The sequence below is a fragment of the Coenobita brevimanus genome, chromosome 111 (genome assembly GCF_032717465.1).
Source record: "Coenobita brevimanus isolate Jiangsu-jjx chromosome 111, ASM3271746v2, whole genome shotgun sequence".
Lineage (NCBI taxonomy): Eukaryota > Metazoa > Arthropoda > Malacostraca > Decapoda > Coenobitidae > Coenobita > Coenobita brevimanus.
Genome location: NC_137064.1, coordinates 32,334,001 through 32,394,000, shown reverse-complemented (window position 1 = coordinate 32,394,000; position 60,000 = coordinate 32,334,001). Strand labels below are relative to the sequence as shown.

At 41.8% G+C, this 60,000-nt stretch overlaps 1 protein-coding gene and 1 pseudogene across 1 annotated transcript in view; one reads left to right on the top strand and one right to left on the bottom strand.

Annotated features, from left to right (window-relative positions):
• Positions 1-8,151: 8,151 nt before the first annotated feature.
• On the top strand, positions 8,152-35,947 carry LOC145417859 (uncharacterized; annotated as a pseudogene).
• Positions 35,948-45,690: 9,743 nt separating this feature from the next.
• The window catches only part of LOC145417804 (uncharacterized), a 25,444-nt gene continuing 11,134 nt past the window's right edge, over positions 45,691-60,000 (bottom strand). The window contains exons 7-13 of the mRNA XM_080286420.1: positions 57,002-57,148; positions 53,537-53,662; positions 50,918-51,007; positions 50,357-50,524; positions 49,894-50,080; positions 47,600-47,667; positions 45,691-45,911 (exon numbers count right to left, since the gene is read on the bottom strand). Coding sequence (XP_080142546.1) covers positions 45,768-45,911; positions 47,600-47,667; positions 49,894-50,080; positions 50,357-50,524; positions 50,918-51,007; positions 53,537-53,662; positions 57,002-57,148 — 930 coding nt within the window. The 3' untranslated portion in view covers positions 45,691-45,767. The remainder of the gene's footprint in view (positions 45,912-47,599; positions 47,668-49,893; positions 50,081-50,356; positions 50,525-50,917; positions 51,008-53,536; positions 53,663-57,001; positions 57,149-60,000) is intronic.

Below are 60,000 nucleotides of genomic sequence, written 5' to 3'. Positions count from 1 at the left end.
AATATGGCATACGTAGTGCGTTTGCTCTAAGCTGACAAAAATCCCTAATCCCGTTCTGCGTGGTCAGGATTGAGGGTCGATCTGTCTAGTAACCATGGAGACTCATTCCTACATTTTCAGCACGGTTGATGGTCAAGCGTAGTCAGACTGGAAGCAGGGGAGTGTGTGTGGAGCAAGGACAGGGAGGATGGGGGTGAAGGAATATAGGAAGGGATGACGTGAGGGAGAGATGGGAGAGTGAGGGAGAGGATTGGACAAGGAAAAGGTGGATGGATGGATGGGTTAGAGGAGAAAGGGAGGGAGAGAGGATGAGAAGGCAAATAAATGAAGAGTAAGGGGGAAGGAGGAACAGAGAGGGGATGGGTGGCAAAGAGGAAGGATAACAAGGGTGGGGGAAGTACAGGAAGGATGGAGGAGCGGGGCCCGGCATGGAAAATGGATTGATGGAGAGGAGAATGAGAAGAGGGAGGAGTGAGGAGGAGGAAGGAACAAAGAGGGGATGAGAAACAAGGAGAGGGGAAGGATGGAACTGAGGGAGTAAGAGAGGAGGCACAAGGCGAGGGGTGAATGAAGACAGTGAGGTGGTGAGAAAGACGAGGAGGGTTGAGGGAGGGGAGAGTGGAGGGTGAGGGAGGGGGGTGAGGGCCAGGGACCACTTAGCAAAGAGGTGTGAACAGCCTGGTCTCAACCATCTCCACTGGCTAATTATTGACCATCGCTGAGATTCGCCCTCCCTTCCAATCCCCTCCCTCCTCACTCTCATTCACTCATTATATATTCATTCATTGCTCTCATTATGCCACACTCACCCCATCAGTTCCCGGTTCTTTGGCAGCCCTGTTATATCCGCGTGGTACAATCAAACCCTTGACAGGAGCTGCCTTGCACAGGCCAACCGGTTTAATGCAGTTATCCTCTTTTCTTAAGATCTTTATAAGGGGACGGTCACGCAACATGCTGTTTGGATCACATTAAAAATGCGTGTGTGTGTGTGTGTGTGTGTGTGTGTGTGTGTGTGTGTGTGTGTGTGTGTGTGTGTGTGTGTGTGTGTGTGTGTGTGTGTGTGTGTGTGTGTGTGTGTGTGTGTGTGTTATTATATTGACTTACTGTGAGGGACTTTGACTCGCTTCAGATACGAACACAAATGAGCATGTATCTACAGTATATACAGTACAGTATAATGGAAAAAAAAATGTTGAACCAGAAACAGCCACTCGTACCAGACAATTAATCCTACAACGACAGCACATATCAGCACCACCACCATCATCATCCTGAGACTGCGCACTGCATGAAAATAGTCTCCCTCATGATCGCTAATCTACAGGCAACTGACCCTTCTATCAAACCCACCAACTTATAAATATCATCTCCCATCCTGTTCTGTCAGTTCCTTCCTCTCATTTCTCTCCGTTACCCTGTCTGTTCATTTATTACCCGTTTTGCAAAAAATATGGACTGTTCGTGTCCACTCTTTTATAAACCTGAATGCAAATATTCTACTATGACTTGCTCCCATCCAAACCGCTCTCTTCCTATGCCTCCATGTGATACCTAATTATCTACATTTCCACCTGATTACTCCCAAGTTAACATTCCAGGGATTTTGCAAGACTCCAGGTTTCATATACAGGTGATCAGTAATTTATAACGTAATGACCACACTGATTGCATACCGGTGGCTGCTCTTTTATGGGGGGACAGAGACTTGTCACTCTTTATAATATATATCATCTCATCAGCTGTTTGAGTATCCACTGCAGGACCGGTCTATCCCGAACGAAGTGGGGACGATACAGCCAATGTATCTACCAAGTGGCTTAGGCTGTCTGGTAGAGATTGTATGTAGGGTGAGAAGTGCTTGTAAGTGTAACTGTTGTGTTGGAATGGCTTTGGATGTGTGTGTAGTCTGTGAACCAAGTGTAATTGGCCCGCGCAAGCCGACTGGGAGCAAGCATACTTTACAGTATGCGACACTGGTTCAACCACAGCACCCCTTGTCTCCGCCAATGCAGTACGTGGCCTGAAGAACGCTCTCAAAGTTTATTACTCTGGCGGGGAGCGAACCCTCGTTCTTCAGTGTACGAAAACGCACACTTTACCACTGTACCACAGAGGCTCCATATATATATATATATATATATATATATATATATATATATATATATATATATTTCGAGAGAGAGAGAGAGAGAGTGTGTGTGTGTGTGTGTGTGTGTGTGTGTGTGTGCGTGTGTGTGTGTGTGTGTGTGTGTGTGTGTGTGTGTGTGTGTGTGTGTGTGTGTGTGTGTGTGTGTATACTTCCATCTGAACAATTCACAGCAATGTTAATCGACTAAATTTATACAATGAGAATAAAGCAGACTGGGTGAGTGAGGGGATGGGAAAAGGGAAGTTGATCTGAGAGTGACCTGGACACTGAGGTTAAGATCCCTGAGTAAACACACACACGCCGTCAACGGGCTGGGGAGGGTGGGGGTTGCATCTCACACCTAAGCGTCACCTCCATCCAGCTGACATGACAAGTACCGACACCCCCATCCCCCGTACCCACACCCCCACCCCTTCCTCGCCCCTACACTAGCCTCTCATTATTATCAATCAGTTCGCGCGGACGACAAAAAATGTGAGACGATTACCATAATATGTACACTTTTTATAGTTATTTGTATTTACTCAAAGACGAAACACTCGGCAATGTACGATGTATTGCTTACCATGAAGAGAACGCATCATGATAAAAACGGAAATACAACTGAGGTCTTACAATTTAGGTTTAATCAACTTCTTTCTACTACCGGACACGTCTTTACAACACATAGTCTAGTTAAAAAAATATCATATATGTTAAGTACTAGGGTAGCCTAATAAAAGCTGCAGGAATACTATCAGTATGTTTCACACAGGGATCTGTGCCACTCCTTCCTCCGCTAAGCAATCACCAAACACAACTACCCAGTTTTCTGGATTTGCGACTCCTGTGATAGTCCCTGAAAAAATCTCGCCAATTCCCTTAATATGCACTCTCAAACGCACCGACACTCCATAAACTCACCTAAATCCCCAAACCGCATATCCCACCACCCTCCTGCCCACTCACACACCGCTAAAGTAGCCCTGATTTATTTTTTGCTTCATTTCCATCGTAGTCGCAGATCACCGACTTTATAATTATACAGATGTAGTTTCACCCAATTAAACGGTTATTTCGCACACAGGGATTCAATTTCTCCTCACAAGTCCCATCCTGATTTACAAAGTCCTGAGAATTCGACACAAGGCGCGGCAATTACCAGCGGCCACGGAATAGGGTCGTCTCGGGTGCACTGATAAAGCCGACACGGTGCTAACCAGGGGATCGGGGCAGGTGGTCAGCTGGCCTCTATCTCTTATCAGGTGTGGGGTGTGGGTGTCATATTTGTTGTAGCCTCACTTCTTGTTTCTATTTGTTTCCTCTTTTGTCTCTTGTGTCCACTTTTATTCTTTTTTCTCTCGTTTCTTCTGTTTATTATTAGGTGTGGGTATACAGCTTTCTTGCCTCCACACGCTTTAGCTCTTTTTGAGTTCTCTTTCATCTTTTGGTTCCTCCCTTTTTCCTTCTCTCGTTTTCTTTATTTCTTGTCACGTGTTGGTATCAAATCTATTGTCACTTTTCTGCCCTTTATCTAGTGTTGTCTCCTCCTTCCCCTTATCTCTTGTCTTCTGCTCCTCCATATCACCTACCTCGTGTGTATATCATATTTGCTGATGTCCTCAGGAGTCATATATATATATATATATATATATATATATATATATATATATATATATATATATATATATATATATATATATATATATATATATATCTCTCTCTCTCCAAGCAACTGAACAAACTTACTTTATACACTCGGAAATTGACGATAATGTTCAGCTGCATATCAAATTCCAATGGGATTTTTTTTTTTTTTATAGTAAAGAGGCCTAACTCCCACTGGGATGATGTTTGAAGTGAAAGACTCATTCCAACATAACTGATACTGTGCACATTACGATGAAATGTGAAGAGTGTCCAATGAAGTAGTGTCTCTTCACATTAAACACAAATTTAAAATGTGAGATGAAGACGCCTACATGGAGAATTAAGGAGAGGGTTGGCAGGACAGTTCTCGTCATAGCTGGGCACTAATGGGTGGGCTAATAGGGTCCGAGGGGGGGGGGGTAGTTAGAGAAAGGGTGAGAGTGAGAAAGAAGAGGGCGGTAATGGTGGTGAGGGAGTGAAAAGGAGGTGGTGAGGAGTGATAGGTTAGTGGTGAGGAAGTGAAGGGATGGTGGGGAGGGAGGCGGAGAATAGGAAAAGTGTTCCAAGGAATTTTTAATGCCATAATGAAACAATGAGAGAGAGAGAGAGAGAGAGAGAGAGAGAGAGAGAGAGAGAAAGAGAGAGAGAGAGCGCAGGTGCTGTGGTATGGGCATATGGTGCTACTTCAACACATCGTTATCACCATCATACCCTAGCGTTGAGATGGCCCACGTATCACCTATCATCACTGCCGCCCTCTCACACCCTACCTCACCCCCTTCGCACCCTCATTTTCTCTGTCATCCTCAGTCTCCCTCACACTTCCCTCAACCCCCTCATCGACCTCTCGCACCCTTTCCAGCACCATTACACACTCGCACCCTCATCCACTTTTATATTCACCCTAACATCCTTACGCTCCCATGCACCCTATCTCACCCTTACTACAAACACCTTCGCCTTTACGCACTCTTTCACTCCTATTCTTCTGGCAGCTTCTCACCCTAACTCCCATAAGAACATAAGAACATAAGAAGAGAGGATAACTGCAGTAGGCCGGTTGGCCCATGCTAGGCAGCTCCTAGAAGAGTAACTGAACTACAAGAATGAGATAAGGATAGCAAAGAAGAAGGCTCTCCCCCGCCCTCCGAACCTTCCAGCCGAAGCCGGCAGGAAAAAGTCACAAAGAACACAACGCCGTATAGAAAAACTGGCGTGGACATTTTACAGGAAAGTGTGAAAGGAGAATAGAGACTATCATAGTGTAACCTGAAAAGAAAATTTTTTTGAATTAGTATTGGTTATAAGATTTTCTTTATTCTATGTCCACCCTTTATTTGTCATATGCTTATCTAGCCTATGCTTGAAACTCTCAATGGAAGAGGCAGCAACTACTCTACTAGGTAGCTTATTCCATTCGTCTACTACTCTATTACCAAACCAATTTCTACCGATTTCCTTTCTGAAACGGAATTTTTCTAGTTTGAAACCATTATTTCTAGTTCTATCCTGTATGCTCACTTTAAGTACCTTGTTAATATCTCCCTTATTTATACCATTCATCCACTTAAACACCTCAATTAAGTCTCCCCTTACTCTACGCCTCTCTAGCGAATGCAGACTTAGTCTTTTCAGTCTGTCTTCATATGACAGGTTCCGGACGTCATGTATCATTTTAGTCATTCTTCTCTGTACATTTTCTAACGAATTAATATCCATTCTATAGTAAGGACACCAAAATTTTACTGCATAGTCTAAATGTGGCCTTACTAATGCTAGATAAAGTTTCAGTATTACTTTAGACGATCTATTGCTCACGCTTCTCGAAATAAATCCTAGGACCCTATTTGCTTTATTTCTCGCATTAATACACTGTTGCCTTGGTTTAAGGTCGTTACTAATCATAACTCCTAGATCTCTCTCGCATTCCGATTTGCTAATTTCTTTGTTATCTAAGCTGTATTTAGTATCTCCAATGGTCTTGCCTACGTTAAGTACTTTACATTTTTCAATATTAAATTCCATTTGCCAAGTTTTAGACCATTTGGACAATGTATCGAGGTCATTTTGTAAGTTATGGCAATCGTCAGTCGAGTTAATGATACGCCCTATTTTTGTATCGTCGGCAAATTTGCTGATGCTGCTATTGACTCCTAAGTCTAGATCATTTATATATATGATAAATAATAAGGGACCGAGTACTGAACCCTGTGGACATTTTTAATACCTTCCTCATTCTTACCCTACCTCTCACTCACAACCGTACACATTTCATCTCCTCGCACTGATAGTATATGTACGTACTAAGATCTTCTCGTTTAATAGGCTAAGAGAAAGGTAATCATCATCATCATCATCATCATCATTATCATCATCATCATCATCAATCATCATCACCACCCGCCTCTATTTCCATCCTACAGCTGGGGTGAGGTACGGTACAGAAAGCATGGAAAATATATGTGGGAGAACTAATCAACAGTTTGCCCAGTGTGTCCAGGCATCTCGAAATGTATGGATCTTGAAATTGGCTCTCTGTTGCATTTTCTTTTTCTTGGAAGGAACGATTTGCGGGCGCCTATTTATGTCGTTCCCCTAACAAAGACGCCATTTTTATAAGTACGGGCCGTGGCCTTTGGTTCCTTCTTCCTTGCATAAAAAAAATATACAATAAATAAATAAATAAATAAACGGGTAACACACAGTCACACGATTTTGTTCATTTATCCGATTTAATTTAGTTTGGTCTGTTGTTTGTTCGTGCTTTTGTCTACAGTAGTTCTTGAGTATGATACCTGAAACACTCCAACGCTCCACTCACCTATCTTTGCTTCACAGTCGCTCCGTCATAACACACCCTCACACCTAAAACACTTCCGTCCTCACACCACATCCACAGCCTCACACTCCACCCTCACCCTCACCCTCACACTCCACTCCCACCCTCACACTCATCCCTACCCTTACTCTCACCCTCACATCCACTACCCCACCCTCTTTCTCATCGTCACACCCATCCTTACACCCTCACACCCACCCTCACCCTCATACCCACGTGCCAATACACCCACACCCCGCCCATCCACACCCACCAATCCCCTCTCCACCAATACCAACACACACAGGGTACGCTTAACCAATCCCCACTCACTTCACGCTTACTGCCTCCCTGATTGGCTGCAAGTCTTTCATTGATACATCTTATATTAGGCTTTTTGCTTAGTGATTCTTGTGAAGGATTTAATACTAGAAAGAGGTGATGTAGGGGAGGATTAAATTTGGTGAAGGAGAAAGAGTATGAGGAAAAAAGGGGGAAAAAGTGAAAAAGTGTGGGTATGTGGGAGGAGCGAAGGGTGAGGGGAGGGGCGTGATGCTCGGATACCCAAGAAAATACAGGCACTTAAGACAGTCACACACCGACCTCTTCATCGTCGCTACAGCCCTTCTATCCCCTCATCCTCAGCACTTTGACGGTACTGCCCTCCTGTCTACCCTCTCTTCTCTGCGCGGTCACTTCTCGAACCGAAGTGACGGACGAGGTGTTAATCCGTAGCACTGGGGAAATTAATCTGCCCCGGTTGTGTGGACGTGTGTGTTACTTGCCATCACCCCTGCAACAGTTCTGAAGACCCGTGTGTTACTTGTGATCACCCCTGTGGCACTGGCGAGTGGCAAGGACATGTGGGTGTTCGTTGCGATCACCCCTGAGGCGACCCCGTGTTAACTGCGGTACCCCTTCCGTGTCTTTGGACGTGTTACCTGCGGCCAGCCCTGCGACAGTTTTGTGTTGCTTAAGACAACTCCTGTGATAGCTGTGTGGACGTGTGTTCTATCTGCAATCAGCCCTACAACAGATGCGTGTTATTTGCGACCACTCCTGCGGCAATCTTACAGACGTGTGGGCTCCTTGCGACCATCCCCTGCGGTAGTTGTGTACAGTAAATGTAGTGCGGGTGTGGCTGTGTGGTGGGGTGTGTGAGTAAGCACGGTGCGTGAGGAGCCAGGAATAAGGGCAGGTGTGTATGAACAGCAAGGACTGGCGTATGAAAAGAGAATACAGTGTGTGGGAAAATGAGGACAGGAATGTAAGTAGCAAGGACAGGCGAAAGAGGAATCAAACACAGGGATACGTGTATGAGGAACCACAAACAAGGACAACTGCGTGATAAGGCAAGGTATGTGAAAAGTGAAAATAGGTATGTTGAAAGAGCGACAAGTGTAAAGAAGCAAGAACAGGTGTGTGAGGATCAAGACGCAAGGACAGGTGTTTGAAGCAAGGAAAGGTGTGCAAAGGGCAAGGAAAGTTGTGCAAAAGCTGAGGACAACTGTGAGTGTGCGGCAGGTGCGACATATCCCTATCCGGCCTGATGATGTTCGTACCTGGAGGTCTGCCATGGGAACTCTCGCCGCCCCCGCTGCCTCCCCTGGGCGGCCTTCTAACCATGCTGGAGGGGAAGGAGGGGTTGCGGCCGCCCTTACTGCCCCTCACCCCGCCTGTGCCAAGGACCGCCGCCTGTGTGGTCCTGCCCCAGCCCACCACCAGCCCAGTCCTAGCCCTCAGCCCACGCCACACGCCCACATCCGCCCACAACGCACCCTACAGCAAGGCCTCGCCCCCGCCCGCCGCGCCCCCACTAAAATTCGGAGTGGATCGACTGCTGGCAGCCGAACCACGCAAAGGTTAGTCAAGTGTTACAGCAGTGAATACAAACTCTCATCATTCTAACCTGGCCTAAAATCTCCATCTCTGTCTTGTATGCTGGGTAGTAACGAAAGATTAACATATGAAGGGTCATGCATTACCTTCAAGGGTTACACCGGTTACTATATACCCTGTTCACTTTATCCTGGCCTAAAATTACCATCCATCTACCTAGAATACTGATTACAGATTAACACCACAATACGATGCTAGTCAAGAAGTATAATGGAAAGAATTTAGAACCGTAGTATCGTGTCTTGTTCTGCCAGTGAGCTACCGTACAGGAAATAAGCTACACTGCAAAAAAACATCAAAATTCTTTCAAGTCAAGATGAATGAACTATAGCTACGGTACTTAGTCACTATAAAGATTTTCCTTCTTGAGCCTTGTTGCTGAAATCTGTCTCCCATTAATTACACTGAGCTACAGAGATGCATATAACTGTTATGAATATCCTCGACAATTATCTTCATTTTATTTGTTCAATTATTTTATAATAGAACGAGCTTCACAGTAGGACAGCTTTCATCATCTTATTTCTTACTGTACAGAAGAGGCCCATCTTCATAAACTGAGAGATTAAAGCTCTTTATTTATTTATTTTTCCTTTCCAGTGCATCACAACACAAAAAAGCTATAACTATTCCCTATGTAAATGTACTAGAAAACCGCCAAAATTTTGGGCTGTTTTTTTTTTGCGAGTTTCTGAAGCTCTCCAGCACCTTTTCCTTGCCAGCATTTTCTGGATCTGGCAAATTAATATTCTCCTGATGTTGAATTCTATGCCCTACGCGTATATATATATATATATATATATATATATATATATATATATATATATATATATATATATATATATATATATATATATATTTATTTATTTATTTATAAAGGCATAGTTAAATGGCATAAAAAATGGAGCCTATCGTGTTTTGGGCTACGTTTAGAAAGGGGTTCAGACAGCCTTCTAAACTGACTTAATAAGATGGGTAGGATAAGACGGTCAGTGATGGTTAAGGTCAGCTGAGTTATAATTATACCACAATCATCCCATAATTATACCTCTTCTCTTCTATGCTTCACTGTTCATGCCTGCCTCGGTTAGGTTAGGTTTCGCTGAATTACAGTTATCTCGTCTTCGTCTTGTGTACTCTACTGCCTGTCATTTAACCACACCACTATGATGACGGATTTCTCTTTTATTTTCGCTCACTTCAAACTTTTCCTTTCAGCTTAGGGGAGACTTTCCGAAACTCAAAAAGTATCGAGCTTTCCCCCACGAGAATAAACTCGGCATGAATAAACTATAAAAAAAAAAATAATAAATAAATCACATTGAAAGATTTGTGTACTCAGTTCCACATTTTTTCTGTCGCTTCAAAGCCTTGCCCACTTCTGCATGAGTTTCAGTATATTTTTGATCTTGAAAACTGTTAACTATAGAATCACATTTATACACAACAAGGTTTATTGGAAAAAGGAGTAAAAGCGATCCAATAAGTTAACTCATTTCAGTGTGTGGCGGTAAGTATATTCTTTGTTAAAAAAAAAAAAAATCATATTATTATCATATGGTTATAGTACACTGGAGGCTATTCGTTGATACAGCCTAAGCTAAAAGACGTAAAATCTGTGTAAATTATTATTATTATCATTATCATTATTACCGAATTATCATCATCATTATTATTATTATTATTATTATTATTATTATTATTACTGCTATTATCATTATTATTATTATTATTATTATTATTATTATTATTATTATGATTATCATTATTATTATTATCGGTATTACTAATTTGTTTCGAAGGAAGGCGGTAAATGTGACAAAAACTAATGATCTATCCATTTCACCACCTCCCTCTTCACCACCATTTCCCATTATATACGCGGGGAAGCGTGAAAGAAGGGAGTGTGAAAGCCACAGGGATATATATATAGGTTAAACTTCCCAGTGTGTTAGAAGAGTGTAGGGGCAAAGGTTGTGGTCGATGGAGCGAAAGAAGATAACAGAGATGGATAAAAGCTTCTTGTTGTGGAAGGAAAAATGTATTGTGAAAGTTACAGTCGATAAGGGTGGGAAAAGACTGAGAAGAGATAGCAGGGAAGTGTGCGGGTTAGGATAGGGTTGATGGAGTGATGTGAGATAACATAGACACATAAAAGCTTCTCACTGTGTTAATAATGGTCTTATGGGCAAGGTTATGATCGGAAGAGATGATACAAGACAAACTTCTCATCGTGGTAGGAACTTATATAGGCGAGGTTATGGTCGATGGAGGGAGAGAGGATAACGGAGATGAATATAAGCTTCTCAGTGTGGATGGAGAGTGAATGGGCGAGGTTATGGTCGGAGGAGTAAGAGAAGAGAGGAGTGGATAGAGAGTGAGTGGTTGTGAAGAGAGGTGGCACTTAGTTGAAGCCCTGCAATGCTGTTTTAAGATGATCCAGGGTTGATAAGAGAACAACAGATGCTACAGAACTGGTTACGGAGGAATTTGGTTTTGTGTGTGTGTGTGTGTGTGTGTGTGTGTGTGTGAGAGAGAGAGAGAGAGAGAGAGAGAGAGTAATTTACACATTCAGTACTTGACATTATTTTTATTCTTGCTACCTCCAGACAATTCTTCTAATTTAAACATGATGAGGAGGTTAAGATGACTGTTTGAATTTATGAGCCAATTCTCTCATATTTTAACACTAGTCTGCTGTGATCTTAAAATACGTTCTCACAAAGTAGGGCTCAAGTAGTAAAGACGGAGTTGATGCATCTATTTTCCTGGTACGTGACTCAACAAACCAACTTAAACCCATAGGAAGGTAGTCACAAAATTTCACCCGAGTCCCTTAGCAGCAGTGCGATGGCGACTTATACTCTCGCTATTCTTGCTGCCTCTCGATAATTTTGCTCAGAGTAAGAGAAACCTTGATAATTATCCGTATATGGTTCGAGAAAATACCCGTGAACATTTTTTTTTTTTTCTTACACGCATCGTTCTCCCTTCCCCTAATTCCCCTCTCATCCTGTCGTTCTCCCAGACCCTATCCATCACCATTCCTCTTTCACTGTTTACCTCGGTGCATCATTCAACTCCTCCTCCTTTCCACTCTCCTTTTCCATAAAGTCACACTCCTATCCACACATCCACCTTCCCAATCAAAATCCACTTTCATCAATCATCGTCAATGTTTATGCATCATTCACTCGTCTCCTTCCATCCTTGCGACCTTCCTTCACACCTCCTGTCCACAAAACCATCCTTCCTATCAAAGTTCATCTTCTGTCCACAAATTCACCAACATTCTTTCCCCCCAAATCTAATCCCTCTAGCTCCTTCTTTATTTTCTTCACCCCTTCCCCGTGCCTGCACTTCCTTTTCACCCTCTCTCCCCACAAATCCACCCACCCTATCCAAGTCCATCCCGAATCCACAAATTCACCAATATTCTCCACGAAAATCTAACCTCTTCCACGCACCATACAGCTCCCATCTTATATATTTAGCCTCCTCCTCTCCCCTTCCACCCTCCAGTCTCTGTTCCTGCAGCTTCCTTCCCTCACATCAGCGTGCTGTCAAGTATACCACCATGTGCATCCGGCATCCTCTCATCTTCACTCTTCACATCTCATTCCCTCCAACTCACACTTCCCGCACATCTCCTTCCCTTTCATATCTCTCTCCACGTCTCTCTTCCTAAACACTTCATTTTCTCCACATCGTTCTCCTTCATTTCATTAACCGCGGTAACAAGTGCTTATAGGTAACACCTAGAGAAGACTACTGTTGTACTTTATATCCCGTTATATCCTATCCCTTTCACCTCTTCATTACTTCCACATTTCCATTCATTCCACAGTAACAATATTCGTTTCTGATTTTCATTCCTTTCACGTTCCTTTCTTCACAATCGCTTTACCATCTTCCGTTTCCCATGTCTTCCCATAAACAATTCTTCCTTTCTTTGTCTCGCCTCCATGCCAGTTGCAATAATTTCTCTATCTTCCCTTAGTAGACCTCTCCCTCTGTTCTTCCCCTCTTCCCCTCAAAAACAAGGAAGGGGTAGCTACCGGTACTTCTTCCCCTCCCCTCCTAACCTTCCCCTTTCTTTTCACCTCCCTTCTGAACACCCTCCCTTCTCTTCACCTCCCCTCCTACCTTACCCCTTCTCTATTCCACCCCTCCTCTGAAAATGGAGTGGGAGTGGAGTATAAAGTTTGTCCAAGGGCAATGCAGTAACTCAGAAGGTGGCGCCGGTGGGGGAATGAGAGGGCTCGTGCAGGTCGTTCCCGTGTCTGTGTTTACCGGCCGACCATCACCATGCCTGCCTGCCTGCCTGCCTGGCCACACTTGTGTCTTCCTGTCTGCTGCCTTCTTTGTCTGTCTGTTTGTCTCTTACGCTTGCTGCCCACACTCCTGTCTTCCTGTCTGCTATCATCCTTGTCTGTCTGTCTTCTTACGACCGCTCCTCACATTCTTGTCTTCCTGTCTGCTGTCTTCCTTGTCACATGAGAACATAAGAAGAAAAGATAGCTGCAGTAAGTCAGTTGGCCCACGCTACGCAGGTCCTACAACAGTGTGACTAACAGAATAAGGTAAGGATAGCAAAGAGGATGTCATGCAACCGTCACTTTAAACAACCAGATCTTAATTTCAGATCTAGGTACGAAAAGACCTGGGTAAAGAGTCTTTCTAGCCCAAATGTCTCGTGATCGGCCAGGGAATCTAACCCGGAACACATAATTTTCTTTTTTACACAATTCCCAGAAATTTTCCGTGTAGGAAGGACTGAGGGCTCCGAACTGTCTCTGTATTTCACCATCCAAAAAAAAATATATATTTGCATTCACAGAAACCTCCTGTATTAGGACAAAGACTCAAGGATAAAATCCGTAAAGAAGGCATTCAATAAAGTAGCTTGTTGGCTGTTTTACTTGAAAGCTACAATATGGATATGAAAGGGGGTAAAACATGTGGGCAGCCTCATTCCTATACGTCACTACTTGTCTTCCAAAGAGGACCGTTTCACTTGCTTGGTAACGTAAGACATTATTCCCAAAAGACACTTCAGCTGTGATGCCTACGCTAAGACTTATGTTGACTCGGAGGTATCCATGGCAACCATCCAGATTTGCAGATGTAGCGCGCGAGATCAAGGCCACCAGCGAGATCCCCAAAACTGTTAATTTCAGACAGAAGCGTATTACATTCTCCTATAGTCTTTGAAACGCAGAACTGAACGCATCCTAGGGTGTCACACTGAATGCCTCTCACCCCTTCAGTCTATTTTCCACACAAGGATCGCTGTGATTAAACCTGGCCTGCACCACACGCACAAAATGGCGAGGCAACAGTTTCTAATCCATCACTTATTTGTCCCTGTAATTTTTTAAAGAGTGGAGGTCATAGTTTTTTGTGGATTTTTTTGTCTATTATTCATTTTTCCTCTCTCTGTTCATCTTCTGTAAAAATAAAGACAACAATAATACTATAATGGGTATATAATAATCCCAGTATTTGACTGTCTTCGTTAAAAAGCGTATTTCTTAATAACTGCATATACTGTAGTTCTGTGTGCTTCAGGACTTACTTCCAGCTTTAAAATGTTCGCCGTCAGATTTTAATAGTTTGTTTCAAGATATTAGTTTTGAGTACCATCTGTGTTCAACACCTGTTACTCGTGCAATTTCGAAAAACAACGACTACCTGACGACGCAGAATGATACGCAGCGAGGAGGAAGCAAAAATGGTACGGTACGGTAAATACATGGGGAAGTTAGAATGGTACAGCACATACGATGAAACAGGAGACAGTGGCTGTAGACAGAAGAATGGTGTAGATTTGCTTACTAAATTGTTTCGGACAGGCGTTGCCTTATGAACGCCCACCCCATTACTAAGCGATAATAAGTGGGACATCAAACCCAGAGCATCCCCCGCAGGTAAGGATAGTGCCAAACCGAGTGAGTCACTAAGTCGCATACAGGAGGAGATTAGGTATTTTGTTCAGTGCTTAGGTAAGGTTGGAACATATGCACGAACATAACTTACGAGTATTTACAAATTGCAAGATTTATAGCTGGCTTGCCGGATCTCCTTGTTCGCCCAGTATATACCGTATACATTCATAAAATGTCACGAAATGTGCGAGCCCGGGAGAGCATGGTTCCACTCAGAGCGAAATTCTATGAACCAAAACGCACGATATATACAGAATTATCATGCATAGCTATCCAAACTGCAGTACCCAACCACCACGCTAAAAGTGCCCTGACGAGAACAATCATTAGCACAGCATCGCTTGAGGTGGCACCAGACTTATATTTCCTGACAACACATTAATAAATACGGTACACTAATATACTAATCAGATCGCCATTCGTTTTGCAGCTTTGTAAGACAGTAAATAGGCTAGTCCCAACTCTTGCTCAGCCTCCAAGACTTCCCCATTCCATCAAAGTCAGCGCCTTCCTTTCACCTATTAAGGCAGTGGACGTCTTCATCGTATTCCTGCTACCACCAAACAACTTTAGGCAAATTAGGGAGGGGATCAAGTTTTTACACGGATAATTAATGACATATTTAACCTCTCCAGTTCGAAAAAACTCTCTTTAGCTGAATAAAACTGTCTGGAGACCATAATATAGTAACTGTCATCCGGTGAAAAGGGTTACAGCAGGGTTTGTTCGTACCGGTATTTCTCCAGATTTTAATCATCATAGTTTCTACGGTAATCCTTTTCTTTCCCGTCTTCTGTACCCTTTCTAGGAGGTGCACTTTTCCTCTAATCTCTCTTTACTTTACCAAATATTATCCCGTAGGCCTACCCATTTCTGCGAGTTCATCCAGACAATACGCACGGTAAACCACTTCATATTACCGCCATCGTGCGCTCACATCCTGTTGATGTTTCTACTATTTGTACTTCTTTCCTCAGTCTCTTCCTCCAGTAAGCCATTCTTTCCTCAGTGATTAAAGTTTATATAATAATTTCCTTTACATAGATTCTACCTTTTTAAGCAATTTTCATCTCTTTCAGTTTTGTTCCTATAATGGCATGGCTCTTGTTCCCGGCGTAATCTAACTAATTTTTCCTACCTCACATGCATTACATTTCGTTAAGTACACTTTCCGTCTTCCCTCCAACCTTGCACAAATCCACTCACACTTGTCGCTCCTATTCAATGTTATTTTTCCAGCCTTTCTTCCTATCCCTCAGAATACACATCATCTTAATCTATAACAACGTTTTTCCCTGCTTCTTTAACCTCCTCGCACCCATCTTATTATTACTACATCTCAGCGTTACTTTCCTATCTTTCTCCGTATACTGTATGCACGTCATCCTGAACCTAATTATATCTCATCCACTCTATTTCCACTATATATATAAATGCGTCAGTTTTCCTGCTTCCCGTCCAGATTCTGTTATCATCTCGAATCTCTGTTGTCTAACTCAGTGGTTTCCAACCTGTGGGGCGCGCCCCCCTAGGGGGGCACGAAGGGCTGCCTAAGGGGAGGCGAAGGCTTGATAAAGAGGGTAATTATATTTGAAAACTATGAATTATAATGGAATTCAGTAATTTCTAAATATGGAGAAAATATTTCAGATATGAATATGAAATCTAGTTATCTGAATATATAAACAATTTCAAAGATTAAGAATCTATGATATTTATTGACATGTGCCAACTATGCCAGTAACATGCAGTATCTGAGGAATGGGGACGCAGGGAACGTGTCATTCAGTGAGGGGCGGCGAGAATTAGAAAAGGTTGGAAACCACTGGTCTAACTTATTGTCTTTGATTTCCCTTTCCTTTCAGTCGTTAAGTTTCTATTACATCTCACCATCTCCATTTTATCCCTCCTAAAATTCGTCTCTTCATTTTCTCTCTCTCTCTCTCTCTCTCTCTCTCTCTCTCTCTCTCTCTCTCTCTCCACCTCAGTTTATCATCATCTCTCGCTTTCCCCCACCCTCCCGGACTCCATCCCTCACCAGTTATCGTATTTACTAGTTAGCAACTCAACTGAAGCTACCCAGACCCGTGCGAACAGACCTCCATAAACACCTCTATCCCTGATCACCATAAGACCCATTTTTGCCTCTCCCTGATGATACACAGGGTAAATGGATAAAAGGGAAACTATAAGCTAATAACACCTCTATCTCCTATCCCCATAAGGCTCTATTTTGCGTCACCTTGATACTGCACGGTGTAAATAGACGAAGGGGGGAAGTGTAAGCTAATAACACCCTTCTTAATTGGTGCGGATAGGGGCGAGATTTTTGGCGGGAACGTGTGGCGCTAATTTTGAAAGGTTTTATGGCGTTTTTTTCCTCAGTTTACGCTCATTATGTACAGCAATCTAAAAATCCTCCATAAAGATTGCGATGAAAAGGGTGTTCCGAGGAGAATATGATGGGAGGTGGGTTGAGTAGCCTTCCCTTCAGTACCATGGCGTACATTTTTTTCCCATGCTGCCTGTAGACGATTTTACACAGCTTGGGACGGCCCTCTAGTGGTGAAGAGAGTAATCCTTTAAAGCTGCATGACGATGTATATTATTTTCTGTTCTTGCAACCACCAGGGGATTTTATTCAGCCTACATGAGACAAGTGAAAGAAAAAAAAATAAAAAAAAATAAAAAATAAAAATAAAAAATGAAAAAAAAATAAAAAAAGTTTACTGAAGACAGACAACACTTCCCTCCAGACCTGGACCCTATTCAATGCAGGTACGAACAGAAGCAGAACATATGAGTGTTTACGTACAGCAACATTTCCATTCGTGGGTACAATTTTATCATCTGGACAATTCACGGCATTGTAATGGGCAGATCGACACATTCTGCATCAATAAAAGACAAGAAGATATTAAGCTGAAAGGTGACCAATACACTACATCGCTGAGGAAGAGGGCTACTGATCCTCCAGGACCAACTAGAAAAAGACCAAGAGCTGTATTCTATATAGTCGGTTCAGGAAGCTCCCTAACACCTATTCCTAAGTGGTTTATTTAGCCTATTACACCTTACTGTCCTATTCTGTGATATATAACTCCTTCAAACATCGCCATATTTCACAAAGCCTAAGTAACGTACAAAAGGATATTAACCAGCCATATCCAAAAATAAATCGCTAAGGAAGAGATGCTAGGGAGCCTCCTTATCACACGAGAATACGGGTCCGACAGCCACATACTAGATGGTAAAGAAGGATTCATTGCACTTTTTCCTCAGCGATTTATTTTGCTTAATACACCTAACCATTCTCTTGCATGCCATTTACGTCTTTCTAATATTGACATAGCCTGCATCAATAACGTACAAGAGGTGAAATATGGCAAAGAAGTCGCTACAGAAGAGGTGTTGCAATAACATAATATACCTTGACGTTCTTTTCTCTTGTTTATACGTTCTTACTGAGTACATAGCTTGCCCCAGAAACATACAATAGGATACTGAGATGTATTGTGCAGAAAAAATCGCTAATGAAGATGTGTTAGGATACGAAACCTCCAAAAGTCACTCAGAACACGACCCTCTGTTTCTGTGGGGGCATCGGGGCAGGCAGGGGAGGGTGAAACAAGTGAAGGCGGGGTGACGTGTGTTTGTGTTTATAAACAGGGGGTGACAGCCACTTTGCTTGTCGACACATCACCACCACCGGGGCCTAGGGAGGGGGGTCGCAGGGAGGAGGCGGGGTCGCAGAGGGGATCAGGTCAGCCGGGGTCGCCGTGCTGACAGACCGAGAGGCGAAGCAGCCACAGGAACAAAGTACACAGGCTCTCAGGAGTTTCCCAAGGGGCGTGTAAGGGTTAGCGTCTGTTTCATTTATGCCGCTGTGCTGCTAACCCTCTCATGGTGCGGACAGCTCTGGTTTTCTATTACAGCTAACGCCAGACGATTTTCTTCAGCTGAGGGCGAATAATAAGTGCCTGATGGCGTTAATAAAAAAAAAAAAATACTCATATCATTGTCAGAACATGTCTGGTATTTTATTCCAGCTAACACAAGACGATTTTATTCAGCTGCAAGCGAGTAATAGGACCCTGATTTGTTAATAATGAAAAGAAAAATCCTCTTATCACTGTCGAAACTCTAGTATTCTATTGCAGCTGACGCCAGACGATTTTATTCACCTGACGGGGAGTATGGGAACCTGAGGGTGTTCTCGTCCGCTTAACACAAGATGTTTTTGTTCAGCCGAAAAAAAAAATCCTACCTATCACTGAATGAGACAGACGTTATCTCGAACATCATTAAAGAAAAAAAATATATATAAATAAAGTTAGTTATGCTATTCAGACTAAACCTAACTGATTTTGATATACGGAGAGAAATCTCTGCTAGCACTCATAAAAACTATAAAAAAAAAAAAAAAAATGTACCGCTATAATAAAAAATAAAAATAACAGATCAGTGAAGGTGAAAGAGTAAACATGACGAGGACGTATAATGACCAAAGAAAACCCATAAAGAAAGTAGGACCAGGAGAGATTAGGATAAAAAGGGAGGTAGAGAAAATGAGGAGTAAAAATGAGGAGTAAAGACTAGGAAGGTAGAAAGGTTAGGGTAAGAAATGAGGGCAGAGAAAAAGCGGGGTACAGACGTGAGAAAAAGTGACATCAGTAGGAAGACAGAGAGGCTGGCATGATGAAAGAGGAAGAAAATGCAGGACAGAAAGGTTGGAATCATAAAAGAAGACAAAAGATCAATCAGGGTAAAGAAAGAATGACATTAGTACGAAGGTAGAGAGGTGGGGATAATGAAAGAGGAAGAAAATGCAAGACAGAAAGGTTGGGATCAGAAAGGAAGGCAAAGATACAGCAGGGTAAAGAGAGAGTGACATTAGGTCGAGGCAGAGGTGGGAATATTGAAAGAGGAAGAAAATGCAAGACAGAACGATTGGGATCAGAAAAGGAGACAGAGATAAAGCAGGGTAATGAGAGGGCGACATTACTAGGCAGGCTGAAAGGTTAAAAAAAGAAAGTGGGGGAAAATGCAGGATAGCTAAAGGGAAGAGGGAGGCAGAGTAAGGAGGGGAGGATATAGGGAGTTGGAGGAGGGGTATAGGGAGCAGGGGGAAGGAGGCAGGGTGGGGATGAGGAGACGAGGGAGGGAGGTGGAGGTGTTAACAAATCCCAGAAGCAGGGGAACAAATGAGAATATCCGGGCTCCTCGCCATGTCACTCGTGCGTTAATATTCACCAGTATTACTTGCCCTGTTAATGTGCTCTGATCAGCTTTCCAAGGTTTTCTCATTTAGGCCTACATATAATATATTCTTTTCTCACTTGTACAGATTTTAGTGAAGACGAAAAAAAGGCTAACAGTCTTAAAAGTCATATGCAACACCCCGAAACACAAAGTTAAAAAATAAATAAATAAATAAGCGGTATGTTCGAAAAAGGAGAAGGTGTATCATGCGAAATGTAGGCGAAAAACATGAAGATGGAGAGCATAATCTGACTTTGACGGCAATAAAGATAGGAAGAAAACATCACATCGGGTTCCGCATCTATAAACGGAGAAGAGAAGGTGTTACGGCAGTATCAGTCAGCTGTCGGGAATGTAGGTGGCCAAGAACAGGGAGCAAGAGAGGCAAAGGGTGTTTTCTCTGTAGTGAAAAAATGGTTATCGTATTTTGTTTCCATATTTACAAACACTTCGTGGAGGTGCGGTGAGAGTGCAGTGTGTAAGGGAGCATTAGGGTGTGGTGGTGTGTGTGTGTGTTTATGAGAGGTGACAGGCACTGTAACGCCCCTGCTACTGTCGCACACACACACTCTCAAGGGGCAGATGTTTCCTGCTGTCTCGCCCATGTATAACTCCCCCACCACATGCTCCCTCATACACACGGAATGTAAACTACGACCCAGTAACACTAATAAATTCATCTCAACATTTTCTTCCTTGAACACCTAAAAAACACGACGTCACTCATGATCCATTTACACATAATTGTATTATCCATTGTCATATTTACTCTCAAACAATACACATTCCCTACTTAGTCTACACCTTTACAGCGGTCGAATACAAGAACAGAATTTAATGTATGAGTTACCCACGCAACAAGTTAAATAAACCAGCAAAATCAAACAATATATAAATGGCATCTGAAACTGATACGCTCCATATAAAGTTGTGTTCACCAAAATGGGCGCTCTTCTTTTTCATTAGACTATGAATTTATAGACAGATACACAGATACTGACAGACTGACAGACAGACAGATAGACAGACGGATAGATATATCAACTATTACTTGATATTCTCTGGTCGATCGGATGTCTGGAATGCACGAATCTGGTCGTGGGGGAATTCATGGAGAAATCATTCAGTGTTCTGGCCTGCAATCTCACGTCTATGAGAAACATGGTAATTAGTGGTGGTGTCATCCCAGACCGTTCTGATGCAAGCGGAGTACCGTAAATCTGAACGTGTAGATTTCCAGCTCTAATAACGTATACAGTTATTCCTGTTATCTTCACAAGTTTTATTCAACTTCACGAAATACCTTTTGTACTGAAGGGGTTAACTGCGGCTACACCTAATCCCTCCAGGTCTAAAAGCTTCTGCTAGGCTAAATACAACGCTCTGCGTCTATTAAGCAAGAGAAGGATTTTTTTTTTTCTCACGCAAGAAGTGAATACCGAAAGAAACATAGGGAAAAATGTCTAATAACGGGCCAATATAGCAATGAAACGTGAACATATACGGAAAATAGATGACCGGAAACTTCATAATCCAGACAAAATTAACAAACCAATCAATCACAAAGGACTAGCTAGGAAAAGTTACCATACAGTATGTTCCGGGGGAAGCGAGTAATTAAAGGAAATATTTTGAACTGGCAAGGTTAGATGCTGCCAAACTTAACCCCTTCACCACTACAGATTATTTCAGGGATGCATAAAGCCGTCTGGTGGTAGCTAGGATAAAGTACAAAAAACCCTCATCGTAGTGAAGGGACAGGTTGACAAAAGACGCACGTTGTTTTGCTAATATACCGTAATTAAACATTTTAAATGGCATGAGAGGTTTCGTAGCATTCTTCTTTAGCGATTTATTTTGTATACTACACCTTAGCATTCTCTTCTGTGCTATGTGTACCGCTTCAATATCGCCATAACCTTCACCAGTATTATAAATGAGGATACTGAGTTGTAATGTACAGAATAATTCGGTAAAGTGATTGTGTAACGAAACCCCCAAAATAACTTAGAATACCGCCCATAATTTAGCCATAAATGAGATGGTTAACGAAGATAAATTACTTTGGATAGAACAGTGGTAATTTTGATGATGATGGTGGTGGTGGTGGTGATGATGATAATGATGATGATGATAGTGAGGATGGTAGTGATGATGATGGTGATGAAGACAGGTGATGACAGTGATAGAATGATGGTGATGGTGGTAGCCTAGCATAAATGCAAGGCTGGCAGGCCCCCTATCAACAGAACTGACTGTGGTGATGGTGGTAAAGATGGTGATGGTGGTAAACAATGTGCTGGTGATGGTGTTGCTGCGTGTCTAACTACTCCCACATCAACATCAGTGACCGCCGCCTCATGACGCTGGGATGATACGATGATGATGATGATGATAATGGGAATGATGATGATGATGATGATGGCAGTGGTGATGATATGGCATTGGTGACGGTGATAGTGGTGGTGGTAGTGGTGATGATATGGCATTGGTGACGGTGATAGTGGTAGTGGTAGTGGTGATGATGATAGTGGTGGTGGTGATACTGATGGTGGTGGTGTAGATGCGGGTCTGGCAGGTCCCCCATCAACACCAGTGACCGCCCCTGTACACACTCATGAGGAACGGGTGATGACGGAAGAGGGGGTGTAGGAGGGGGAAGGGGATGGAGGGAAGGATAGGGGAGAAAGGAAGCAAGGGGAGGAAGGAGAGGTCTGGAGGGGCGGGAAGGGAAGGGAAGAAACATGGAGAAGGAAAAGAAGATAAGGGGCGTGAAGATAGGTGACGTGAAGAGAGAAAAGATATGAGGAGTGGAGACAAAAAAGAAGAGAAGTGAAGTGGAGAGAGAAAAGGTAGAGAAGGGAGGGAGAGAAGACTGAGGTGTGGAGGGAAGGACAGAAAATACAGGTGTGGAGGGAAGGACGGAGGATACAGATGTGGAGGGAGGGAGAGAAGACAGAGGTGCAAAGTGAGGGAGGGAAGATAGAAGTGTGAAGGGAAAGAAGTAGACAGAGGTGTGGAGGAAAGAAGACATAAGTGTGGATGGAGGGAAGATACAGGTGTGGAAGGAGGAAAGGAGAGAGGAATGGAGGAAGGAAGGAGGGAGGTGTGAAGGAAAGGAAAGGGGGGGGGGGAATAGGAGGAGTAAGGAGATGGGAGAGACGTGGAAAGAAAAAGAAGACAGATGTGTTGATGGAAGAAGGAGAAAGATGTAGGAAGAAAAAAGAGGACAGAAATGTAGAGACAAGGAAGAAGACGGGTGAAGAGGGAAGAAGAGGGCTGCGGAGGAAAGAAAATTGATGAAAGGCGAGGTGTAGTGGGGCAGGAGGGGAAGGAGACAGAACAGACGTAGAGGAAGAGAAAGAGGTGTGAAGGGAAGTGGACACGAAGGATGAGGGAGGGTAGTGAAGGTGATGAGTAAAAGAATGGGGAGTGGGAGTGTTAAAAAGTGAAAGGATGAAAGATACTAAGGCTAGAAAGGCTCGGAGAGGGGTAAGGAGGGGTTTAGAGAGGTAAGAAAGGGCTTGGAGAAGGGTGAGTAGGGGCTTGAAGAGGAGTGAGGAGGGGCTAGTTAGGGATAGGGAGGGACAGAGGGATAAGGAGGGACTTGGAGGGGAGTGAGGAGGAAACTGGATGTGTAAGAGTGAGTTTGGAGGGGTGACAAAAAGACTGGAGGGGTGGAAGGTGCATGGAGAGGAGAAAAAGTGAAGATTTTGGAGGGGGTGAAGTCTGGTGGGAACTGAAGGCTTGGAGGGAGAACGTTAAAAAAAAAAAAAATGCTAAATACCTGTTCATGTGAAAGGCAAAAGACTATCCTCATGGAATCAAACAGAAACATACGAGTAACTGCATAAACAAATAACCACATGCAAAAACTGACTTAGCCTTACGGGGCAAATGAGAAATATAGACTATAATTACGCGACAAACTGGCCAAATTATGAATGCACGAAAAAATAAAAAAATAACAAGACATGCAGGGAAACAGAGCAGATCAAAGACAGCTCGCGTTAAAAGGGTGAGGTATAAAAAGGAAGTAAAATGTTCATAAATCAGAGAAAGAGAGGGCGGGGATATAAAAGCGAAGGGTTGGTGTGAGAACCTAAAGGACCCAGGAGAAATTAAGGAGAGATTGAGATTGGAACTTTGTATTGTGTTGCCCCTTTGACGATGTTTATTCACTTTACGGGTGGTCCGTCGTTAGCTTACGGTATATGACAGGTTTTGACTCATTTTAGCTCGAGTTATATAGGGAGAGCCAAAAGTGAGGACACACGAAGTATATGGCCACATTTTATTTATCCTGACTTCTTGACTGATGTGATGATGGTAAAACTGTGGATATCATCTTCACCAAATAGACTAACCTAAGTATGACAAATAATGTAGTCTTTATCATCATCATCCCAACCCTAAATCTCACTCAAAAGACAGAGTGAGGTAAGATCCAAAAACAAAAACAGAGAAAACAAAACAAAGACAAAGCATAAAATTATGAGCAATATTAAACTGCCTTTGGAATCCTGGCTCATCATAAACAAAACCTTCTGCACTTTTTTTTTTTTTTTTTTTTAGATGCGCTTCACATAACCCATCAGACTTCTTTCGTCGTCTATCATGTTATATTAAAATGGAAGCTGTCATCCTTTGTCATGTGCGACCCCTCTAAGCAGTCTTCAACCCTTTCATCATAAACTTCCCCATTCTTCTTCTTCATCATCATCACACTCTTAATTACCTGCCTAATCATTATCTTCTTTCCACAGATTACTCCCCCGGGGTGTCCGTCTCAGCCCTGCTCACCCCGTCCCCCATCATCTCTTCCTCCTCCTCCTCCTCGTGCCTCACCTCACCCGCCCCCTCCGCCGTCTACACCTGCCCCAGCGTGAGCCCCGGCGGGTGTGGGTGCGGGTGCGGCGCGGCGAGGGGCAGGGGGGAATGTGGGGGGTATTACTACACACACCCGCTATACACACCACGACACCCACACCTCGTCGCTTACTCCTCACGTGAGTACCGTATACTATCCTAGCACCGTACAGTAATATAATAATAATAATAATAATAATAATAATATTATTATTATTATTATTATTATTATTAAAGTAAATTGAGTATTTTCACAACCTCCTGATATGAACTATCAGAATTTTACTCAGTATTGTTATAAATCACGAACTCGCGTAACGGCAGACATCAGAAGCTAAGCCCGTAAGAATACCAGAACATACAGTGCGGCATTCTGAATAATTAGTTAAGAATATCTTAAACCATCCACAGTAAACTACAGCACCACACTACCGTTACATGGGGCATTTTATACTTCAGAATGTTTATATCCAGTGTTAGTGCTGTAGGCTACACATAATTAACGTACTACTTAAAACTTCTTCCAACTCGCCCCGCGGTGTGCTGAAACGCGGCTTATTCAAAATCTTTCGGCTTAAACCTTACCACTAGCGAAAAATCAGTCACTAAAAACCTTTATGACACACTATTTCATCAAAAACCTCATTTCACCAAAACTCATATTCATGAAAGACTAATCATGAAGTAACGTTTATGTTGGCAATTAAGATAAATCATGGTTGTTAAGTAAGGAATAACTATCGATTGAAGTTTATCTTGGCTGCAAACTTACTTCAACCAAAACCTATCTTAATCTAAGCCTGAGGAATAATAATGTACTTTACAGGAGAGTAATATTGCCCACCTTAATCTAACGTGGCAAACTCGGCCATAAATAAGCGAAGAGCAATGAGCTACACGAGATGTTGATCAGTATACAGTACTGATTTAGTGTGAGACACTTTGAATGAAAATGTGTGTGTGTGTGTGTGTGTGTGTGTGTGAGAGAGAGAGAGAGAGAGAGAGAGAGAGAGAGAGAGAAAGTCTTTACAGTTCTGCATTATTTATCTGAGAGTGACAGCAATACTCACCTCGCAGTTTCTCTCCGCTCAAGTCAGCACACAGACCACACCAGCCAGCAGTCAGCAGTTAACCATGTGGCCCGCCCTGTCCTCACATGGCACCTCTCGCTACTCCGATAACGCCACACTATACAGCACTTCACCTCCTGTTACTTCATTGTTCGGAAAGCGACACACAACATACGACAACTTTACATACACATGAACTTGGCACGACACAATTCACAGTGCAACCTGCGTCTAGTTCCTCCCTTGTACTTATTTCCGCCTTCCCCATTGCCCACGTGTGGCCCCAATGGTAAACAAACAGACGACACAACCTTCGACGTGAACACAGTAAGGTAGCATTTGTGTATATAAACTGAATTTAATGCCCTGTTTAGCTACACATGATGTGAAGTGATTGCAATGGTCTGGGAGCTTTGGGGGACGAAGCCCCCTCAGTTAGGTTAGGAAGTCAATGCGCAGTGGGAAGACCAAAAGCTGGGGAGAAAGCAAACGCTCGCTACTGAGGCACACACACTACATGATACCATGCGACACATGATACTACACGCGACACAGTACTCGGTATGATGCAACACATGACACTACACGCGACACAGTACCCGGTATGATGCGACACACAATACGATAAGACACAACGCTGAACACTGCTCAATTCGAGTCTGACACCTGCACGTCCGCAGCCTCCCTTGCCGTCGGACACATCGTGTTTACTTTTCCTTCCGTCCCCCACGCATCAGTCTGACTTCAATCTTTCGTTCGGGACTGTTTCGCGTTTTCACAATTTAGCAAAATTATCCCTTGCCGAAGAACATCCCATATCTATCCTTAGCTTTCAATATATATATATATGGTTAGAAACTGCTTTACTTTAAAGAAAAAAAAAGTAAAATTTTCAGACGAGGTCAGTTCCACCGCCGATTCATTCTAATACTGCTCCGAACACCCCCCCAGGTGAACGAGGTGTACGATATGAAAACAATAATCACGGCTGCCATATTAACGCTTTTGGTGTCAGATCTTTAAAAATTAAGTTGTGGTTATAGTTTTCGATGAGATGTGGTTATACAATATTTGAGATATTTTTGTCAATACTTCATTGGCATTACAAATATTTTAGAATATTCTTATACCAATATCTGGAATTTTGTTTACCAGGTAATATTTACTCTTTTGAAGCTGGCTTTATGATCTGGAACCAAGGAGTGCGATGCGCGGGAATTCAAGGCGGTATTTCGCCTATTAAGCCACACGGTGAACGAAGGGTGTGCTTGCTAACAGTTATGTCATGTTACGTTTTTCTAAATAACAGACTACACTGTGACTGAAGAGATGTGCACAGTGGCAGTTATCAGATTGCACGATGTTCTCTACACCATGAGATTTACATGATATTGTTATTACAGGAACACAGGGACTTTTTAATAATCGTAATCATTCTCATGGGGTACTTAAGAATTATATACTGTATTAAGCCTAGGCTTATTAGTCTTCAGTTAAACAATTTCTTTCGTTTTCATTTTGTTTCTTTTCTTTCTTTCTTTCTTTTTTCCAATATCAGAGTTTCTGCTACTTTTGTCTAGATCAAAACGTCCCTCCAAGCAGCCTACATTAGTATATTCATTAGTACTCGCTTCATGATCTACAGAGCATGTTGACTAAACCTGACGGCAAATTTGCTGCTAAATATAAAGTGAAATTCAGAAGCTGTAGGGACTGGGAATGGCTAGGTTGTGGAGTAATAACGTTAGCAAGAGTGACACTGATATACCTTCTCTCTCTCTCTCTCTCTCTCTCTCTCTCTCTCTCTCTCTCTCTCTCTCTCTCTCTCTCTCTCTCTCTCCAGATAATCTTTTTTTTTTTTTCTCGATTTTGAGAACAACAGGTCGAAGGTCATGGTCACAGAAAGGGCAAATCAAACTGCTGATATGATTAGGACAAAAGTTGGCGGAAATGTTGAGGGTCAGGCAAGGAGTAAGTGATTCGATACCAAGAACAGTCAAAGGCCAAGGTAGTAGGGCAACGTAAAATGTATGACGCTGGTGTTGTACTTTGTTAACGCTCCTTCATTTTCACTTCTTTTTTCTTCCTTCGTCCAGGCCTTGTTTTTTTTTTCCTCTTTCTCATCTTTTCCGCATCTTTCCTGTCGATTTATACACTTTAAATTTCTTTTAGTCATTTCAAATTCTCCAGGCTTCTTAGCTACACCAGTTCTTGCGTTTCCCTTTCCTTTCGTCCATCTTCTCTCTGTCTAATCCTTCCCTCAGTTTATCTTCCTACCCCTCATATGTTTTTCCTTCCCATTTTGCCCTCTCCCATCCTTCTCTCAACCCTCAATGTTTTATTTTCTTTCATTCTTTCTTCCTCTTCCTCGTTTCTCTCTAGTTTACTCAGCTTCACACTTCCCTTTCAGTTCATTTATTTTCCTTCCTCCTCCTGCCTCCCTTAACCTCCCCTCCTCTCCCCTCTTTTCATTAGTTCACTTCTCTCCCCTCACCCTCCTCTACTTTTTCTTTTTTCTTCGGTTCTTCATCTTCTCTCGCCATATTCTCTTTTATGGAGTCTTTACCTCGTTCTCCTCCCTTCCCTCCTGCCCATCACTTCCTTCGGTCTTTGCTGTTCCTTCTTTTCCCCCTTCCTTCCCTCTTCCTCTTCCTCTTTACCCATATAATCTCATCCTACTGTTATTCAATCATTTCTCTCTTCTTTCTCCTCTTCCTCTCCCGTGCCTCCTTCCACCATTCCTCCTCATCCTGGTCCCCCTCCTATCCTTCTTCCATCTTCTCTCCTTCCCCTCTTTTTCTTCCCCTCCTTCCTCTCTTTTTCCTCTCTTCTTCCCCACCTTCCTTCACATCCCCCTCCTTTCTCCCCATTCCTCTTCTTTCACCTCCTTCCTCTCTCTTTTCACCTTCCTCCCCATTCCTCTTCCTCCTCCTTCCTCGTTTTCCTCCTGTTCCTCTTCTTCTTCCCTTTCCTCCCATTAATCTTCCTCATCCTTCCTCTCTTTTTCCTCTTTCCTCCCCATTCCTCTTCCTCTCTCCTCTCCTTGTCCTCTCTTCTTCCTCTTCGTCCTCTGTGCCTCACCTCTTACGTCCATCTGTCTCGTTACTACCAACCATTTCACATGTTTACATTCTCTCTCCTTCCCTTCAGCTCTTTTTCATCGTCCTCTCTCTCTCTCTCTCTCTCTCTCCTTTTCTTACTCCTTTCATCTTCCATATCCTCCGCTGAACATTCTTTCTCTCCCCACTTTTCCCTTCCTCTTTCTCCTCTCTTTTCCTTTTCTCTACTAGTTTCCTTCTCCTTCCTCCTCTGCTTCTTCTCTTTTTCTTTCTTTCCCTTCAATTCTTCCGCCTCACCATCATCATCATCATCATCATCATCATCCAGCCATCTCTTCTCTTCCTTTGCTTTTCGCGCTTCTTCTCTTTCTTCCGGTTCTTTCTTTTTTCTTCTTTCTCTATACTCCATTCCCCATCCTCCGCTCCCCCTTCTTCCTCCTCCCCTTCCTCCTCCTTCCCCTTCCTCCTCCTCCCCCTTCCTCCTCCCCCTTCCTCCTACTCCCCCTTCCTCCCTTAATCCCCCTTCTTCCCCTCCTCCCTGCCACCATCACTCATATTTCCATTTCATGTGTTTATCTCTTTTTCTCCCTTTTTCCTTCACATTTGTTATTCTTCCTCCTTTCATCCTTCATCTCTTTATTCTCTTCATTCTCTTCTTCCTCTTCTTTCCTTGTCTTGACCCGTAGATTAGTTTTAAAGAGCCTCGGAGGGACCAGTAGGTTTGTTGCTGCTTGCATCCCTTTGCACTCCTTTGTACTCCATTCCTTTTCACCTCCTCCTCCTCCAATCCCTTCTTCTTCCTCCTCTTCCTTTTCCTATCTCCTCCTCCTACCTCTTCTTCTTCCTCCTCCTCTTCCTCCTCCTCCTCCTCCTCCTTCTCCTTCTCCTCCTCCTCCTCCTCCTCCTTTTCTGCTTCCTGCCCCCTCACCAGCTGCACCCGGCCACCGCCTCGGCTATAAAGTGCGGGGGGTCCATCTTAACGCACCCCTTCACCTATTTACACCAGAGGAGGAGGGGGAGAGAAGGGGGAGGGGAGGGGAGGAAATTGGGGAGAGGAAGGGGGAGGAGTATAAGGAGGGGGGAAGACGATAATTTGAGGACAGGAAGAGAGGGTAAGGAGTTAGGGAGAGAAGAGGGGTGGGGGAAAGGAGAGGGAAGGGACAGTGGAGGAGAGGGGGGAGAAGTGCAGAGAGGAGGAGGGGAAGAGAAAGGAAGAGGAGGGAAGCGGAGGAAAGGGGGAGGGGGTGGGAGGAATGGGTGGAGGGAACGACGGGTGTTAAGGGGAGGTAAGGAATGTGGATGTGAAATGGAGGAAGTGGAGAGTGAGTGTGAGGGGAGTGGGTGGAGGAAGGAACGAGAAAGAGAGTAGGTATGAGAGGGGTGGACGGAGGATAGAGAGGGAATGGGGGATATTGAGGAAAGGTAAAAAATGTGGATTTAAGATGATGAAAGTGGAGGGTGTGGGAATAAGAGGGACCAGGAGAAAAGGAGAGGGAGGGAGTTTTATGTAAAGAAAAGAAAAAAACGAAAAGAAAAAGAAAGATAAGAAACAAAGAAATATAGACCAAAGGGCTGTGAATCTGCGAAACCTGTCCATTACATAGAAAGATGAATAAAAGAAAGTCAACATCAAACTTCATTCATCTCAGACAATGCGGACACACTGCGGTTAAAATACGGTACTACAGGCCACAGGCAGGGCAAGGCAGACCAAGGAAGACAGTTGCAGAGTTGACCAGCTGTATACAAGAAGTGAAAGTACTGGTTAACTCTTGCGTTACCACCAAGTACTCGTCGTGTAAGCAAGATTTATTTCCCCTGTGATACAAGAGACGTGACCGGGGCTGGGACGTCCTCTTCCCGCCACTCACGCCTCGAGAAGGTCAAGGAGTGGTGGACTAAATCTGATCACCTCACGTAAAAATGATGCGCAGGGTCAGAATGATGATGTCGACGACTATGATGATGATGATGATGATGATGATGACGACGGACGGTGATGATGATGACGGATGATGATGATGACGATGAGGAAGGATGATGATGATGATGATGATGATGATGATGATGACGACGGACGGTGATGATGATGACGGATGATGATGATGACGATGAGGAAGGATGATGATGATGATGACGACGGACGGTGATGATGATGACGGATGATGATGATGATGACGATGAGGAAGGATGATGATGATGATGATGACGATGAGGAAGGATGATGGTGGTGATGATGATGATGATGATGATGATGGCTGATATGTGAATCAAAGGAAAAAGGCATTCCATTCCTACCTGTCCTAGGAAAGTCAGAGAGTGGAGGTTGGCAGAGATGTGAAAATAGGAAGATGTAAACAGGAACCGGAAAGTGTTCTGGGGAAGGATAGAGAATGAATGAACTGGGCTGGTGGTGAAGGGAGAGAGAGAGAGAGAGAGAGAGAGAGAGAGAGAGGCAACCAATGTACTTACTTGTGAGGGGAAAAATAAGTGAATGTATAGGGTTGCACGAGGCTGGAAAAAGAGTGAGAGGAGGAGAGAGTGTGGGATGGCCAGCAGGTATGGGCGGGGTGTCGAGGTGGGTGGGTGTGGGTGGGGTGTTGGAGTGGGTGGGTGTGGGTGGGGTGTTAAGATGAGTGGGTGTGGAATACTATGTTTATAAGGAGATGTGGACAGGGTGACACGTGTAAAGGACAGAACTAGCAAGAAGGGTGACTATACAAACAGGCGTGATAGAAGGGATAGCTGAAACAGGGGGATCAGGGCTGTAGGTGGTATCAGGGAGGGAAACCGAAATTGGGCGGGGAGGGGGTAGGGTGTGCTGGTGAGAGTGGGTGGGATAGATACTATGAATGGTTTAGAGGGGGATGAAAATGGGCGGGATAAAAGACGCACGTGGTGTGGGAGGAGAGGCAAGGATGAATGGGTGGAATAAGTGTGGATGGTAGGCGATAGTGGGCGGGAGGAAACAGCAAAGAGTGGGTGGAACTAAAGGTACGGAGATTCAAAGAGGGCGTGAGATGGCTGAGTGTGGGTGGGACTGACGCTGTGGGTGGTGTGAGGGTGGGGAAGGGGAAGTGTGGCAGGTGAGAATGTGTGTGTGTGTGTGTGTGTGTGTGTGTGTGTGTGTGTGTGTGTGTGTGTGTTGTGAGGCGTGAAACAGGGACGGGGCAGGCGGGCAGGTCCACACTGAACAAATAAGCTGACACCATCATTACCACCAGACTGTAGCCACCACCCTCACCCTAGCCCTCACCCCGACCCTCACCCTCATCCTCACATTCACCCTACCCCTCACTCTAACCCTTCTGTTTCCCTCACCATCTCCTGTTCTTACAACTTCCTCACCCTCACCTTCTCCATTCCCTCTGTTTACCTTTGTCATCTTTCTTCTCTTCCTGATTACCCCTCTTACTCCTCCCTTACTCTCACCACTCCCTTGCCCTGATAGTCTCCATCCTCACTCCCTCACTCTCACCACTCCTACTGTAGCCAGTTCCTCACCCTCATCCTCTCACTTTCTCTACTTACCCCTGTATCTCTTTCATCCTTCACTCACCCTCTCCAGTTACCTTCATATCTTCGCCATGACTTCCCCACTTCCCCACCCTCACTCTCACCATTCCCTCTACTTGCATTTCCTTCGCTTTCCCTACACTCTCACCACCCTTCACTCTTTCCATCCCTCATTCTTTCCACCCCTCATCTTTCCACCTCTCACTTTTCTCCTCTCACTCCGCCATTCACTCTTTCCATCATTTATTCTTTCCAGTCCTCACTCTAAACATTCATTGTAATCAGTCTCATATCTGTATCACCACTCCCTCATTTTCACCACCCTCACTCTCACCACCCCTTCTAGTTTCCCCTGACATCTCCCTCACCAGCCCCTCTCTCACCACTCCCTCATCCTCACCATCTGTCTACCCCCCTGCCCCCCCTCACCTCTCCCTGACCCTCCTCAACTATCCTCATCTCCATCACTGCATCCATCTCTCATCACTACCATCATTATCGTCTTAACCTTCCTCTCTCTCTCTCTCTCTCTCTCTCTCTTATCGCATCTCATTTAACTTATTATTATCTGATGTGGCAATTAATAATCTTGTTATGGTATATTTTGAAATAAATTCAACATTTGTCCAGACATGAATGATACTCCTGCTTATTAAAATGTGTGTGTGTGTGTGTGTGTGTGTGTGTGTGTGTGTGTGTGTGTGTGTGTGTGTGTGCTTACTCAGATACGGGTGTAAACAGTTTTATCCTTTCGTCAGCATTTAGGCTACCTTTACGCTTACAACTGCTAAGAATCTTATTTAGCTTTGAGTAGGGTTCTCGAGGGTGAGATGTTGAACAAAAGTGCATTTCCGAAAATGTTAAAAGCCTGAGTCACATCAGAAAAGTTCTCCAGAATTGCCAACAGTTCTCCAGCATCAACACTGCTGACTAATCAGATTAACGCCTTGAATCCTGTGGTGTATTTTAAAATATATTCCTGCCATAAGGCCTTCCTTAACCCCTTCACTGCGAGACATTACAATTTAGTTGTCTATAAATGCGATAGTACTCATTAAACGAAAAATACGTTATGTCGTCGAACTTAAATGGTATATAAAATAATGGTTTATGAGTGAGCTAAATATTATATGAAGGTCAGGTATTCACACAAACTTGGGTAAAAATACATCAGTCAGCCCTCCTTCCATCACTACGACCACACCAACACCGGAACACTCCTCAGGGCCGAAAATGTGTCTGGCGAGACGATAAAACCCTCGATATTTCACCCCAAACTGCCAAACATTGCGAGAAGTGAAGGGATGTTGAGGTAATTTTGTAGGGGTGGGGCCGCACGCGCTTCACCTCCCAACCCCCTGTGTGTTTCCCTTCAGACGAGTCCCTGACCACATCAGTACACACGCAGTTACCATTAGCACGGCACCAATGGCCAGCAGACGTCATATCTGATTCTTAGTATGGCGCGACGCAAGGACGAGGTTAGGACGAGACGCAGGCCTGGCTTACGTCCCCGGGCATGTTTATCGGGAATGGCTGGGTTAGTCTGCACACAGGGAGCTGTGATTGGTTGAGAACAAACAGTTTACAAGACTCTGTCAGCATTTTGAGTCATTCGCGTTTGTTTACAGCTCGCACCCAGAATACTTAGTTAATATGAAATTCTCGTTAGGATTCGTTCAGCCCTGCTCTCCCCTCCTAGCCTCAGTGAGACGAAAAGAAGAGAAATGGTGTGGAGCAAATGGATTCTCGAGGTTGAAACAATGTTTGGCGGGGCTCTCGGAGGAGGCCCGCATTTATTCCGTTTTATTAGGCTATAGCGTTTCATCAGTCAGCACGATTATAGCCACATGATGCGAGGCAGCAAACAGGCGGCGCCAACACCACACCCGCTAGAATTATCACTTAAACTGTTGACGGAGCCGCGCCCTCCGCCCGCCATCTGGCACTTTGATCCCGGGGCTGGTACCGGCTGGGTTGGGCTGTGCTGGGGCGCAGGAGTGGCAGGGCAGAGCACGGGCGTGTGGTGAGATGCAGGGGTACGATGAGGGAGAAGCAGGTGGGGGAGGAAGGTATCACAAATGTGGAAAGTAAAGAGACGACGGAGGTGAAGGAGGCACCAATGGTGGAAGATGGCAGGACCAATGTGGGAAGGGAAGAGGGACGACAAGGTGGGTTTGAGATTTGTTATCAACGACATTCGCATCAAGCTACATTGATAGAGAAATGCTTTACTGTAATATGAAGTCGATTTCTCGTTACTGCTAAAGGCTGTCATGCTTTCCTTGCAGCTTTATATCAGTAACATACAAGAGAATATTAACTTGCTTGTGGGGGGAAAAAAAAATCGCTGAGTGCCACGTAATCTGCGACAAAAGTTTATTGAAAGTACACGGCAGTTTTTACCTCAAGAAGCTCCAAGTCGGGCCAAAACTGTTGTATCTTCCCAATAAAATAGATTTCCATTAATGGGTATAATTCTTCCATTTTAAGACCACGTAGGAGGGCATCTTCAGCCTGCAGTCCACCAGGTTTAAGTTCAAGATGAGCTTGGGGTTGCAACTACTGTACTACTACTACTACTACTACTACTTCTACTACTACTACCACCACCACCACCACCACCACTACTGCTACTACTACTACTACTAACAATGACACTGTGAAAGAAAACACATAACATTCTGTCTTCTGTTGCAGTGTACGGCGGCAGTGTGGGCGGGGGGAGCCGACATGAGGTGCTGGGCGTGGCGCAGGGATCACACGGGCGCAGGAAACGAACGTGGACCCGCGCCGTGTTCAGCAACCTGCAGAGGAAGGGGCTGGAGAAGCGGTTTCAGATGCAAAAGTATATCACCAAACCTGACCGGCGGCAACTGGCGGCCACGCTGGGACTTACGGATGCTCAGGTTAATTAGTTTTCTTCACAATGACTCATCATGTATTACCAAAATATATATATATATATATATATATATATATATATATATATATATATATATATATATATATATATATATATATATATATATATATATATATATACTGTATATTTATACGAGTAAATGTGTGTATGTGGATGAGTAAACTGGGAGTGTGTCGTCCTTTCTCGCTACCCCCATTTTTGGATGGGAAGCGGCTTAGGTATAGATAGACAGATTTATAGATTTATGAACTTGTATTTTTTAAAGGTTTGGAGAGGGACATATTCATGTCTTGATACCGGTATAGCCGGATGGTCGAGCTGCCCGGTTACAAAAATGTCCCTTAAAACTCCCTCCCTGTCCTCCAAAGCAAGGATGGTGGGCTGCAACAGGAGAGCGGCAATTTCAACCTGCAGTTCACTGGGTTCACATTCAGATGAAGGTAGAACTACAACAACATTCTTGCCACTTATTTCTATGATCTACAGGGTGACTATGGTAAAGTATATCACAGATAAGCAGTTCAATTTTAATTTTCAGGTGAAAGTTTGGTTCCAAAATCGCAGAATGAAGTGGCGTCATGCCGAGGTGAAAAAGCGCGAGCAACATCAGCAGCTGCAGGAACAACAACAGCAGGAGCAGCATCCTGACACAGACACTGACCCCGCCAAAGACTGCAAGAACAGTGAGGATCTGTCTGACCACTGTCTGGTGGATCGAGAACAAGACGATGACGAAGACGAAGAAATTGACTTAGGAAGCGAAGTGGAGGAATCGCCAAGTAATATTAACGTTATATGAAGCAGGTATTTAGTTATGTGGATTATCAAATGTTCTGTTAGTTATACCTCTGTTATTTGTACATATTTCATTGAGTAAACACAAAGACTTAGGTAAACGATGTGGTGTGAATAAATTATACAAATTATTTTATAGAGATGGCAATATGTACATGGCCGAGGGCAACATGAAACCAAAAATACCTTTTTCTCTGCACCGCATATTTTGCTGCGTTTAGCACCCATCTTGGTACTATTGCAACTATACAAGCTAGACTTCCAGATTGAAAATCACTGAGCTAAAAAATTACACTTCAGAATAGTACATCAGTTTAATATTAGTGAATGACATGAAATAGGTCTAAAATGAAGTACAATATAAACTATTAGGCTTTAAATGTTTAAGAATATAAAAATCTCTCCTGATCTCTCCATATAAGCAAACCCTTAATTCATCATCATCATCTCACCCCAGTTCCCTGTGCTGATAATTGCTGTATGGTGAAAAACAAAGTTCTTTGATCTCTGGGAACATGAAATCAGAGATGAGAGGAAACCCGTCTCCTGTGCAATTGAGGTATGAGAAGGCTTGTAACGCATGTGTTACTGGACGGAAGTGAACTTCAAACTGAGCCATATTCTTGTTGGGATGTGTGACTTCGCAGCAACTCCTCAGCGATTTATTTTACATACAGTATTACATTTTAATACTCATTTGCATATTATTTGCTTTGTTTAATTTTCGATGTAGTTTACAGTGAAAACATATGGGATATTGAGGTCTAATCAGTCAAATAAATCGCTAAGGGAGGGGTTTCATACTCAATCGCCAAAGCCATTTAGAACATGACCCGTAGCTGTCGACTGTTGCTTCTTACACCTTAATAGTCTCTTGTATGTTCTATTGTCTGTTTTATAGTTTCCTTGTCTGCATTAGCAGGGGATAATAATGTGTAAGGCTAAGTAAATCACCGAAGAGGAGATGCTACGAATCTTCCGAGCCATCTAGAATAAGAATACAGTACCTCCAACATTTCACTTCTACCAGTGGTATTGCTATGGTGGGAGGCTCCCAGACCCTTGGGCCCCTGCTGCCCTCCCCCACACACATTTTTTTTTTTTTTATTATTTAAGGCATGCACAATCTACAGTACCGGGGTGGGCAGGGTGGCTCAGTGGTACTCGTAGAGTGCCTGGCTTGAGACCAAAGGGTCAGGGGTTCACGCCCCACCTGGGTAGCTGCCCTGCTGGGAGAGGTATTGCTCTCCCGTCACCTAGTGGGGCTATATGATCTATCAAGGTCTAGCTTGGGGAATTCATTTCCCCATATAAAAAATACTGGAACACCACAAGAATTAGCCTTGGCCCCATCTTGGCTCCCCCATCTTTGAAAACCTGGCAACACTACTGACTACTACTGCTACTACTACCAAATAACAGTGCCCGGCTTCACCCACACCATAAACTAAAGTCACTCAAATGATCCATTGCCTTCCATAACAAAGACTTGTTTCTTTGGCCTCTATTCCTTGTTTTTCAATGGAATATCATAATCTTAAATCCTCCACGCCTGTGAGGTTACTGCATAATTTACCATCACTACCACCAGCCAAGCGTATTCAACTTTCAGAGATTTTTATCGAAATGGAGGAGTTCAATATAACCTTCATTAACCCATTTGATCACTAGAAGTCTGTCCTGCATTAAATAAAATCATCTGGTAATAGCATGAATAAAATATACGGCACCAAACTGAAAGGCTTAAATGTGCTTTTGAATCCCAACCCACCGTTCCCCCTCTCTGGACTCATACCAGCACAGTCGTGGTCAGTAGTTCCTTTACAACGCCTCAAAACTGTATCAGAACCTGGTGCATTCCTGCTAATCTAATCAACAACAATCAAATAGGCACTCTTCAGTGGTTTGAAGCCCCAACTGTTTAAGAACTTTACACCACAACTGTACATTACCTCACCACCATCTTCGAGACCAAAACTCGCCTGACTGCAAAAGTACCTCTAACAAGTATGAGTGAAGTTGTGAACAATAGACATAATTTTACAATTCTTTTAAGTGTAAATAATTATGACAATGTACATATTGGAGTAGTAAAACATTCTGAAAGTACAAGTATTGTTTGTCCCATATAATGCCTGTCATTAATATCCAGGTCTGGACTGCTGCCATCTCAAATCTTTTCTTAACCCTTTCGGTATGATGGCCTCCTATATTTATTCTTGAAACCACCAGACAATATTCTATCTATCTATCTATTGCCAGACGCCTCAATCCCGTTTGGGGTGGCCACAAACAAATCGCCTCCAAGTCGCCCTGTCCCCCGCCATTTCACTGCCCTGCTCCCAACTCACACCCCCCTCTCTCATATACCTCTCCACCCCATCCCTCCATCTCATCCTCGGCCTCTCCCTCCCTCTTCCCCCCTCCACCTCACTCACATACACTCTCTTCGTCAGTCTTTCACCCTCCATCCTCTCCACATGGCCAAACCACCTCAGTGTGTTCCTCATAACGCTTCCTATCACATCCACATCCACACCACAACGCTCCTTTATATCCTCATTCGTCAGCCTGTCTCTCCACGTGACTCCACAGGCTCCTTTTAAATAACTCATTTCCACTGCTCTCACTCTTGACTTCTGTCCTTCCAACAATGTCCAAGCTTCACTTCCGTACGTTAGAGTTGCTATCACAATACTGTCATGTAGTAACTTTTTCACTTCCATGCTCACTTCCCTGTTTCTTATCACTGCTTTCAAAGAACCAGCAACCTTTCTTCCCTGCTGTACCCTTTCAAGCACTTCACCCTCCAAACCTCCATCCTTACTCATCACACTACCCAAGTACTTAAACGTACTTACCCTGCTTAATTAATTACATATTGGCAGGCACGGACACTGGGAGGAATGGGGTGCACACCCCACCCTCCTGATTTTCGGCAGAAGTAATTTGCTTATCATATAGGAACAGGGTTATTACCAAAACACTGTACATGCAATAAATGTCATATGTAATTTACTGCCATAGAATAATTTCAGTTTGTTTGTTAATAAATCTGAATGAATTTGGTCATGAGTCAGCATGACTTGTAATAATTCTGCTAAGAATATCATCTCTTTTCCAAAGTGCTGGATGCAGCCCTGACTTGGATCGGTTACTATCTTATTCACTTTACATGAGTACCAAAAACTGGCTGTTGATCATTCTGAAGGACCTAAAATATCCTCTTTCATTATTTTGACCTTACTGACCTCTAAAGAAAATAGTGGGAAGAATCTGTAAATAGAAAAGGAAATTACAGTACTGTATTAGTAAACTATCACCACCTTTATGCAATCAGTAAGGCGTATCTCTACAGCAAATGACAGACCGCTTTACAGACTCAAAAGTTCGTGTCTATGTTTCAAGGGAGATTAAAATACTTCTTATGAAATTTTCATAATATATTCAAAATTCAGTACAGACAAGCATTGGTCAGGTTCACACCTGCTACTTGCAGCTTATATTGTTACTGTTCATGTTGTAACAATAAGCTACAGTAATCAGTCATGAACGAGCGATCTTAACAGATTAAGGCAATGACACATTCTTATCACTAGTACATTACCTTTCAAAAATAGCAAAATTATACAAACTTCAAGCTAAATGAAAAATGAGAATTTCAAGTTACAATTTAAGAACAAGCCTCTCTAGTTAAAGCATGAGTTGTCAAGCTTGCACTATCAGTATATCAGAATGGAAAGGCTAGTGGAAGCAGGAAACTTACTATACCATCATGCTGGACTCTTACATTTGATAACTTTCAATCAACTATTCAACCTGCTACACTAAGTACTCATGCAGATTCCAGTTGGAATTCAAAGCAGATTTTTGGGTGAGGATGTCCTGAAGCCAAAATGAGGACAATTACCATCACCTTTCTACTCAAGAAAGTGCAGTACTGTAATAGAAGTGTAGACCATGTGCACTGCTGGGTCACTAATTAAACTGATCTGAAATACACTAAAACCATGCCTATCCATGCTAACTTGGGAGCAAAGATAATTAAAGTCTTTCCCCTAAACACTGTTATAACTATTTAGGTATGTTTAAAACTTACAGGAAAAAAAAAAAAAAAATGAACATCTTTAAATTTCACTGAGTGTGTATAACTAGCATTATTGTGTGCAAGTGCCTGTAGTCAATATGTTAGATAAATTTCCATATTACTTCAGGATAAATTTTCCTATTACTTCATGCTACTGTCAAAAGTAACTGAAAACCCTGGTAAAAAAGGCTTTGTTGAAAAATCTGTTACTATACCAGCATTCTGCATATGTATACAGCACAATCACAGACTGAATGATTTTACCCCTAACAACCTGATTACAGAAGTCCTCGTTACGTATCAGAGTTCTCTTCAAAACTACCACAATTTTCTTCAAACAACTGATAATGTAAGTTGTGAGAAACTGGTACATCAGTTTTATAGGCAGCAATGGAATTTTAACATGTTATCTCAGTGACATTTACTATGGGCTTCATGGCAAAAAAAAGAAATAATATTTTTGTTGTGAGCCCAGGCTCATCTAAATGTCCACCCACTGGACTGCACACTGAAGTTCCCTTCTGCAGTCCAAAATCTTCCACTCTGAGGAGAGTAAAGGAGTTGAGGGTTGTCCGTACAACCAGTCAGCAGGGCCATCTGGTGATATCAGTGCCACTGCATGAGGGCATTTCTCTCCAGCACCAAAAATGGATTTGACAAAATGGTAACAAACAACGTAGACTTACTGTACAGTTTAGAGAAGATATCTCTTCTCACTGAGACCTCATGGTACAATCATCCCCAGTATAATTACAGTAACACAACCTTTTGTGGCATACAACTCGTCAGGGCAATACAGGTAATCAATGTACAGTATTCTTATTTATGTAAGCACTTTATTATATTCTGCACAAACACACACAATTTGCTATTACTACCTGTCAGTGAAAAAATTACAGAAAAAAAAAAAAGGCAGTAATCTGAGTATTACCAGCAAGCTTAATGATATCAGAGTGGAGACAGAAGGAAGGGTTGATATCAAAGTATCTTTCAAGTTTAAAAACTCAGAATGAAATATTCGTTCCACCTTCACTTGCTTACAACAAATAAAGAAAATCAAGCAGTAAATGCTGAGAATATACAAAAGGCTTATTTGTAAAGTGGTATATTTTTTTATCTGGTGTGTACTATAATTAAGGCTGCATTACCAACAGATGTCATGATTATGTCTACGTGAGCAGTAATGTCCGATTACATAATTGATGCAATCTTCACCGGTAGCACACATTGCATGAATAAAGTAATTATTACTTCTATGTCTACACTGAATCACTAGCCGGTATCGTGTATGAGTATTAACCTTAAAGATTAAACACTAATGGACGCTCACAGCACACTAATCTCCTCATCTAGCACCAGCTACAAATACATTCAATGTTTAGTCTCTACAAGCACAGGCATGAACACATGTCATGGTATAGGCAGGAGCCTTAATTTGACAATGAATCATTCACCAGGTTTCTTTCGCACTGTCACACAACAGCAGAGAGTAGCAGCAGTGTAATGAACAAAAAAAATTTATATCAATATGCTCTAAGTCAGTCTACATGGACGCAGCTAATTAAGTCTATTCTATCCCATATCAGGCACCGTTCTCATCATGAGTCAGTAGTTATATGATGAAACTTTAGAACTGCTTCTTAGGCATTAGTAAATCTACTTTCTTGAGTACATCATAGTTCCTGTAATGTATGACACACATGAACTAAGTGGATTCCCAGTCATCTATCACTTTTTAATTATTATTGCATAGATACATTTAGTAAGGCCCACAATATTTAAGCAATAATGCCCTGTATGAAAAAAAACATGCCTTCAGTTATCTGGAACTGATTGGGATAGCAGTACACTATATTCATGAACATTTCAATAGGTTCTTTACTTGTACCATATTGCTTAATAATGAATGATCATACAAACCTTAAGTTTAAAAGTTATAAACTACAAGCAACATATAAACAAAAGTGGTGTTCAAACAGCCATGTGAGAGTTTCTCATACCTGAAAATCAAACTCTTACAGTGTTGGTCTCTGCTACAAATGAATTGTGAGTACTGCATCTCAAGTCACGGCATACATATAAAAGACTCGCATATATCACATGGATAAATCTTGCCACACTATGACTATACATTACCTTCAACATTACACTCCTTATGCAAAATACAAAAGAAATAATATCACCAACAATCTTTACATAGCAGAGAGTGCCTAAATGGGGTTAGACTTCAATATTCCAGTACTTTTACATGCAAATAAAAACCACATTTAAGTGCAGTAAAGATAATAAGGACTGGTATAAATTGATTAGTACAGAAACAGGAATGTGTAGTGAGTAATACTTTGACATGGTTAGTTGACAGTTTAAAAAATCTAATAAAAATAAAGCAAAACAAACATCTGGTCTGTTCCACCATATGTAATAACCTACCTTCCACATGCTTCAGGTTAGAAACTCATCATTCTTATTGTACAACAGTGCATGTATGAGAATGAGGAGGACTTCATAAAAATTTAATTACAGGAATGTTTGTATCTGGAATAAATACACTGATCATCATTCATAACTACAGTATTAGAAACTCAACATGGGATGCAATTTTGTTCAAATCTTCCAGAAACAAAAGAAAATGGACTAAATTAATAATACAATAAAAACTGTGATAATAAAGGTGGTCATTTAATAAGCAATAATCCCAAGACTCTATACTGTGTGTGTGCATGTGCATATGTAAGTGAGTGTGTGAGACATGCATACACATATGCAAGTAGTACTCAAAATCTAGTCTTGTATATCACTGTATCATGTGCTAACAAAATTACAGTATCATAAAAACTTACATAACAAAAAACTGTCAACTAGCGCAACTAACAACAAATCTTACTGAGTTATGGTTTGGCACAGCAATGATCTGGAAAATCTGCCTCTCTAGTGATGTAATTTTCAACATATATATAATACTTTGGTCTTTTTTATAACAGAGACCACATTAATACACTCTTCTCTTCACTTTCATCCAGAGCTGCCCAGCAGCAAGGCCTAGAAGACGTGATATCTTACATATATGATTTTGAAAGTTAACAGGCTTCTCCATATCTATCAAAATGTCAGTCCACTTATTCATTGCAATGTATTAAAGTCACTGACAACTGCTGTCACAGTCTAAAACCATGTCTAACCAAGTCTACTACTGCTGCATTAGGGCTGCAAAATTAAAGTTCCTACAGAAGCTGACACCTACAACCTTGACCCTTAAACCCTGGGACATCATATGACATACACATTCCCCCCACCCTCTACTTTTTTTTTTATTTCCATTTTCTTAATCTCCTTATACATGGTGGCTCTCCTGTAACCCTAGTCAGTCTTACCTGGGTCACTGAACAGTATGGGTTGCCTACTTTGCCTCTACTAGGTCTCAGAGACCCTCTGGTTTCCAATGTTCTATTTTGTTAGCAAAATGCCAAATTACTAAGTATACTTCAACTCTTGTCAAATTAGGATGACAAAAGCTACAAATGTGTTATTGGTTTCCATTTGTTGACAAAGGAATGCAGTTTTCCATCATGTTCCTAGTTTTTTACAGTGTCACCTCAGAAAGAAAACAAGGAAGACCCAAAACTGTGAATTTGTGCAGCCCAAGGGTTAAGGAACCACAGGGATTATGAGAAAAAAAAGCAATGAGTTAAACACAAAACAGCTTAGCTTGACAGAAACAACCAGTACAGTAGTATAATGACTATTGTAAGAAAGAAATTTCTTTAAGAGTATGTTAGCTGCATTTAAAAAATATATATATTTAAAATAATATACCATTCGTTGCCAAGGACATATTCTTATATAACTATATAACACCCTAAAAAATAAAATATAAAAAAATAGATGTAATCAATCATTTCACCACAGTAGTTAGAATGCAAATGTTGCTATAAATAATATCGCTCTTCACACGCACTTCAATCCTGATGTATTTCTTCATTATGATTCCTCCTCTTTCCAGATGATTTATTTCAGCTTCAGAGAGACTCCTTGTATTGCAAGGGTAAATGAAGGCTATATCTAACCCCTCCAGTTCAAAGACTCTCCTAAGCCAAATAGTACTGTGTGAAGAGAACAAGAATATAATGAAAATTATGTCATCACAGTGAAGTGGATAACAGTGCTGTCAGAGTACCATGGCCTGGTGACATACTAGGAAAACTTCTTCCACAAACCCATAATTGTATAAAAGCCTAACACAGCATTCAACATATCAAGCAAATGCTCCAATTCACTGCCAGATGGATTCATACTAGCGGCCAAATTTTGCAAATTACGTTATGGAAACATAAATGTATTTTTTCATCAGATGTGAGCTAACACAAGGTTAATTCATGTAACCAAACATCTTTAGCCAGGTATGTTTTATAATCTATTAGTGCTACCATCAAATTATTTGATTCAGCTTAGGAAAAACTTTCCAATGTACTGTAAAGGAGTTAGTTATAGCCTTCAGTAACCCCCTCATAACAAAAGGTCAGTTCTATGTTGAAAACAATTCATCCTGCCATACCAAAAATAAAATGAAAAATGTCACCAGAAAGAACAGGTTAATGGGGTAGGCTTAGAAAAATACAATCTCATACATCACCAGGTTGAAGGAGGCTGGCAGCACAGTTATACTGTAACCTATAGCCCCTTTATAGGGAACAGATATATTGCATAATTTAATATCATATAATGGTCTATAATGCCGCACTTTGCTTAACTTATGTCATTATCAAATTGCATCACTGCACAACTAAAGCATACAGTGAGACCTCATTAAACTGGACTGTCAACACAATTTCTTATTCCTCTGCTGCAGTGTACAATGAATGGTGCATTTCTTTACAATACAACCTTGAAGTCCTCATACCTTCAAAGTTCCTATCTTAAATCACAATGGCCTTTTATGAAGGTACAGTATCAGATATATATATATATATATATATATATATATATATATATATATATATATTTAACAAGAAGACCAAACCTTACCACCTCCACCATGCACAAGCATTAGGCAGAGCAAGATGTAGGTGTCATGATTCAAGCCCACTTCCTATGGTCACTTCAGAACCATCTAATGGAGGAAAGATACCAATCCCCCCCCACCTCCCCATTTTTTCCTTGAGGGTGTGGGGAAATTGCTGAATATTGCACCTATAGATTTCTGAATTACAAAAACAAGTCTTAAATGCAAAATTTTTATATACCTTATCTTCACATTCAAAAGTTCAGCTCTGTCTTCTTACTAGCAGTTTCCCCTACCACTGAGATATGTTGACTGAAACTAAAAGTATTAACAAAATTGCGCTTAAAAAATATAGTGAACTTGTTTTGTATTCTAGAAATCCATACTCAAAAAAATATTTCATAAAAGTGGCCATCTATATCCAAAATAGAAAGCTGGAGGATATGTTTAACTTTTAAACTGACCCTCAGGTCTTCCAAGTAACTCATTATTCTGATTTCTTTATCCAATCTGGTCCGAGTTAATGAGGTAGCACTTTCATTTCAACAAAACAGTGTGACTGTAAAATGAACACTTACAACCATAAATTATGGGCAACATTCATGCAACAAAGAACAAATAATAAATGGCTTCCAATGCATGAAAATGAATATCATCTAATCACCAGTGCTGCTAATAAAATTCTGCAGAATTCCGCAGAAAAACTAAACAAGGCATTTATATGACCTAAGCCAAACGTTAGCAAACGCTGAAATCCCAGAGCTTGACAGTCTTGTCGTAAGATCCACTAACAATAACATAGTCGTTGAAAGCAAGGCAAGTGACGCCATCCGTGTGGTTCCTCAGTGTCACTAGCCTTCGCCGAGATTCTCGTTCCCAAACCTGCCAGCAATTACATCAATTAATATTTTATAATACCCCAATAAGAAACATCATTATTATCTTAAACACATTTTGTATGTTCACATAGAATGAGCTGCTCTTGAGCAGGTGCTTACATCTCTTTAGGATGATGAGTACATTAAGTCTTTTGTCATAAACTTTTTTTTCTAAATATTCATTTTTGCTTTGATATGCACAGCAAATTAAAAAAAAAGTGCCTGTAAAAGTTTCACTTCTCTGTATAAAGTCAGTGTACAGAAAGGTATAGCACTAACTGTAAGGAAATGCTTGTGACATTCTGTAACTCAGTCTTGACATACAGTGGGGACTGCCTGTAACAGAGGAAAGGAATCCCAATGTTGCAACTCCCTCTCTCTTGTCCCAATTGAGGTGTAAAACCATCCATCCATCCATCATCCAATCCTACGTTGCCCAATGAGGAGCGTAGGAGCCCGGGGCTAGGCAGTTGGTCCTGACATTTAAGATGAGTGTGACTAACCTCACTCATCCCTGAGTGGCATTACGTGAGCAATAAACCCCAACCACCCCTTGGATATAAACCTTCACAGGCTCAATCCGACTGGAGCACAATAATTACCCACTAAACCACCAGGCGGCAAAATTTGGTTATATGGTTACCACCCAGCGTAGTAAATAGTTTCCTGGTGTACAGGAAACCATTTGGCTTGTCACTCAGTGTAGACTCACCCATAGGCAGAAGCAAGTGGAAAGAATGAATGAAAGACAGAAGCTACTGGCAAAATTAGAACAAATGAAGACCTGAATTTATGCCAAGAATGAGTTACACAATATCACAACTTTCTTTATGCAACAGGTACTGTGCTGGAAACTAGTGGGAAATTGGTAACTCAACTTTCAAAGTAAAAATGGAAGTTTAAAGGGTAATCCTTATATAATTTACTGTGAACTTATAATAATAATAAAAAAGGCAACATACAATGATGACTTGCTGCACTGGGTAGTGGGACTGCCACATCCTGTCTCAAAGTAGTTTACATTCATTTTTCTTTCTAGGTAATCATTTACTTCTTTCTTTTTCTCTTTACCTGTATCCTCATGTGTTTCCTATTCTCAATATATTCCTCTTTCTTTCATCTGAATCAATTTCTAGCATTCAATCTGGCCACTTCTCTCTCCTTCCATTCACTGCTCTTCCAACATCCATACTCCATCAAATTGCACCTTCCATACTAGCTATCCTTGCAATACCACATACAGATTTAGCATTACTAACCAAATACTGTACTCTCTATGTGCACTCTACAAGTTTTCCAAATCTCTGTATGCACTGATGAGCAACCTACCTTCTAAAAGCAACTCTCAAAGTGACTAAAGGTAAATGAGTTGGCATCACAGATGTTGAATGTTATAGGACTTAATACTGTATTCTTCTCAGAGAGTTGCTGTTGTTGTTGTTCAACCCTAGGCAGTCTGACTGAGCAAACCCACTGCCCACAGGTAAGCAACTGCACCTACAAGGTTGTCCCACAGGTTACCTACACTGCTGATAATGTGTCTTGTGTTTGCATCCTAGTGTGGCATGTGCTGTGCAATGCTCCATTGTGTTATGTTGTGTGAGCCTATTCTACATGCAGGGCACGTACAGGTATTAAGTTCCTCTTAACAGCCAATTAAAAGCATATTAAATGAGATATGGAATACTTTACCTTTATTGTTTTATCATCAGAGGCACTCACTATACGTCTCGAATCAGCCGCTAAACACCGTATTACACCTGTGTGAATTTTTAATATTATTTACATAAAGTCAGTCCATACATCATCTTATATGAATAGTTCTCAGGCACTAATTTTTACATGTAAATCCGTAATGAAACAATACAAAGCCACCTTCAACTCCTTAAGTCCTGGATGTGTCTGCTTAGCTGAAAAAAATTAACTGGTGATGGCCAAAACGAAATAATAAAGATGTCATAATACTAGACCAATTAATGTAGACAGTTTCTTAGCCCTTCAGTACATCTCTCCTATGCTGACTTAAATGGACAACTGGCAATGGTTGTAAAAGAGAGAGAGAGAGAGAGAGAGAGAAGGGGGGGGGGGAAGTTGGTAAATGCGGAACTAATCATATTTACTGTTTGAAAAATCAACGGCATCAACATAACACACATTGTATAGCAGCAGATTCAATTTATAAGAGGATTTCACCAAAAACTGTTTAGTATCCATACATCTTCTTTACAAATAAATTCTTTTAACAGACTTACATAATGAAAATTTCTTACTTTTTAGAGCTCTTATGACCTGAATTACAAAATATATTGATTGTACTACACTGCTACTTCTACAAAAGCTCTTGATATGGGTATATTCATGACTCCAACTTTTCTACCAGCTTGTAATGATTTGTTGCATGTAGCCTACGGCAATCTCTTTATAGTTTTATACTCTAAGCAAAATTACTGTATGGTACTATATTGCTAGCCTTATGGATTCCATGTAAGCAGTGCATGTACTGTACTAGCGCAATTCCTAAGCCCAGTGATTATACAATTACAAAGTTCACCCAGTAATAACTACTGTACACTCATTCCTCGTAAATTGCGTGTTTATAAATCATGGATTTGTAAATCACGGTTAAGTGGCTGTCAGACTGCCGGCACCCTTAAATCGCTGTTAAATCAAGAAAATCGCAGATCTAGGCACCGAAGTGAGCTTTTTCCAAGGAGAATTGTAAACCGCGGCATTCAATTTGAAAATCGCGACCCAACAACCAATCACCACCCGTCCCTGGTGGCAAGTGTGCATACTAATGCCGCAGAGTTAATGAGAAACATCAGGAACTCATCACCCACTATTCTGGCCGGGTAAGGGCAGAAGCTGAACCTGAACCACAGCCTGTCCTTCACACACTGAGGACGTGGATGACGTAACATCTGTCATCTCTGAGGCAGACTTTGAGGGCTTCCTGAGGGAGGCAGAGGAGCTGGAGAAGGGAAAACAGCAAGAGGGAGCATCCCCAACTCATGCTGAGAGGGTCTAAGTTCTTCCCAACACCACCCGACTCCATTCACTTAAGCAATATCATCATAGGATTAAGGAGAGATCCCTTAACACTGCTTATTTCTATTAAATACAGGCACTGAATATTCCTAAATTTGTATGTTTGTGTTTGATGGTGCCTAGACAGGTGTAGGTAGGGTGCTGTGGGGGATGGTTGGCCAAAGTCCAGACCCAAATTCATTTTTCACATAAAAGTTATTATTTATAAACCGCGGAATTTTTAAATCGCGGCAGTGGTCCAGACCCAAATTGCCGCGATTTATGAGGATTGAGTGTATACACTGTAGTGTGGAAGTAATGCACAGCTGTGTCAAAGCAAAAGTGAGATAGCAATAACAGCTGTAAGTACTGTAGATCAGAATTTAATTTCAGTAATCCCTCTATTATCAGGACGTCCATTATCCGAACGATCCATTATCCAGACGCTGTGATCTGGATGTTTAAAACCATTATTCATACATTTTTCCATATCATCCGGACAAAATGCTTGCGTCCGGGTGGAAATTATGGCCGAGTAAGCATTTTCGCCCAGCAAGTCGTTTTTTTCATATTGCAGGGTGTGGCCCTGCAGTGGTGATTGCTTGTCTGTAGTTGATGGGTCTGCTTGACCATGGTAATTGCATGGCTGTGGTTTATAGTTCTGCTTGACCAGATAAACTGTGTAAAATACCAAGAATGAGTGTTGTATGATGTACTGTAGTGGCCTTTGACACTGGCTTTCAGAGTTAGGGTATGTACAAAGTGGGGCCCAAGGGGAGAAGTCTATTATCCAGACGGATCCACTATCCACACATGCCTTTAGCTTTATTATGTCAGATAATTGAGGGATTATTGTATTCTAAATAAAAAGCTTACATTAATGCTATAACCAATAACAGAATTTTAAATGAAATCTTCAACATAATAGATGAAAGTTTCTTGAAGAATCATTAAGTTACCTGTATGTCCCTCACTGGACATCCAGTCAAGGACACCAACACACTGGCCAGAGGAAATACACCATAGGCGGATGGTGCAGTCGAGGGAGCCAGAGATGATGGTGGTGTTGTCATAGGTCAGTGTCGTCACCGAGTCCTCATGGCCCACCAAAGTCTTCTGACACTGACCTGAATCTAGCTGCCACACCTGAAAGGTTGACAGAACAAAAGAATGCAATGGAACCTCCTCTCTCATGGGCTTTCTGTCTATCTATGTACCTACAGTTAAATGCCTTAATTCTGAAAGGAGTGGCTATACAAGAATTAGCTCTACTACTATTGCTATACTACTATCATCAAAACTTGGGTGAAAAAAGTGATACTGATGATGAAACACCTTAAAGCAATTAAGTGACACTGATAAATAAGTATCCACCATACCAATTACTAACCATATCTAACATTAAAGTTATATGTTTCTCACTTTGATGGTATTATCAGCTGCACCGGAGATAATTTTATCTTGATCAAAGGCGATGGTGAGGACATGATCCTGGTGGCCAGCCATAGTGCGAAGACATTCACCGGAGGCCAAAGCCCAGACCTTAACCAAGTGGTCATAGCTGCCTGACACTACACGTTCTTCATCAGCCTGATCAAGTGAAGAATAACTTTAATAAACTATCCATGCATCAGTCCTCATTTTTTTTTTTTTTTTTTTTTAACGATGCAAAGCAAGTTATCTGTGTTTAAGAAATGGTATACAAATTAAATTCGCTTTTCCAAATTGTATATCGAGTAACACTGGGGAGATGCATAATGCAAAACTATATACCATTCCAGCATAGCACAGTGAGTTCTAGTTATACTGTATTCTCGTGATGCATTCGATAATATCACAATTTTTTCCATACAATTGGTACTGTATGTTGGGTGAAACTGGAAAATCTGCTTTATAGGTAGCAATGTTATTTTAGTTCACAATTCCTCAGAAATTTATTGAGGACTTAATGGCAAAAGGGGATGTACAGTGCTAGCAACCCACCTGAAGACAACGGACTGTAGAGGAATGACCAATCATTGTAACTTTGCAATTGATGGAAGACCACTGACTGGTTTCTTCTACATCCCAAACCTGAAATTATAAAAATATTTCATACTTACCCTGCCAACCTTCATATAAACTTCTTAAGGAGAGAAAAACTCCTGAACTCATTTCTGTCACAACAGAGAGAAGTGAGTACTCAAGAAACCATTTTATCATTGGCTTTCCCTTGGCCATACCAATCTGCAATAAGTTACACCTTTACTGGATACATGGCTCCACGAACCAACACACACAAACATATTAAAAAACATTAAAAAATATCATCATTAATTATCATTATATCATCAAGTGACACTTGCAGAGGTGAAGAACACTGTGAAGTGGCTGATAAATGGGAAAGCAGCTGGGGTTGATGAGGTGTATGCAGAGATGTATTAAGTGTAGTGGACGAAGTGGAATGAAGTGCTTGTTGGAGATACGTAAAAAGGCATGGATGAGTGACTCTGTGCCATTTGAGTGGAAAAAGGTAGTGACTGTACCCCCGTACAAAAATAAAGGCAAACGAAGTGAGTGCAAGAATTATCATGGCATAAGTCTACTGAGTATTGTACGGAAGGTATATGGAAGAATTATTATAAAGAAAGTAAGAGAGATATCAGAAGTCCTAGTGAGTGATAAACAGGGTGGCTTTAGGAGTGGGAGAGGATGTATGGATCAAATATTTGCAATGAGACAGGTAGTGCAAAGGTGTGTGAGAAGGACTATAAGGTGTTTATGGCATTTATGGATCTGGAATTGGCATACAACAAAGTAGACAGAGAAGGATTGTACAAGGCTCTGCACATGTGCAGTGTAAATGGTAAGCTGCTAGGTGTCATAAAAGAATTTTTATGATGGCAGTAAGGCATATGTAATGGTAAATGGGCATCTAAGTGCAACAAGGTTGTGTGATGTCCCTATGGCTGTTCAATATATATACGGATGGGATGATGAGAGAAATAAAAGCATGAGTAATGGAGTGTACGATGGTGCTGGTAATGGTGATGGATGGAATATCTCAAATTTGTTGCATGCTGATGATGCAGTGCTACTTGCAAATACTGGACAAGAGCTTGGGAGACTGGTGCAGAGTTTTGCAGATGTATGTGAGCGTCGTGCCTTGAGAGTAAAGGTAGAAAAGAGTAAAATGATGGTTACTGAGAGACGGTGACTCACAGTGTGATGTTACAGTAAATGGAAAGACAGTGGAATTGGTGAGAGTTCATATACCTCAGCACAGTGACAGAAAAGAGAGGAAAATGTGCAAAAGAAGTGGAAAGTAAAGTGGCACACAGAAGGAAAGTAGCTGGTGCTATGAAGACCTTGCTAAGAAACAGAGGCTTGAGTGCTATTTGCTAATAACAAAGTGGATTTCTGCAGACTGGTTTAGAGTACTGTATTATGGATGTCTGTGATCAGAGATATTTGAAAATTAATCCACACAAATGTAGTGATAGTTGCCAAGAGGCTTACATGAAGGAGTATTAGTGCCAACTTAAACATACGGATGTGAGACTATGGCGTGGTACGAAAATGAAAAGTCAAGAGTAAGAGCAGTGGAGATGGGACTGCTGAGGAATGTATGTGGTGTACAGAGAGTGGATAGGATACAGAATGATGTGATTTGTGAAAGATGCAGAGTGAGGATGTCTGTGGACACCACAATCAAAGACAGTGTACTGAGATGGTATGGTCATGTGGATAGAATGGATAACAATAGTGTGATGAAAAAGGTATATCTGAGCAAATTTGAAGGGGGGAGGAGACGAGGTAGGCCAAGGAGAAGGCGGTGGAATATGGTGGATGAGTGTGTTAGGAAGTGAGGTATGGAAGTTGGTGAGGCTAAAGGACTGACAAGAGATCGAGCTGGCTGGATGAACTTTGAACAGAGAAGTGCATGACCAAGGATTTGGCACCCCTTTTTATTGTGACAGCATTCGGACTGGCTCCATCAGACAGGTATATGTGAAGCTACAGAACATGGTGAAATTTGGGGGGGGCCTATCAGATGGAGCCAGGATTTTGAGGGCTTGAATGACGAGTGAATGGAAGCATGGCCCAAAGAACCGGGCAAACTTTGGCTGTCTGGACGTTGCTACTCCTCACCCTGCCCTAGGGTTGGAAAGGTCTGGATGATGATGATGATGGTTATCATCATCATCATGATTCCATCCATAACTGTCTCCTAGGAGATGGGAAGAGGCAGGCTCCAAAAGCAACAGACAGAAAGAAAAAAGTGGCAGAAATATGAAACACCATGCCCAGTGAAATGGGCCACATATAACTCAAGCCTTCAGGTTCCAGGCTGCATCTTACAAGCAAAACCATTTATAGCCGACTTTGTATTTTTTTTTTTTTCCTAATCTTGCTTTACATATTCTTTTCTTTCTTTCTTTCTTTTAGGTGATACATTTTGCAGTCCTGGGGTTTGATACAGCTCTCTCTGACCCCTTCATTATAAAATGTCTTCCCTAAGATGAATAAAAAATTCTACAGGTAGCATTAACAAACTAGCCAAATACTGTAGCTACTTCATCTGATTCAAGGAATTAATGACAAGTGACACTGGGCACATACCTTAATTGTGGCATCAGCAGAACCACTGACAAGCCTGTTTCCAGCCAAATGAAGGCAGCGCACCATGCCTGAGTGGCCCACTAGTGTTTGTACTGACCAGGGAGAGTTGGTCCTCATGTTCCATACCTGATTGTGCAAAAATAAATATCGCACAATTATGCACATTTTTTTTTATATTGAAGCATTGATTATCATGAACACTTTTTTCCCACCTAAGTACAGTATGTGATGAGGCAGCACCCAGAAAACAAGGAAACAGATACCAGTAGTATAAAAGTGGGAAACTTAAGACACCGAATCCTGTGAATAAAACTTTCAGTACTGTAATTCCAATTCCACATCATACACAATACACTCCATAATCTTTCCTTGTTCATTATGTCATTTTTTAGCCAACATATACTTTGAACTGGTAGGCATTATGGATGATGCTACACATGTAAAGTGTGGAAGAAAAATCAATGAATGCTACAGAGAGGTTTTATGAGGGTAGCAAAGCTTGCCTAAGGGTAGACAGATGACTGATTATGAGGTTCAATGACAGTGATGGAATGAGACATACATATGTGTGATGTCCCCATCAATCCTCAATAAACATCTAGATAGGGTTATGAAAAAGGTCAAAAACAAGATTTATGAACAATGGGGTTAAGTTGATAATCAGCAATGAGGATATTCTAAATCTAATGAAATTAGACAACTTCTGATGCAATGTTAATTGCTACTAACAAAATGGATTTCTGCAGACTGGTTTACAGTACTGTATTATGAATGTCTGTGATCTGAGATATTTGAAAATTAATCCACACAAATGTAGTGAGAGTTACTGAGAGAAAAAATAAGACAAAATTATATATGTTTAAGAAAGCACAGATCTGAAATGGTGAAAGACTAGTGGGGTACCTGCTTCAAATGTACAGTCAGATCCCGCTATTTGCGGGGGTTATGTACTATGGATCACAAAAGTATCAGTGCACAGGGGGTCCGATGCCTGCCGAAAACATTCAAACAACTGCTGACATTACCAACGTCTCATTGTGTATGAACAAAGTCTGTTTATATAAACATAACATCTGCTATATGTTTGCAAGAGGATACTGCTGGTTGGCAATACATGACACCTCCTGACATCAGTTGGTGGTAGGTCGGACACTAGTATTTCAGTGACTTTCATTCTGTAGCCCCAAACGTTTCACGCAAATTGTGCACCAATGCTTTTGTGACCCTTAAGTACCAGAAAACCCCGCAAATGTTAAATTTTTGGAACAGCCCAAACCTACCAGTGATTTCAATGTTTTGGCTAGCTACTCCAAATACCTATGAACCCACTATAACACCTTAAATGCATATTATGGCACATTAATACTTCCTAAAAAGACAGTACAGGACAATACACAATGTGCCCTTCTGGGTACAGTGTACTGTACTCACCATGCGGTGGTGATGATGAGGGTTTGTCGTGTGCTGAACAGCACATACCTATACAGGGTAACTGAACAGTTTAACTGAATAAGACAGTATTTCTCACAGAAAACATGCAAAAAAAATCACTTATGAACCATCAGGAACAGCTGATGCTGTGGGAAATGATGGAAATATCATGAAATAATTTCCCAGAAAAATCTGCTAATACACTCGACCCTCCATTTCCTGTACCCCGAATTCCCGGATTTCGGATTTCACGGACACGGGCTGAGGCCGGACAATATTATCAAATGCTGGACAAATGTCCATACAAGTCCAGGATTCTCACAAAGGTCTGGCCATTATTCTTTCATATAAAACTAGCAGTCTGCTGCACAACACAGTACAGTATAATTTTGGTAAGGTTTAAACTCGATCAAGGCCATTTGTAACACATACAACACATACAAGAAGATATTTTCATACATGAAAAGCATCACGGCCATCATCCTGTTTCACCTCACCACTTCCTAACTTGTGGCAATATCCCATTTGCTTTATTACCTTTCCCAAATGACACTACAGTATAAATAATTTATTGCATAACACAGCATAAGTTAAGCAAGGCTTGGACACAATAAAACTCATACGTAACTTAGAAAATATACTGTACTTTCTTACGGACAAAGTCAATGGTATCCATTCTGACTCACTTAGTTCACCCGACTCAGTCGACTAAATACCGAATCGGCACTTATTGGAAAATATTTTAATTGTTTTCACCACAGAGGCTCATACACACCTAATTATCTGAAATCCGCTAAAACAATTGTACTTAATGTAACTAAATTTAAAAATTAGGTTTCAGAGCTAAAATGCGCCAATGTTAGCAGATATTTCCCCTTCAGATCATAAGCACGCTTTTAAAGACAACTATTTTGCATAAATATTTATTTTGAGTACAAAAAAATGTATCTGCATTGTAAATTGATACAAAAGTTCATCAAGGCGAGTTGTTAGGCTCGAGGCATAACACTTCCGCTAAATTTAAGAAATTTTCGCCCTAAAATCTGATTTTCTAATAATAATTAAATTAAGCACATATTTTTTACTGGATTTCAGATAATTAGGTGTGCAAACCTATATGGTGATATAGATTAAAATATTTTCCAATTAACATCATTGATTCGGTCCAAGATCGAGTTCACATTCGTTGGTCAGCTGATGAGTGGTTGGCTCACTTTGTGGTGTTCCATTCCTTGTTCATTTTTTCAGCTATCTCATTTTCTATCATATCCTCCACATTCTCGTCAACAACTGTCTAACCAATCATTCTTAGGGTCGTAGCTAGCAAAATACTGCTACTGTGTCAATGTTATTATTATTGTTATTGTGTCAGACATATTATGTACTGTACAGTATATGTTAGTTATGTTGGAATAGGTAGCCTACATTCGTTTTTTTTTTTTTTTTTTTTTTTTTCCTCCGACTCCGGGCAAAGGCTTCAGGGCCTATATCTCGGGGGCAGTAGCCTATCCCAAGGCCCAGTAGTCCTCCTACACCTCCACATGTCACCACTTCAGCGCTAACATCCACCATCCATATTGAATACATGCTAGGGCTGTCTCATACAGGACTGGTGTATTGGTATTAGTGGGGGTATTTTTACGACATGTCGGCGGGTCATCTGGTAGATCAGGAAAGTCTGCTGTTATGAAATTCAAATCCTTAAACTGTTCCCTGCCCCAGCCGGGATTCGAACCTGGGTCCATCAGGACTGCAAGCCGCCTCTCTACCGATTCAGCCACCACCTCAAAAGTGTGGACATGGCAGTGAGCTCTAGAATATCAAAATAATTGCTGGACAATATTGGAGAATTCGGACAAAGAATTGTAAAAGTCCGTCGAATGGTATGTGGGGCCAGACTTTTGCAATTCCCGGACTTTTGGGGTTCTGGAGTGGTTTTCCCCCTTTTCAGTCTGGGAAATCGAGGGTCAAGTGTATGTGAACCTGTGAATTGTGGGGACTGACTGTAACAAACAGTACCACAATAAAACCAACCTTGATAGTATTGTCATGAGAACCCGAGACTATGCGGTGATCATCAAACTGCACACATGACACCCCTTCTGTGTGTCCCTCAAAAGTGCGGACATGGCAGTGAGCACCCATCCAGTTGCGGCGAAGACGAAATCGCTCCACAAACACCTGAAAATGCAGAACTACTGAAAAATATGACATCTTACTGAGGCATAAATGATTTCCAGCTGTAACATGATAACTGGCACAGTATACACCTGGCCCTCCATATTCATGGGGGTTAGGGGGAACAGATCCCGGCAAATGTGGAATTTCCACGAATGTGTGGTGTATCCTCCCATAAATGCCTCTACAGCCGGAAATACCCCCTGTGAGCAAGTGTGCACATACTGTACCTAATAAACCATATCTTGGACCTGAAAGCAGCTTAAAATATCACAAACAGCCGATGACTTGCCCACAGGCGTGTGGGCAAGTCATCAGCTACATATACACTCAATCCTTAAGTAACATGTGGTTGAGTAACACGTTTTTGTTCTAACGCGGTCAGCATAATGAGACAAGTCATGTCAACACGCGGAAAAACTCGAGCTCACACGGGAAGTCAGCTGGCCTGGGGACGAAATTTGAAAGCCGCGCGCTATGACGTCACCCTCTAACCTCTGGGTACATTTCCTGGGCGCATATTTCCATTCTGTATGGGTATTTATCTCAGTACCACAGCCAGCCACCTCAGCCAAACAGCCCTAGTGAGATGGGATAGGTTAGGGTAGGTTAGGTTGCTGAAATTTTGCCTGGGAAGCACAGTGGGCATATTTTAGTGAAAAACCTATGGTTGGTTTTGAAACGAATGGGCAAGAGCTGTTCCTGGCTGAGGGTTCCTGGTGGTTTTTATGAATACGCATACAGAATGGATATATGTTTTCTGGGCAAACTCAAGGCCAAACGGTTTGACGAAATTTATGGGTTTCGGCAATTTCAGGGGACAAAATGGAACGACAATGTATGCTAATCAGAAAAAAAAAAAAAAAAAAAAAATCCTTGGGTAATCGTAAGTTACAGTTCAATTCCACATTCTTCATTTGATTTCATGCTTCCCAACAAATTTTGGACCAACTGGGCATATGGTTATCAGTCCTTTCTCATGCCTCATCTAGTTCTTACCCACAATTATCATGGATTTTGCAGTTTTAAGGAACAAAATGGAACAAAAATGTTTGCTAATTAGAGGAAAAGTTACTCTTTCGTCCATGTGTTATCGTAGCGTTCAGTTCCACATTCTTCGTTCGATTTAATGCTTCCCAACACTTCCAACTAACTGAGCATACTGTTATCAATCCTTTCTCATGCTTCACCTAGTTCCACCCCACACTCATAATGGGTTTCGCAGTTTTAGGGGACGAAATGGAACGAAAATGTTTGCTAATTAGAAAAAAATACTTTCGTCTATGTGTTCTTGTTAGTGTTCAGTTCCACATTTTTCGTTCGGTTTCGTGCTTCCCAACACATTTAGGACCGACTGAGCATACAGCTATCAAGTCCTTTCTCGCTTCTCACAGACTCTACCTCACAGTCATATGGGTTTCGAGTTATAGGAGACGAAACTGAACGAAAATGTTTGCTAATCACACACACACACACACACACACACACACACACACACACACACACACAAAATACTTCTGTTCGTGTAAGTGAGCATTCAGTTTCACATTCTTCGTTCTTCTTCCTGATAGTCTTATGTTTGTCGGATTACTTCTGGGAGGTAAATAAACGTTTCATACTAAATCTGTTTCCCCCGTCGTTTTAAGTTGTATTCCGCTGTCAACTTGTTTGATACATCAGGGTTATGGCGAAATTAGGGCCTGTCCTAACCTAAGTGTTTAAACCTGACCTAACCTAGCTTAACTATACCTTATAATTTAACCTAACGTAGCATCCAGTTGGGAAGTTGGGAGACGAAAATCACCTTTGAGTACATCAAGACAATCATGTTATGGCTTAAGGAACGTGATGATAAAAAGTGGGAAATTTTTCAGCAGGAAAAGGTAATTTACCACCCTGAAAATAGTCACAAAAATACAGAAAACAAACTGGAGGAATATCAACTGAATTGGTAAGGTTCTTCCACTGCTTTAAGCGTACAAATACCAAAATGGCAAAAGAAAAAAAGAAAATCATAGCATAAAAGAAAGCACCATCATAACGATTTGGAAGGACAGGGAGAAGATAAAGATCGTGCATACGAAGTGATGCAATCCTGGCAGCTGTGAAGGTTTATATGTTGTCCTGAAACTGACTGAGAAGCTTATAGGGCGTTATGTGGAGCGTCAGAGAAAGCAAACTCTCACTTTTACCCCTTTTTACCATCTTACCCCACGTATTTACCTCCACCTATACGCACCATCAGGTAAAACACTGAAAGAGATATAACTGTTGTAATTAAAAACATCAGTGGTATTAAAAATGGCATTAACAAAAACAGAAGTTGGACTGGGTCAACACCACCTCCACTGAGTACCCTTTTGTTGATATGTAGCTCCATGGTATTTTACTCCCGCCCCCCAACTCCAAAGTTGTTGTCAAAGTTTCGCCTTCTCATATCATGTGGCCTTCAGGAGAGACGTTAGGCTGTATAGTTAGACTAAAATTTACGGGTCTGGCTGTTTTAGGGAACAAAATGGAGCGAAAATGTTTGCAAACCAGAAAAAAGGTACTCTTTCATCCATGTGTTCTCCTGAGTTAGCGTTCCGTTTCACATTCTTCGTTCGGTATCGCTCTTCCCAACACATTACTCTTCATTTGGTATCACTCTTCCCAACACATTTCGAACTGATTGAGCAGTTTAGCCATATGTTTAGTTTATCAAAAATGCGTTTGGAAACGCGATATCAAACGAAAAATGTGAAACTGAACGCTAACTCACGAGAACACACGGATTAAAGTAATTTTTTCTTGTTAGCACAAATTTTCATTCTATTTCGTACTCTAAAACTGCCAGACCCATAAATTTTTGTCTA